This window comes from Jatropha curcas, chromosome 5 (genome assembly GCF_041381405.1).
Source record: "Jatropha curcas cultivar XTBG-Jc1 chromosome 5, XTBG_Jcur_1.0, whole genome shotgun sequence".
Lineage (NCBI taxonomy): Eukaryota > Viridiplantae > Streptophyta > Magnoliopsida > Malpighiales > Euphorbiaceae > Jatropha > Jatropha curcas.
Window position 1 is genome coordinate 3209128 of NC_143155.1, and position 72089 is coordinate 3281216.

A 72089-nucleotide genomic window follows, 5' to 3' on the forward strand; every position below is an offset into this window, starting at 1 on the left:
CACCGGCACTCAAATGGAATTCAATCCAGACTACACCTCCTTTGTTGGTTACGGCCGATCCCAACATAGGAGCCCTATAATCAATTTCCTAGGTTCCGCAATTGATTCCTAAGGCCCAATTTCATGCTCTGATACCAACTTTATCACGACCCATTTCCATGGACCGGACCGGCACTAGGACCTGGGTGGGCTTAAGGCCCCCGAAGCCTGTAGTAAGCCTGTATTATTTAAAACTCGTATTCTATTCACAATTATATCCAAAGTACAATCCAAACAATAAATGTCTATACTCTATTTATTCATTTACAACCCAGTTGGAATACAATTGTGGAACTCTACTCCATAATTCACTATCCTTTGCATTTACAGAACCAATGCAATGATTATTACTCCTATCGATCCGTATCTCGTTCATTCGATTGGACTCCAGGGTTCTTTTTTCCATCTATTACCTGGGGAGAGTTGGAGGGGGGTGAGTACTAGACTCAGTGAGCAGGATTAGATAACCCTCTCACCCCACACAATCATACAAATGCTAAAATATTTTCATGTGATCTCCCGTTTAGTTATATGATCATGCAGTTTGTCACACAAATGGCAATAAAACAGCAATCACAGTTATTATCACCTTCATATAATCATATCACGTGGAAATTGGTCAGTGGCGTCACCGAATCCCCCGATGAGCCGTCCTCCCACATGGCCCATCCTCTCACGTGTGCACCAGGGAGCCGATCCCCCATTCTGGCCGACCGGTCTAATCCTCACTTGACCAGCCCTCTCATTGTTTTTCCATTCTCTCTTTTCTTTTTCATACCAACAGAAGGCAACCCGGTCGTCTCCATCAAATCTAGATCATCAAGCGCTCACAATAGGAGGCCACCCTGCGGGCTGCGATCAAACCTAGATTATCCGGTGCGCCTAAATAAAGAAGTCAACCTGTGGTTAACAGTAACGGTAACAGTAGGTGCACATGGGGGCGCCGATCTCCCATTTACCCGGCTAACAGTAATTAGTATCAGGATCCATATAACAGTAACAGTCTCACAAACCCATGGTGACCCACTTCATCCCAATTCCACACAAACAAGGCACAACAATATCACATTCACAAATAATCAAGCAATATTTAATATCAACAAATGGTGCATCACAATATGACAATAATGCATGATAACATTTAGACGTGAATGCATGAATACAGACGGATGAGGCGAATTATCTAACACTACTCACAGTTCTTTATTGTCCTCTAAAGGGGACTGCCTTTCTAGCCACATGCTTCCAGTCTTTATCCTCGCATTTCAGAATTTCATAAACCTCTAAAATAAACAATAAAATTCTAAGTAAGAATTTTAAATATGAAGATTCTATTTTATATTCGTTCATTAGTTTTGCTTATCAGTTATTTAACTCACTCATTAATTTAAACTATATATATATATTTATAGATGTATAATGGGTTTCCTTATTTATTTATCTATTCTAACGTGTCGCCTTTAAATAAAAGGTTTAGTTATTTGTTAAGTAATGTTTTATGATAATACTAATCACAATATTAATAATAATAATAATAATAATATTAATATTAATAATGATAATAATTTTAGCCGGTATTTAATCTTATTCTAAAATATTAATAATGATAATAATTTTATAAATTATTTAATTTCTATAAGTAATTTAATTTCTATAATTAATTTTATTTCCTACCGAAATTTCGGCAGCACCTTTCTTAAAATTCAACTATCCACAATTTAACTCAATCAATCATCCATCAAGTTCTCACAGCCCATCCATCGGGCAATCAATTCAATCAATTAGTCCCGTCCTCCACATTTATCCACATCAATAATATTTTGTTAATTTTTCTATAATTCCATAAAGCATAATTTCCTAATAATTTATTTATTACTATAATTAAATTTTATTAACCAAGTAATTTTAATTTATCAATAGATCAACACAAATTAATTTAACTAATCGCAATTGCTAGAATTAAATCAACGAATCTCAATTGCTTCAATTAAATCAATTAACTAAAATTACTAAAAAATTACTTAATTTCTGAGAATTAATAAAAATTAATTTATAGCCAAATATAATATCGCCGGCAATTTGTTTGATCGGTGACGAAAACTACGCGTGCTAGAAAGGAGTTACGTGCAATGGGACTGCAAGCCGAGGACACGATGCGACTGGCAGTGGTAGAGGGGCGGCGGCGGCGACAGATCGGACCCGCCGGGGGCGCGCTGGAGCAACGGCAGTGGCAGCGGTGGGCTGTGGCGTGGCTGCAAGGCGTCGGTGGTGGCGCGACGAGCTGGAGGAGGAGCTGCGTTCGTCTGATCGAAGGCAGGGGAGCTGTGCTGCGCTGCGCGATCTGGCCGAGGATGAAGGGGAGCTGCTGCGACGAGGAGCGGCGGCGAGGTGGCCCGATGGAGGTCCGCTCGCTCTGATGGAGTAGCGAGTCTGCTGCGGCTCTCTCTCTCTTGCCAGGAACGCAAACGCAGTGAAGAGCAAAGAAGAGGAAAGAAAGAAGAGAAGAGGAAGAAGAAAGGAGGAGGAAGGAGGAGGAGGAGGTCGACGCTAGAGAGGAAAGGAAGAAGAAGAAGAAAAGAAAAGAAGAAAAAAACAATATGTCGGTTTCTAGATCATTCCGGTTCGAGTCGAACCGGATTGGTCTGATTCAACAACTTGACTCGATTTTACTCGGTTTGTAAGTTTTTTACTCGGTTTTTAGGTTATTCGTCTGGTTTTCAAAAAAATCAATTTGATTTCCGGGTTCGATTCGATTTATTTTGATTGTTTAATTTGGTTCCGTAATATTTTCTCCAATTTCCCATTAATAATAAAATATTAATAAGAATTATATTTGATTTTTTTTTTTTGGATAATTAATTTTTAATGTAGTTACATACATATACATAAATTTATAATCGTTCGTAACTAGAGTTCCATTTTATTTCATCAAAATATTTAGTGTTCTCCGAGCGAATATTCCGGATAATCAGTTTTTGAGCTTGGGCCCAATTCGAAAATTTGGGCTCAAATTGAGACTGTATTCCATTTGCAGCCCACACGGTCAAAAATTCTGATTTTTGATTTAAATTAAATTTAAAAGTTTCAAAAATAAAAATTCGGGGTATTTCAGGTCTGATAGTCTTCTCATTTTTATGAGGAGTGAGATGTCTTCAGTTCGAATCTTCTCGACTATACGTATTTTCATCAATTTGGTGGGTGGATGTTATTCCTTGTCTTGTAGCTCACAATGTTGCTAACAGTGTTATTTTGGCTTATTAGGCCTCCTAACGAGACAAAAAAACTATTTTTTTAAAATAAATATATATATATATATATAATTAAGCATTTAAATTTTAAATTTTATCTTTATTAAATTTGTTTTTTAATAAATATATATGGTAACGAGAAATTTGAAAATATTTTTATATTTATTTATTAAATATTTAATTCTTTTAAGATATAGATAAAAAAAGAAAGAAAATATATTCTTTTTATTAATATTTTTTTCTTTATCTTTGTATGATTTCATTGGATGTATTTTTTTAAAAGTAAATTTTCAAATGGAATATATGTAATATTTTATTTACGAGAGATAAAAAAGAAAAAATTATATTATTTTTATTAATATTTTTTCTTTATATTTGTAAGATTTGATTAGATATATTTTTTAAAAAGTAAATTTATATATATATATATATATATATATATATATATATATATATATATATATATATATATGAAAGCTGAAACAAAGCGAAAGTTTTAAGGCATTCTCTCAGTGTTGTATTTTTCTTTTTTTTAAAAAAAAAATTAAGTTTTTTCTTTATTTTTCTATATTTTTTTGAAATTTTTATTTACTTTCTATGTTTTCATTGGATGATATTTTCAAATAATAATAGTTTATTGATAATTGTGATTTTGATTTTTTTTGAATTTTTTCTAATCTTTTTTTGAACAGTTTATTTTTCTAATAATTTATAGATAATTAAGATTTTGAATTTTTTTATCTATTCTTATATACCTAAAACATATGAACATAGGACTATTAATCAAGAACGGAGTATTTCAACTATGGAGAACAGAGGAACTCATGAATCTGAAAATCAAAATGAAATCAATCAATTATTTTGGATTTTTTTTTTTTTTTTCTCTTTAGGTTTTTGCTTTGGATTTGAGATCTTTTTGGAAGGGGATACGAGAAGTGAAGTATCTAATATCATCTTTGCACTTGCCTCAAGATCACATTGGTGCAATATCTAATTAGGAATGCTTAAGGCATTTCTGCAATTTCATGTCTCAAACCATTCATCTAATCTAATCAAGATCAGAGCCAGAAGGTTCGATTCACATACTCTACAACTGGAAATGTAATATTATACTTATGATTCTATTTTATATATATATATATATATATATATATATATATATATATATATATATATATATATATATATATACATTTGAAATATATTTTTGACATCTATTTCGAGTCTCGTTTTCTACTCAAGGTGAATCAAATGATATTTTTCTCTTACTTATCTATATATATTAATTGGATAACTTTATTTTTTTAAATTTATTTTCAGATAATAAAAAAACCAATTTATATTTATCCCATCTTTATAAACTAATTTATCTCTTCAACTTGAAAATTATAGAAAAGTAACAGATATATACTGTTATATGTTGACCTTCAAATGTTAGTTTGCAAATTAGAAGTTATGTTTGGCAATTTGCTTTATCTTAAATAAGTTATTAATTAATTGATATATTATATCTATTGAGTTTGTTCATTTACCTTATTCAGCTCAGTAATAATGTTCTCTATGTATGTATAACTGAAATTTACAATTAACTAGGAAAAGACTTAAAATATTATGCTATTTTAAATAATACCATAATTTTCTTTATTATAAATTATTTTGATATTTATCTTTAATGAATTATTTCAATTACAATTTTAATTGATCTTTCTAACAATTTGATAATTTACAACGGTTTATCAAAAAATAATAATATAATCAACTATAACAATTATTAAAATAATAATACTTAGATACCCACGCGCGAAGTGCAGTTTTTCGATTAGTTTATATAATTAAATCTAAGACGGTAAACAGTTGAAATTTTTAATTTAAAAAATATATAATATTTTATTAATATATTTATATATCTATATACATTGAAATATTTTTTTTGTTAAGTAATTTTGAAAGAGTTTTATTCTTAATAATAATTTTTTATTTTCTTTTCATTACTGAATAATTTGTGGACTATTATTATTTTAATTAGTAAGAGATTTATATCCCTTTGCAATAAATAAATGGTCTATTGATGATTAAATATTTTTAATTTTCTTGAAATTTTTTTTCTCTTATATCTTAAATCCGATTAATTTAAAAGAAAATAGTGTTTAGGAAACTAAAAAAAAAAACTAGAACTATATAATTCTGTTTGGGTCATTTTTTGAGGTTTCAAGAATTTGTGTATATGTGCATATATTCCTTTCTCTGATACACTACGTAAATAATACTGTTATTATAACCAAAGTGATTTCCATTATTAATTCAAATAATCCTCTCATTTCTTTTCTTTTACCTAGTAGTGAAAAATAATAATTATTATTTTTTATTATAGTCCTATATAGATATTGATTTGGGGTTGAGGACAGGAGTTGGAGATTCAATGATGGCTTAATTTTCTTTTTAGGCAAATATTAGGATTTTAAAAATTTGTATTTATAAATTGGAGACTAAAGGATTAGATCTAGAGATTGGATTGAACTTTATTCTGAAATCACTTCATCATATAAAAATAGAATTAAGTATATAAAAGTAGTAATTTGTACAACAAAATATAATATAAATTAAACAATTATATTTATTTTAATCTAAATAAAATTTATGCTTTACCGTGATATAGACAAAAAGCGCAAAGACTAGTTTAAAGGCATAGGATTTTTTGGGTAAATCTTATTTTATTTTTATTAATATATTTAATTCAACTATATTTTAAATGAATTTTTATTTTTGATTGAGTTTTCCGTCGATCTCTTTTTACATTAAACCCCAAAACGGTTCGAGTCGCCTTGTTTCTCTTACTTTTCTTCATTTCCTCAGATTTATAGATCTAAAAGGTTTCTAGGTCAGCTCATTTGTTTTGTACTGCCGGGAACATCCACAGCCGTGACTCCGCGGCCGTCGTCGACCGCTCGCCTGACTCCGCCACTATTGCATCAAGTTATTCGTAAGTAGATTGTCCATCTTTCTGCCAATTTTTCAACTTGCAGAAGGTTAGATCTAGGGATGCTCATGATTTGTACCAACTGGATCATGTTACGTTTTGCTTATAATTCGCAAATGTTATTGTTAAGTTAAAGTTTAGTTCGATTTTCTTAGCTTAATTACATGAATTTTGAGTTTTTGTAAATCGTAATTCTTTTCCTACTCTATTGGAAATTGAAAATTTGAGTAAGCGGTCTTAAGGATCGGAGCTAACTGATTCTTCTTAATCTTTGATTGCTTTGCATTGACGAAGATGCAGATGCTTTGCTCACGGTAAAGAGGTTGCTAGAGTAACTGGAATCGTATCTCTCTATCTCTCTGCATTTTGGGGTTGATTGGAATAGAGCCCAGCCATGAGTGGCCACGATTCAAAGTATTTCTCGACCACCAAGAAGGGTGAAATCCCTGAACTCAAAGAAGAACTCAATTCACAGTATAAGGTCTCAGTGCAATGTATAATGTTTTTAAATGTTTGAGGTACATTAGTTAGGGTTTGAACATAATTGTATTTTTTTTTCCTTTTAATGGTGCAGGATAAGAGAAAAGATGCTGTTAAAAAGGTGATTGCTGCAATGACGGTTGGAAAGGATGTGTCATCACTATTCACAGATGTGGTGAATTGTATGCAAACGGAGAATTTGGAGCTTAAAAAGTTGGTTTACTTATATCTTATAAATTATGCTAAAAGCCAGCCTGATCTTGCAATACTTGCTGTAAATACATTTGTTAAGGTAAGAATTATGTTGAAACTTTTCTCTGTGCTTAGACATCATGTGCATAGTCAAACTTTTATCGTAAGTCTTTTGGTTGAAATTTTTTGGTATGTTTTATGGTGTACTTATGTCAAGGCTTTGAATGCCAATTGGTATTACCTTTTTTTATTGTAGTTATTATCTCCTTGAACAATTATTTTTGCTTAGTAGTTTGTGGAGACATATGATTTCATGCATTAATTACTTCTTGATCTTTTGGGGTTGTATGACATTTCTGCTACTGTGAACAATATTAAATTTATGCTTCCTATTACTTAATTTTTCCGAATCAATTGTAAAACTTGCTGTAGAGGCCTCCCTATCATATGTTTTTGCATCTGGTTTAAATTTTTAATTGAATAGAGAATCTTGCTTAGTTGCATAATGTTCTCATCTCATTACGTGGGAGAAGAGCTTTCAATTGTAGCCCCCAATCCACCTGAATTGATTTTACACCTGCCATAGAGGACTTCTAGACTAATTTTATAGAGTGAAGTTAACATGTTTAACGGAAGGATGTTGCCTTCTTGTTCTTTTCCTTGTTTTGTTTCCAATCACATGTTTAATAGTCTAAGCATATTTTATTGTTACTTATGTAGGATTCACAAGATCCAAATCCTCTGATTCGAGCGTTGGCTGTGCGAACAATGGGTTGCATTCGTGTTGACAAAATTACTGAGTATTTATGTGATCCTCTTCAGAGATGTCTAAAGGTTGGTTGCAAGAACTGATACAGATTATTTATGCATATCTGTGGGAATTTAGTTTTCTGGTTTAGTAGGTTGCTGTAGCTTCGCCTTTTCCTCTTAAATGGAATTTTGAATTTTCTTTGCTTCTCTCATCTGTATCATCCATGTACCTTCTCTAATCTAGCGTTTAACATATTTTGTTTGCAGGATGATGATCCTTATGTTCGCAAGACAGCAGCCATTTGCGTGGCCAAACTTTATGACATAAATGCTGAGCTAGTCGAAGACAGGGGTTTTTTGGAATCTCTCAAGGATTTGATTTCTGACAATAATCCAATGGTTGTAGCAAATGCTGTGGCAGCCCTTGCAGAGATTCAAGAGAATAGTAGCAGACCTATCTTTGAGATCACTAGCCACACACTGTCAAAGCTGCTTACTGCTTTAAATGAGTGCACAGAGTACGTGAACAATATGATATTCCCCCTGGCTAGACTTTTGCATGTTTTGAATATTGAGACCTAATGTTGATGCAAATTTGGTTTTTGGTCCTTGATGGTTCTGAGCCTGATGTAATTTGATTAGGTTGATGCTAGGTTATTTTACACTTTGAGAATCCTTTATATTTAACTAGAATATGAATATTGACAAATTCAGAGAAAGAATTTAAATCTGGTCATATGCACATGCAGCTATTTGCTGTATATGGAAATCTTGTTATTGTATTCTTCTCATCTTAGCACCCATCTCTTTTCTCTGCAATAACATATCTTTTCTAGATTAATAGTATGCTATTTGTTGGGCTAACAACTATTTACTATTGTTTATGCATTATTCTTGCTCTCTTATCCTTGTTTTACAATTATGTTGTGCTTATTTATAGACTTGTATGCTATTTTATGCTAGTAGCTAGTTATAAAGTACGCACGATCAAAGCTGTAGCTGAATGATTCCCTGCTCTAGGTTATATCACAATCAACATTTTTTTTTTTTTTTTTACTTTCTCATAACTTTCTTCTTCTCCCTCCAAGGCTTTTGCTTGGCCATACTCTTGGTTTATTTGTTTGACTAATTTTTGTACTCTTTTCAGGTGGGGCCAAGTTTTTATATTGGATGCTCTATCTAGATACAAGGCAGCTGATGCTCGTGAAGCTGAAAATATAGTGGAGCGAGTTACTCCACGACTACAACATGCTAACTGCGCAGTTGTACTTTCAGCTGTTAAGGTGACATTGCATTGTTTTGTTGCTGGACGTCTTCATTTTCAATGTGTCTTTGATAGTAAACCTGTCAAAATTCAGTCAGTGCTTACAATTTTTTTTCTCGAACTCTCTTTTATAGATGATCCTCCAACAAATGGAGCTTATCACTAGCACTGATGTTGTTCGAAATCTTTGCAAGAAGATGGCTCCTCCTCTTGTCACGTTACTTTCTGCAGAACCCGAAATACAATATGTTGCATTGCGGAACATCAACCTAATTGTACAGAGAAGGCCTACTATCCTGGCACATGAAATTAAGGTATATGGACATTGTCTTGTCAGCAGATGCTGGAAAATTTGCAAAAACCATGAAAATGTGCAAATCACAATTTTGTAATGTTGGGATCGAGGATTTGTTTGCTCCAAAAGCATTTTCTTCTATGTTCAGGTGTTTTTCTGCAAGTACAATGATCCAATTTATGTGAAGATGGAGAAGCTAGAGATCATGATAAAACTTGCTTCAGACAGAAATATAGACCAAGTATTGCCTTCTCTCTCTCTCTCTCTCTCTCTCTCTGCTTGCTTTTGTGGGAAAGGCCAGGTGCACGTGTATAATCTGTCTTTTCAAATGTTCACTTGATGAGCACTTATGCAGGTCCTATTGGAGTTCAAAGAGTACGCCACAGAAGTAGACGTGGATTTTGTTAGAAAGGCTGTTCGTGCCATTGGCCGCTGTGCAATCAAGTTGGAGAGGGCAGCTGAGCGATGCATCAGTGTCCTACTAGAGCTGATTAAAATTAAAGTCAACTATGTGGTTCAAGAGGCTATTATAGTGATCAAAGACATCTTTAGAAGATACCCTAACACGTAAGCTACAAGCTTTGTGGTCTTGATGTATATTAATGTTAAATTCTAGTTTCCTTCTAAGTTTAGTTTTGTATCTTCCTTGTCCTTTGCAGTTATGAATCAATCATTGCTACTCTTTGTGAGAGCTTAGACACTTTGGATGAGCCTGAAGCTAAGGTAATTATGTATTTCTTCAAGTTTTTCTATAATTATAAATTATGGTTAACCTTATATTTTCTGCTCATATCTTTTATTCTCTCTTAAGGCTTCCATGATCTGGATAATTGGTGAATATGCGGAAAGAATTGATAATGCTGATGAGCTCCTGGAAAGCTTCTTGGAAAGTTTCCCCGAAGAGCCTGCACAAGTCCAGTTGCAATTATTGACTGCAACTGTGAAGCTCTTTCTTAAAAAGCCAACTGAGGGCCCTCAGCAGATGATTCAGGTTTGGATTTTATACCTACATGATTTTGCTTCAGGAAGTTGTAGTCTGGTTTAGTTTTTCCTTTTCTGATTTTCACATCTTCTGAAAGAATCAGAGCATGATGATATTTGGTTTTATGGACTCAATATCGGGTCATAGGCTTGAAGCTTTACATGTGGCAATACATGCAACTTTCTGATGGGGTTTGTATTAGCTACAATGTACTGTTGTGATAAAATACTGCTATTGAAAGAGAAGAGTGAGTTTAATAGTCTAATTCTGTTCAAGGAGAAATTGGAAAAGGAGAAACTTCTGCTGTATTGTAGCCAAAGAAATGTTTATCTCATGGTTTGGATTCGTCTTTTTTGCATTAAGTTTGTTCCTCTTGTTCCTAAAATATCAAATTTAGGTATGAACTTATGAGGGCTGAAAACTTTTGCAATACCATATAACTTACAATTCACTTGAAATCAGATATGCACACAATATAGAATGCAATTATTTTTTTCTATATAGACAAGACTGCCAACTTATGAAACACCTTTTGTCTAAAAGCAAAGGAATTATGCATTGGATTTTGTCATGCTTGCCCCTGTCCAGTTGTGTGTATTTTTTTCCTTCTCAATTTGTGAGTTTTATTGGTTGCCTTTGAGCTTAGTTCGTCAAATATATATAGATAGATTTCCTGACATTTTAGCTAGTTGTGATCTTTCAATACTGTAGTGTATTGTGACTAGAAACTTCTTTTCCCCTGCAAAAGAAGCATGGTGTTTCGGGGTTGTGGCAATATGTTATTGTTTGGCACATTTTAGTATAGTATTGTCTTGCTCTTAAATCACTGTTCTTGATTTGATGGCTGATGATTTAGTTACACATGTAGAACCAATTTTAACTGTGGTGATTTTTTCTCACAGGTTGTTTTAAATAATGCAACTGTAGAAACAGATAATCCTGATTTACGGGATCGTGCTTACATATATTGGCGACTGCTATCTACTGATCCTGAGGTCTGGTATTGTTTTAGACAATTAAATTTGTGTATTTCCATCTGTTTAGTTATGTGGTCAATGTGCATTTGTTTGCTTGATATATGCAGTTACTTTCTTGTTCTATCACTTCTCTTTTTGTTTGGAAGCTGAGGGTGTAGGGAAGGGAGATGAGGATAGTTACAATAGCTTTTATGAGAGCTCTAATGTTATGCTGCCACAACTAGAACAATTTAATCCAGTTGGTTATACTATTGGAATTCTGAGATTATTTTTTTTGTTGCTAACTCTCTAGTTAATTTGAATTATGGACGGAAATTTAATTCTTTGTTTTCTGTTGTAAGCTTGCTGTTTTTGTTGCGAAGTCTCTAGTTATCGTGTGTGCTGCATTTGTGAAGGTTTTCTAGTCTCCCATTTCCCAACATACACATATCACAGTTAATCTTTCTGCTTGGGCTGCTTTTAATCTTCACATAGGCAACCACTGGTGCTTTTCATCCTCCGACAGAAGGCAGGGGCAACACCTTGACAATGTTGAACCCTAGACAGTATTTAGACCAAATGAATTCTGGATCCATTAGAAATTCCACACTTGTTACATTTGGAATGTAAAATCATCATGCAATTCATTTGAAATTCATTGTACAAGCACTTGTATTCTATTTTCATATATAGCAATGGACATTATTGAACTGCATGGATGTCTCATTGGCATCCTTTAATCTTTCAGGCTGCCAAGGATGTTGTGCTGGCTGAGAAGCCTGTGATCAGTGATGATTCAAACCAACTTGATTCATCTCTTCTTGACGAGCTTCTTGCCAACATCGCTACATTGTCCTCTGTGTATCACAAGCCTCCGGAAGCTTTTGTAACCCGTGTGAAGACAACAGCACAGAGAACTGAAGAAGAAGAGTATCCTGATGGGGGTGAACCAGGGTATTCAGAGTCACCTGCTCATAATGCTGATGGTGCTGCATCACCACAAACCAGTTCTAGTAGTGTTCCATATGCTGGAGAAAGGCAACCTGCCCCTGCGCCTCAAGCTGCTGTTCCTGTGCCCGATTTACTTGGAGACCTGATAGGCCTGGATAACAGTGCTATCGTCCCTGTTGACCAGCTATCAACTCCTGCTGGGTGAGTGTGCTGGAATTTGTGAGATATAGTTTCTGGGACTGGGAATTGTGACTCCTGTATGGAATCACTTGCCTACATTAATATTTTGCTAAGCTTATTGTTCTTTTATCATGGCTTCACTACTTGGCATAATTTTAAGTTCTAACTTTCACTTGAATGGCCAAAACTGATACTTGAGCTCTTTTGAACTTCTTTCAGGCCTCCTTTGCCAGTGTTGGTACCGGCATCAGTTGGTCATGGTTTACAAATAAGTGCACAATTGATACGAAGAGATGGCCAAAACTTCTATAGCTTATTGTTTGAGAACAATTCACAGATTCCCCTTGATGGGTTCATGATTCAGTTCAACAAGAATACATTTGGTCTGTCAGCTGCTGGACCTTTGCAGGTAGTTTTAACTTCCTTTTGTTTAGGCACAGTATTTGTGTTCTTTTCTCTCACATCCAGTGTGAATTAACATTTTGTTGTCTGTTAGATTCCACAATTACAACCTGGGACATCAGCGGCAACTCTGCTGCCCATGGTATTGTTCCAGAACATAGCTCCTGGTCCTCCAAACTTACTCTTGCAAGTAGCTGTAAAAAATAATCAGCAGCCAGTATTGTACTTCAATGACAAAATTTCATTGCATGTGTTCTTCACTGAGGATGGGAGGATGGAACGTGGAACCTTCCTAGAGGTAAAGGAGGATTAAGTTTTATATTTTATTGTTGATGTGTAATATTTCTAAAGCATTGCACTGTTTGTGATCTAAGTCTCAGTTGATTTGCCTCACGTAAGCGTAATATTATTGAGCAAATTCTAGAAGCAGAAGCAAAAATATCAATCATATTTCCGCTATTGGTGATTTGATGATTCTTTCACCTAGCTGCAAACTTGACCTACAACTTTTGCACAATAATACAGAGCTCTCCCAATTAGGCTAAAATTAGGCTCATAGGTTACAAAGCACTGTTCTGAATTTTTTTTTTATCTTTTCTTCAAGTTATTTAATTAGAGTAGGAAATCCATCAATCTTTTACTGTTGCGACAGTGTAAAAATTTTTTCATTTTACATGCTGTGGCTGTATTCTCTAGTTAACTAGGACTCTAATTAGTCTAAGAAATTTGCGTTAGGCAAATCTTTTCCAGGTGTTGAGTATATATAATCTGGCAAAAAAAATTGCACACAAGCTTATATCATATGGTAGTTTAACAACTGGAAATGTATTTGTTATTAAAAAAAAAAAAAATTCTTGAAAGATCTTCAGAGTTAGCTAGTTCTCATTTGATTAATGATCTATATTATTGTTGTTGGAACCTGCTCGTATGTGATGTGTTGCCCTTGCAGACATGGAGGTCCCTACCAGATTCAAACGAGGTCTCGAAAGACTTCCCAGGCATTGTGGTGAACAGCGTAGAAGCCACTTTAGACCGATTCGCTTCATCAAATTTGTTCTTTATTGCAAAGCGAAAGCATGCCAATCAAGATGTATTCTATTTCTCTACTAAAATTTCTGGAGGAATACCCTTTTTGGTTGAACTCACCACAGCTGTCGGAACACCAGGGGTTAAGTGTGCAGTCAAAACACCAAATCCTGACATGGCACCACTTTTCTTTGAAGCTGTTGAGACTCTTCTCACAAATTAATCTTGTTTCTTGTATCATCCTTCTTTTTCTTCTTTGTTTTCTATTTTTTTTTTCAACAATTTTTGTTTTATATATGTAAAATCTGAATTGAGTAGTGAGGTTTTGATCGATAATTCTTGTTTTGTTAGGTTTTCTTTTTTATTCTTTGCATTTGTATTAACCTGAATCATACATTCTTCTTGTATGAATTTTCTTTTTTAAAAATTTGAACTTTTTCTAATGACTAAAGAACATGTATTTGATTGTTCTGAACTATCTTTGTTCTGAACATGTATTGAAAACTCTTTTTTCTGCGCATAGATTTGCGAGTGTTCTGTATTGGACATATGCAGAAATAATTTTGCTTAACCTTTTGATATTATCATGTTTGGCCTGTCATTTGAATTTGAAGTGAGAATTAGAGTAACGAATTTTAACTGTGTTTAGTAAAACAAATCTAAGATTTTCTTTTTCCCTTACACAGCTATTGATATTTGCTGGTTTTTTGTTTGTTTTTTTTTTTTTCGAGAAATGTATTATATTCAATTTGTACTATTTTTGTTTTTACTGTCAAACTCATGGTTCTATCCTACTTCACTAAAACCATTATTTGCCTGTTATCACTGACATGACCAATTTTAAAGCTAAAGTGTATTTGATTTACATCATTCAAACTTAAATAATTATTAAACCAAAATTTTCAATAATTATTAATTTTAAATTCAAGTTGTTTGATACATCACCGAATAATAAATAAAAATTTTTAATTTCGATTTTACACTGAGAATCGTGTATCAATAGATCGTCAAAATACACGTATCATGTCGTGAAATCAAGGAAATTAGTAATGACTTTCTCGGTGTATCAATAGATCGTCAAAATACACGCATCAAGGAAATTAGTCATGACAAAATCATAGATTTTATAATTTGTGTTTTACATTAGAATATAAATCATGGTTTGAAAATGATTTGTGTTGTGGTAATGAAAAAATGGCAAGAAGAACATGATTTTTACAGGTTTTGAAATGAAATTTAGATATCATGACTGTTTGGTTTGGAAGCAACAATAACATATTTGTGACAGAAGAACTCATTCAAAATGAATTCTATTATCCTATATGTGGTGAGTAAGGTTAACAACTAACAAGTGTTCCTGCAAGTAACTATCTAGACGAGGGAGATGGAGAATCAGAAAAATGAAGCTGCTGGAAATGAAGGTACTGCGAACCAGGGGAATGGAGGTGGAGGTAGTGGTGGTGCTCCAAGTCAGCAGATTCCAGTTTATTTTCAACTGCCGGATGGGAAGTGCAGGCTAGGCTATATAGAGAGGAGTAAAATGGGAAATTTGAGCCAATTTCAAAATGAAATCATTGGACGATTTGTTACGCACCGTCTGCCTCTGGCGATACCTGAAAAATACATCGGAGAAACGATGGATACGGTATATATAGGTGCCAATGAAGAGCAATTATGTCCTGAAGACATGGAGTGGACGGATTTTATAAACAAATTGAATTATATTAATTTTATCTCCTCTTAATTAGAATATGACAATAATAGAATAAGATATTAACTATATAATTTTAATTATATAGTTATTTATTAAACAGTTGTAAGCTATTTTATCTAAATAATAGACTATATGCTTTATTGTGTTTTTCAATTTCTTGTCAAATTGAACAATTAACTATTTCTTGTCAGCTTGACTAACAACTCATCAGGATTTTTACTGGGTTTTTTGCAATATTGCCACTTTTGAAAATGAAAGTTTCGAGCAGAAGAATACTGGAGTTCAGCTGAATGCAAAAAGTGAAACATTGAAACTTATCCTTAGATAACTGAATGTGCACAATAATTATTGCAATTTCCATTTTTATAATCTTTTTCACTGCTTATTTATCAATTGATTCTTATATATGTAAATATTTAATTGTAATTTGTATTCCTCCCCTTGTGGATTGTACTGTTTCTAATAGACTTTGTAATGAATTATATTGTCTTTAATGAGTTTTAAAATTGTTGTAGTTGCTGTCGATAATTCAGAGTGTATAATAATCATTTTATATAGTAACTGATGGCAAAAAAATAAAAAAAAAAAAAGAATGATTCAGCTTATTTTCAAACCATTGAAATGAATAATGTTATATGTAAGATGAATCAAAAAGAGAAGAATGATATTTAGTGTGTTCGGTGATGAGCATCTCTGTTAAAACAGCTAAAATATTTTGAAAATCTATTAAATTTATTTCACAACAAGAAAAAACTATTTTTCTCAAGAACAATTATCGAATAGACTCTCAGCCATTTTCTTCCTGTATTGTGGCTCATTAATTGATAAAAAAAATGGTTTGCATCACAAAAGGCTACCAAAAATAACTATTGGTTATGTTTGGATGAAAAATTTTTGAGTAATTGATAAATTTAATATAATAAAAGAGGGTAAAATTTATGAATTATTCAAAATTAACTCATTAATTGTATCTTTGTCATTGGATTGTGACTCTACAACTAAGCATTTATCATGGGGCTATTACTACTGTACGGATACTAATTATTCTGTATTGATACTGAATCTTCATTAATTGACGCATGTATAAAGAAATTTATTATTACTGTACAGATACTAATTATTTATTCTTTATCTATATATTTCCTAACTTTATCTTCTTTTTTTTTTTTTTTTGGTCTATATCTATTTTCTATCCTATAACTTATTATATAAAATATTATCTAATGATAAATATAAACTTATCTAGGAAAAAATTAAAATTAAAATTCATGTACATAAAATTTTCTTCTAGTGTTATTCATTTTTTTAAAAAATAAAGTTACTACTTATCATTTGAATTGTGTATATAAAATATCATATAAGAGCAGTTTTACATGTATAAAGAATAGATAAATTATTACAGGCATAAATTTCTTTTAATTATGAAAAGTGTAAAAATATATTAATTACAAATTATATATTTCAATTTATAATATGGATTATTTTTAAAAAATTTAAATGAATTTAAGATAATAATTAATTAATTAAACTACAAAATAGAAGTAATAAACTACAATGTATATAGTTTAATTTATACAATTTGATATTATTTAAGGTTAGAGATTTATATAGTTAAATTACATGATACATGATAAATGTTTTAACAATAAGAAAATAAAAATTTATAATTATTTATTAAAATTTTAAATAATTTATTTTGAGTAAATGAATTTAAAGTATTGGACAATTATTTATTTCGCAATTTTTATGTTTTCTAGAATTATAGTTTTGAAAATAGTAACTTTTTTTTTTTAATTTAAACAATTAAATGATTTTTTGTATTTTAATAATAAAAAACTAAATGTTCTACTTTTGATAACTCATTCTATAAGTAACAGGTCATTTCGTCAATTTCAAATCTAATAATCTATGTCTATCTAGTTTAACTCTTACGGTGAAAAAAGATGCTGTATTAGTACATAAATTTTTAAATTTGTACTATAGTTTTACCCTTTAACATGGATCGTAAGATATCGGGCTATTCATGTATAATTAAACAACATTTAGGTAGTTGGTTATTATATAAATCTACCTGAAAAATACTTTTGGCAAAATTTATGCTGGGCACAACTACAGTGATGAAAGGACAGTAATCCTCCTAAAAAAATTTAAACAGTTTGTCTTGTTGACGTGACAGATAAAAATAGATTTCTATTTTACTAATGATGACATGATGGTGCTGTGTTGCTGACCCAATTTTGTGAGCATCGTCGTCGCGCGGGAAGAACCAATCCAGAAATTTGTCCATCATATATCAAAACAATTATAATCTCGTGAAGATCTCAGTTATGTTATGAATTTTTAGAAATTGTATTGATTTCATTAAAAGTCTCAGATTTGTCTAACTCAAACCTAAATTTCAATTCATAAAATCCTTTTACCAAATCCTTAAGTCAACATAAAATATCAAATTTGGTTCATAAAAAACTATGAATTTAAGCTTATCTCAATAAGAATTATAGCTGTAATCGTAAAATCTAACCAGAAAGCTCAAAAACAATAAAATTTAAATTTTTTAGTCCACAAAAACAGTAACTCAATCAATCAAATGGTGATCGAATATATACTTACCATAAGCAGGGAAGTATTTTGTCATCTTATTCTTGTTAAAAGTTGATCGGAGTTTAGTCAGAAATGGAGGCAGTAAGCCTATATCACAAGACGCAAATGAAGGAGGAGAGGAAGAAGAAAGTAGAATTTTCTCCTCTTAAACTATTTAGTCATATTCCGGTTTGATCCAATTCAAGTTCGATTCAATTTGAATTACAAAAGCTTTTGTTTATTTAGTTTTCTAGCAGTTTAATTTGTAGTATTATAATTAAATTTGATTAAGAAATACATCTATTAATTAATTTTACATACTTTTCCTTACTTGTGAAAAGACTTTTTGTATCCATTACAATGACGACCATCTAAAAATCAGGCATGGTTCTAGAAATTGAGATCCAATACTTTAATTAGCATATGTAATTAATCAATGTCAAGATATTTCAAATTATTGAAATATAATTACAGTCTTTTTAATTCTTAACTAGTATTATCCTATATAATAATAATCATTTTACCATCAAAACGACGCAGTTTTGATGTAGAAAGTTTAAATCAACCCATTAGTAAAACTATGTCACTTATGCTATTTATCATTTAAATTCTAATTATATCATAATTATAGACATAACTAGTATAATAATCAAACTTAGCATTATAATAACTTCTATTAGATATTATATATAATTACCATTATCATTCTAATAGTGTTATAATTATAAATTTTCTAATTATTACTAATTTATAGTCAAATCTATCGGTATTCTATCAATATTGTATATTATTACTATTCATTTATCTACAAGGTTATTAGTCCTTTTAGTATTGTAATTATACTGAGCATTATAATACTTAGTAAGATATAATGCCTAGTATTCAAAGAGAACTATTTTAACTTGATTTATTTGGCTATAATTATAATTATAATTAATAATTATACTAGTATGCAATATTGCTAGAATATAAATAGGTTTGATTATAAATTAATAATAATTAGAAATTCTATAATTATAGTACTATTAGAATGATAATGGCAATTATAATAGTTATAACCATATAATAAAAGCTAGTATTAAGTTTGATTATAATACTATAACTATAATGCCATAGTTACAATTACACTAGTATACAACATTGTTAGAATATGAATATTGATTATAAAATAGTAATAATTAGAAATTCTATAATTGTAGAACTATTGGAATGATAATAGTAATTATAATAGTTATAATCATATAATAGAAGTTAGTATTAAGTTTGATTATAATGCTAATTAGAATTAGAATGTTTATATTTGTGATATAATTAGAATGGAACAATAATTAGCATAGTTAACATGATATAATTTTGCTTGAGAATATTTAAACTTCCTACATCAAAACAACGCCGTTTTGATGGGAAGATGATGATTATTATTATTATTATATAGAATAATACTAACTAGTAATTATTTCTCGAAAAAAAAAATATTAGCTAGTAATTAAAAAGACTCTAATTATATTTAAATAATTTGAAATATCTTGACATTGATTAATTACATATACTAATTAAGACATTGAATCTCTTCCTAGAATTATGCATGATTTTAGATTGTCATCGTTTTAATGGATATAGAAAGTCTTCAATGATTAAGGGATCAATTAATTCATTTATTTCTTAGTCTAATCTAATGATAATACTAAAAGTTAAATTGCTAGAAAATCAAAAAAATTAATATTTTTGTGATTCAAACCGAATCAAACTCTAATTGGACCAAACTGGAATATAAATAAGCTTAAGAGGAGAGAGAAATTCTCTTCTTCTTTTTCTTCCTCCTCTCCTTTGTTTGCGTAAAAGTCAATGAGACTTACTGTCTCTCTTTCTCCAATTGAATTTCGGCAACCATATAACGAGAGTAAGGTTGCAAAACATTCTTTTAATTACGGTAAAGTCTATTTCTGGTCATAATTTGGTTAAGAAATTCAATTTTTATTATTTTTGAGTTTTTCGGTTGGATTTTGCAATTCTGATTGCAATTCTTATTGAGATAACCTTGAATTCATAGTTATCTATAAAGTAAATTTGATTGTGTATTGACTTAAAGGATTGGGTGAAGGATTATGTGAATTGAAATTTGAGTTTAGGACTTTTCATGAAATCCATAAAATTCATAAAAATTGATAGCACAATTGAGCCCTCATAAAATTTTGATAGTTTTGATGTATAGTGGGCAAATTTTTTGATTGGTTCAATTTTCCGGTCATCATACACGGTGGCCGCGTCGGTCTAACTTTGGCAACAACGATAGCACTCCACCTTAGTTTGATAATTTAATTTGAACCAAAAACCTTAGTTTGATAATTTAATTTGAACCAAAAAAAAATCTTTCTCATTTCTCTCCTCTACAAAAATAATTAAATATATTATAGATAATTTACTTTTACGGTGTAAGATTATGACAGATACAACTTGTGCAATTTAACAAAGCTAATAACGAATGGCAACAAGTTAACGTTTCGTATTTTGTTGGATTAGTGACATAATTCATGATTCTAATTATGAATTTCTTGCCGGCCGAAAATTCCATTGCACGGTAGATTTTTTAGAATGCTAAGTTTCAGAGAAGTATTTGTTTCTTCTAACCTTATGTGCACCGTAGAATCAAGGAACCCTATCCTATATGTCACTTCATTAATTATTGGGAAATTGACTATTTTAGGATTAAAAAATATAAAAAAAGTGATGTATGGGAAAATCTTTGCTCAGTTGGCAATATCTATAACTAGTATATACTCTCAGCTGGATGAAAGTGAAGGAAAATAGAATTATGGACTTCAATTTATGGACCCATGTGAAAGGATTTAAAATAAATAAATAAATTATTATGCAAAAACATATTATAAAATAAATTTATTTAAAATTTTCCATGATTTTATATGAAATAAAACTTGTTTAAATTATTTTTCGAAAGGAAATTGAGCGTAATTTCTTTATGAATTTACTTCAATCATATTCTCAAACTGAAATTTCAGTGATTAAAACTTTAAATTTTTATCAAACAATCTTGCGTTCAATCTTTATGCCAAAAGCCAAATAGATGTTATAGATTTTGATGGCAAGTTTCTCCAATCCAATTTATGTTTCAAAAGCATAAGCATAATTATTTATGTATGTTTATATATAACAGGACAAAGAAAACATATATATGTATAATAATAATACAATAGATTAGAACATGTAATTTGGATTGTTATTCTTGTAGGTGATGAAGGGAACAATGTTTCCAAACAAATGTCAAAACACTTCTTAACAAAATCAAGAAAAAGAGAGGCACATGCTTTAGATCTATAAATGTAGTATCATGAGGCTTTTGAGCAATAGCATGTGATGGGAAACCTTTGTTGAGGTGGTCCAAAACTCCAATTTTAGCCTCTTCTTATAGAAAAAGAAGATGAAATAATAGAGGACCACATGATATTTGGTACATACATGGATCCCATAAAGGCCAAATCTTGACTGCAGCTGATATTATGAGGAGAGTAGATAATAAGATGACAGTTTATTAACTACTCGCATTTATTTTCTTCTTAAATATTAAAATATTTATCTAATAAAATTTCAATTTTTCAATCCGAATTCTACTCCTTTTTATTTATTAGAGGCCGAATGAGTCAAAAAGATTCCAGCTCAAACTTTTCCGACGTGTAAGTGAGAAAATCATGACCTAATTGACTTGGATTCTACTTTATTTATACTAAGAATTAATATGAAAATTAAAACAAGCTATATACATGCATATATAGAATTGAAATTTTTAGGATCGAAGCATTCTTACAAGAGATTCAATCTTGATTTCTTGATAGGTAGATAAGTTAGTCCGAAAATATTTATAATATTTTTTGAAAATAAAAAGTATTATTTCCCTTCCACTAAAAGTGTCTTTAAGTGTTCTCTTTTCTTTCTGTTACTTGATTTGTCACTTGGAAAAATTAAGAAAACATTAATTATTTTTTTCTGAATTTAACTTTTTTCTATATATTTATTATGTAAGCATTAATGATTTAAAGTAGTGGTGTACATGAGTTGGATTGGGACGAGAATTACATAATTCTTGGTCTCATCCCAAAATATTGAGACATAAAAAATAGAATTTCAATTTCATCCCAATAGATATGCAGTTCGGTTTCGTCCCATCCCATTTTTTGGGACGGAATGGAACTTGAATTCAAATCTATCGGACATGACGAAATGGATTAGGTCGGAAATTAATCAGAATTTTCTGCAGTCTTACTAAATTATTTTTCATTAAGAAAAGATAAAAGTTACTATATTCATCAATTAGAAACAAATAAAATTCATTTTAAGTTGATTTAAATTTAATACTTACTTAATTTAATCTTCAATATCATCTGAAAAATAAATAATAATAGCATTAAGCATAATCAATAATCTAGTAATCAGATTAACTAAAGTTAATATTTTCTCTTTAATATTTTCTCTTGTATTGATTAATCTTTCCATTTTTTGTTTACTAGAAAAAAATATGTTTAATTACTTGATTTATTTTATATTTAAAAAATGCATATTATTTTTTTATTATTATTACTTTTGCAGTAATTGGTATTATAAAAAAATAAAAAATAAAAAGGATGAAATGATTTTTATGGACATAATTTGAAATTTATAAAAAAATAAAACTACAATTTAAAAAAAAAAAATGATACGGGAAGTCCCAATTTTCGAGAAGGAACGGGATGTGACAGAATTTGGATCGGTACGGGTTGATTTTAATCAAAGAACCAATTTCGTCCCATAATTACTTTCGGAAGGGGACTATTAAATTAACATTGAATTTTTCTCGGGGTGAAAAATTCGGGACGATTTTTGAGAACGGGTTGGGATTTCTGGAATTCCGTGCACACCTCTAATTTAAAGAATTGATAAAAGGATAATTTAGTAAACTATAACTATTTTTCCAATATTAAAATTATTTAATGATTTTCTTAAATTAATTGGATGTATAAATTGATGTTATATTCTTAGTGTACATAAAATTTCCCATAAACAGATGTAATAATCGCTTCTTAGTAGAATGAAGCCAATGAAAATTGAAATAAGCGAATAGAATATTGAAATAACCGAATTATAAGTTTTTTAACATATAACTTTAATTTAAATTGGAAAATTGAACTGAATTAAAAATAATAACTTTAAGTTGGATTATTTTATTTCAATTTGATTATCTATCAATAAAATTAAATATTTTTATTTCAATTTAGCTCATTTTTATCATTCAATCATCTCATTTAGAGATAAATTAGTTTAGTTCAATTCGATTCAATCAGATGTTTAACCTTAGAACCATTGATGATGTAATATGCTAATAGTAATACCAATCAATATCGCAATAAGAGCTAGTTTTGCAATGGTTGATAGCATAAAAATTTTATTCGATTAATGAATCATAAAATCTTTATATTGCAATTCTAGTAAATGCATGTACGACCTCTTAGTAATAGATTTAGATTTGAATCTCCTCTTCAATATATATATATATATATATATATATATATATATATATATATATATATATATATATATATATATATATATATATATATATATATATATATATATATATATAACGGTAACTTTTAAGCTAGTTTTTAACATTTTGCTCAAATCAAAATTTTATCTATATTAATTGCAGCATTCGATAACATAGTTTTTATAATAGTTTTAATTAGATATTAGGAACTTTTTGTGAAATGTTAAACACTCTAACAATATTTTGCGCATAACTTTTAATTAAAATTTTTTGACAATTATACCCATTGTGTTTTCGTGTGAATTGAGCTAGTTAAACAACTAATATTCTTTTTATCATTTTAAGTTAAATAACTAATTAAATGATTATTGTTACCGAACACTTCTAATTTGAACAATCTGCTAAAAACTAATAATTAATAACTAATAACTACTACAATATTAACAGCTACTAAAACGTTTAATATTGCTAAACAGATCCTTAAATTTATTTGGTATTGTAATTAATTAAATTTATATGGTTTAGGATTAAACTACAGAAACTTTTTTTAATTAGGGATATAATTTCAACCTATACTTTTTTTCGGAAAATTTATCCTATACTTAATGGAAGGAAAAATTATTATCCCATTAAATATTAATGGAGCGGATGTGTTTTGGTCCGTCAACTAGGCATGCTCATATGACAGGTATGGGGTAGGTTTTCTGATACATGTATTTGACCCACCAATAAAAATAAAGAAAAATTACAATAACAGGTTTATGAAATATGATTAGTCCGTCTTGTTTTTTTTTTTTAAATATATTAATTTATTTCTATATTTTACTTTTGTTACACTATTAGGTAATTTTGTCTAATTTTTATATTTTTCCGTTAAATAAATAAGAAAACACAGAGGTCAATGAAAAATATTAAAATATTATACTGAAAAATATTAGAATATAATCCCTATGATTTGAAAAATACAACTAATCCGTCCCTGTATTTTCCCTATGTTAAACACTCTAATTTTAATTTATATGAATCTATATTCAATTAAAAATAACTCTAAAATAGATCTCACAGAAAATAATGTTATCCCAAATTAAAAATAATTTAATGGTTATTGCACCCACCTAAATATAAGAATTCCGATTTCGAATTTCATATGCAGGTTCAGAAAATTCTTACCCTATTTGACATTTAATGAATAAAATAATTATTACAAAAATAAATTATGAAAAAAAGGTCTACCCACAACATAAAAGTACACTTAAATCTTGTTCTTTTCCATTACAATTTCTTGCACAAAAAGAAAAGGTATGACCTTTGGAACAAAAATTAGTTAGTTGATCTTTCAATCTGCAAACTAACTTGCTAAGAACTTCAATTAAAGTGCCATTATGGTTAAAGAGCTTGTAAATGGAAGAGACAATAATATGATTACAAGAAAATGATGAAGTGGTCAATGATTAATTAATATTATAGTATTTTCTCTGTTTCAAAATATAAGTCATGTATGGTTTTTATATAAGGATTAAGAAAATAATTAATTCTCCTAAATTATAATAAAATCAATAGTCATTTGGTGAAAGTATTTATTGTATCTAATGAAAATAAGGGAACATTGAAAACACGTTATTTATTACTCTTTGAAATATTCAAAACGACTTATATTTTATGACAAATATCGCTTTAAAACAACTTATATTTTGAGATAGAAAGAGTAGTAAGAACGTTTAGCTTCGTGTATTTGAGAGAGGAATGGCAAAAAAGAACAACTATTAAGAGAATATAAATAAATATGTTATGTTGTCAACTATTTAAGACAAACATAGAATAATGTTTCTATGAATTTCATGAATTTCAAGATTCTAAGAATTTTTAATAGGAATAATTAAAATTCTAAAATTAGATATTAATAGATGATTAAAAATTAACTACAATAATAAGTAAATAAAAGATTACTCCGAAGATTAAATCATCTGACGAGTGAACTGAATTACTCTGAATTTTATTGATTAGACATTGAGAAATTATTTTTCTTTTTAATCAATGAATGTCCAAATTTCCTTAAACAAATCCTTTAGGAAAATAATCTAAACATTCCACTGAATTCCTAAATTCACATGATATGATATGATCAATAAAAAGATGAACATCTTGCTATTTTATATAGGAAATAAATATGTAAATTAATACTCTACTTGGTAATTTTAGCGATTATAGTAAGTGTTAACTGTTGTAATAGCTGTCAGCTGTTTTATTAGTTGTTAACGGTTAGATATTAGTTATTAGTGGTTAATTATTTATATAATGGTTTAAAATCAAAATGTTCGGTAAAAATAAGTATTTGATTAGTTGTTTAATATAAAATAACAAAAAGGATAATGTCATAAAGAACAAGGCAAAAACAAGTGATGGGCATAAACGTTATAAAAAATTTATAAAACGCTAAACGTTAACGAGGATAATGTTTCATAAAACACTACCTCAAATTTTAAACATTATAATAAATATGGGATTACTGAATACGATAATTAATTAAAACAGTATTTTAATCCAATCAAAACACTAAATACTACTCAAAACACTAAATACTACTCTAAACACACACTCTGAACAAAGCCTAAAATTCAATAATGGATTTCTTTAGCAGACAGAAAGGATTATGAAAAAATAGAGAAGTTTTCTTATTATGATATAGAGGAAGAATTAGTAACTTTTTTTTAGGATAATCACGAAGTATAATTAACTAATCTCCTCAGGTCATAAAAACATAAAGTTTTTAAATCTCTCAATAAAGTGTACCTTCTAAAATTGAATTTATATTATAACCCTTGTAAAGGATTGAAATCACATACCACCTCCATTAATACCATATAAAAAAAAGAGCAATTACATCTTTTGATTCTTGTGTAGATATAAAAAGTGGTGGGAGAGATAATTTTAGAGTTTGAAGCATTATGCCCTTATCCAGTGGAAAAAAAATTCAAATATCATGTGAAAGAAAATGGTCAAGACAGCTAAGCCTTTGAATCTTGTATTAGAAAGAGAGAGAGAGAGAGAGAGAGCTCATCATGTGAACAACTTTGTCCCAAAAATAAATAATTGCTTGCAGATTTGGGAACAGAAAACTATGTTTTTAGTAATTTACCCCACAACTATTATGGCTTGCTTGACCATCTAAAAAAGGATGTACTTGTGGATTATTTCATACAGACTATATATATAGTTTTGATATTCAATTATTGTTTGAGAAAATAATTTAATATAAACAATAATTGAATATTTATATACATAAAAATATTCACAAATAAGGCTAATCTTTTTCTTTTTTCAGAAATATGATTTCGGTATTACAAATAATTACACATATACATTAAATATAAAACTTATTATGAGCTAATAAACTTTGTTAATCTTTTAATAAACGAAAATAAAAATTATTTTAATAGTTATTTAGAGCAATAAAATTTAAATGATAAAATATTAAATATTTCATAAATTTATCAGATTATTTGGTTAAGAAAAATTTGACTACAATCTATGAAATTAATGAATTTATCATGACCTCAATTCCATCCTTTTTGAAAAATAAATAAATAATTACTTTAGATGTGAGATTTTTCAATTGGATTCTTTTTTTCATTAATAATTTTATTTACAAATCTATAAATTTTATTTTTTAAAATTAAACATTAAAATGAGAAATTTCATAAATTGTTATTTTTTAATCCATAAAATTTAACATTCTATCTGCCTAATTTAATAATTTTGAGCCAACAGAGGTGTTTCCCAATTCACCACATTACCACACAAAACTCCTGGGTCCTTAGTTCTATTTTGCTTCTTGGTTAATTTATTTATCCTACCTATCCTTAAAAAGCAGAATCTTAATTAGGTAAGAGAGTAACTTGTCACTTATGAATTGTCCCTGTTTAGATGGACTATCACAATTATCTCTAGGACCAAACCATGTTACTCATTTCAAGACTCAAAATCTAAGCAAAACATAATAAGTTCTTCCACATTTCTCTTATTTTATTTTATTTATTTATAAATTATATTTATAACTTGTAATTGTATAAATTTTTAGCTAATTAGATATGTTCTGATTGATTTTCTCACAAATATGAAGAGTGTGGCCAAAGAGGTTTTTGATACTTTGTGAATTAAGAAAAGAATGTGTAGCCTATCATATATATTAATATATTTGATTACAACTGATGAGCTAAATAATAATAATAATAATAATAATAATAATAATAATTCACTCTTCCTTCATAAAATTGATGAAGAGCAATTTTATAGCTAATTAATGGATTTTATGTAGGAATTTTAGACTTTGTTTATTTTTATAAAATAATATGTAGGAAAATATTTTATACTATTTTTTATCATTTGGGATGTTTAGAAAAATAAGCCAACAGGAAATTTTCTTGGTCAAAGGAAAATTAAGTTATTTTTAAGAAAAATAACTCTTCATTTTTAAGTAAGGAAAATATTTTTCAGACATTGACAAACTTATTATAATTTGATAAACACATATTTTTTAATTTATTAACCATCGATAGTCAGTACCACCTGCCACCATTGACACCAACCACTACTATCGACCACCAGTACCGGTTAGCGATGAATTTCATAATTTATTTTTTTCTTTTACATTTTTCTCATATTTAACAGTAAAATTTTTAGATTATAAATTTCTATTATTCTAAATATTTTTATGGTCTTATGAAATAAATATTTTATTATTTTGGAATTAATTTTCAATGTTACAACTAAATAATAAAAAATAAATTATTTAAAAAATATTTTTTAAAGATAAAATATTTTTCCGAAATAAAGCACAGTAATTTGAAAATTTTGCTGCTCTAAAAAAAATAAATACTGTCATAGTCAAAATTACTTGGAAGGTACCCAGTACCCTAATTAATTTTTGGTATAGAAGTGAAGTGAGTGTGAGATGTGAATTGGAATGAGATGAAAGTAGTTGACAGGTCACATGGGCACATCACTTTCTCATGTGGCCCTCCCAGCAAATGTCCTTCCTAACATTTTATGTTCTTTTTTTTTTTTTTTTCTAATTCAAGGCAGATGCACCAAACTAATCTCTCTCTTTTATTCTTCTAAGTCCAACAATTACTCTTAATTAATATTTTTAATCATTACACTTGATATATGTAAGTGACATAATACCTTAATTAGTTTCTTAATCAAATTGAAACTAACAACCAGAATGCCCTAATCCATCCTCAAAATTTTTTAGATGAAAAGGATAATTTTTTTTTGGTATAACCGGAGTTATAATCCCTTTGGTCATAGAGCGTAAAAATTTTTTACCGCAGCAAAGTGCGTTTTCTGGAATTAAATTTATATTCTTATTTTTGCGGAGGTTAAGGTCGCTTACCACCTCAATTGGCACCTTGTCGGGTTTGAAGAGTATAATTTTTATTGATAAAAACAAATTATATGAGCAATAAGAGTAAACAAAATATAATTTTCTAAAAAAAAAAAAGAAAATCTTTATAAATCATTAAATTTTTTTTATTAATACTAAATTGGAGCGCAATTACTATTGTTGGAACTTGGAAGCGTCCGGAACGAGAGAATTACGGTGCCCACAAAACAGACAAAAATTGGCGGAGTGGGTCCCACTCTGTGGTCCACTCTCTCATGCACTCCGAGTAGTTGGATTTTTTATTTTTCCTGTTCCTATACAGTCCACGTGGAGCCAAGAATTTGGGCCGTCTCTGCAATGAATAAGAAAGAAAGGGTAATCAAGTAAAATCATATAAAGGTCATTACCGTCATCAAATCTAAAATTTTCAAAAATAAATAATCATTTCCCAGTCACATCAACCCAGCACCATTACCGTTCAAACTTCTCCATCCAACGTCATCCGACGGACGAAAATAAAAAAGGAGGGAAATAAATTTGGCCGTCCGATCTTACAGCCTTGCCCTGCGTTTTCGTTATATAACCGCACATTTCTTGCCAAAATATCTGCGTAGCACCCCATACAGACACAAAAATACTCTCCATCTCTTCTTCGATCGAGCCTAGCTCGGGCCCGATCACCGGAAAAACTCGCATTTCCATCCCCGGCTGCGAATTACTTGACGGTGAGTTTCGTATTGTTAGAGCTAATATTTATTTTTCTCGTTTTGGGTTATGCATGGATGCTGACTAAACAGAGGAAACGAAGAGAAAAGAAATGAAATCTTAAGTTTTGAGTTTCTATTTACAGTTTGTTTAGTGGTTGTTTCTGCTTGACTACTTGAAGTTTCATTTTCCTTTACTGAATTTGTCGGCAGCCGAACAGTCTAGATCTGCTGCTGTACTTGTTTGTTTGTTTGTCCTCTTCTTGAAGCTTTCAGAAGTGAATTTCTTCTTCTGTTTGGACAATCATTTCCCTTCCATTTTCTCGGAAATTAAATTTGTTTTAGTTTCTATCCAATTTTCCGATCCACGCTTTTTTATATCAAACACTCCTAAATTTTCACTGAATTCTTGTTCCGTTTCATTGAACTTGATGTTCTTTTGTTCTCATAATTAGATTTCCTCTGTTCCGTTATTTGTTTTCAAATTATTAGACTTCTGCAGTTCCGTTTCTACTGTTTCTAAAGTTTTGTCTACATTTACTAAATTTTGCTTTATTTTATGGTTTTTTTGCTTCAATCCAAGCAATTTGAATAGAGGATTATGGTTCTGACGTTATTTCGTATTGTTTTTATATGCAGAAAAACGAAAATGAGAGAAATCCTTCACGTTCAAGGTGGACAGTGTGGAAATCAGATTGGATCTAAATTTTGGGAGGTCGTTTGCGACGAGCATGGCATTGACCCCACTGGACGATACACTGGATCCTCTGATCTGCAGCTGGAGCGCGTTAATGTGTACTACAATGAGGCCTCCTGTGGGCGATTTGTCCCTCGTGCTGTGCTCATGGATCTTGAGCCTGGTACCATGGACAGTGTGAGGACTGGTCCATATGGTCAGATCTTTAGGCCTGATAACTTTGTGTTTGGGCAATCTGGTGCTGGAAATAACTGGGCCAAGGGGCATTATACTGAGGGAGCTGAGCTGATTGATGCGGTTTTGGATGTTGTGCGGAAGGAGGCTGAGAACTGTGACTGTCTTCAAGGTATACAAGAGTTTTGCTTCCTTTTGGCCTTCATAAATCATAATCTTTTACTCTATGTGGTAGATAAGATAAGTTGTTTACTTGTCTGTCTAGAATTAATTTTAATCATGAACTAAATTTAAGAATTATTTCCGTCCTTGTATATGATGAAGTTGTCCTGTAATTACTGAATCTAGATGAAAGACACCTGAAAAATCAGATGAATTATTTGTTTGGGCATTTGATTTATATTTTATTGCTTAATATATGTTCTTTCTATTGCATAGGTTTCCAAGTTTGTCACTCTCTCGGTGGTGGAACTGGTTCTGGAATGGGAACTCTGTTGATTTCTAAGATCAGGGAGGAATACCCTGACAGAATGATGCTCACATTCTCTGTGTTCCCTTCACCCAAGGTTTCAGACACTGTGGTTGAGCCCTATAATGCCACCCTTTCTGTACATCAACTAGTTGAGAACGCTGATGAGTGTATGGTACTTGACAATGAGGCCTTGTATGACATTTGTTTCAGGACTCTCAAGTTAACTACTCCCAGCTGTAAGTTCATTTAAGCCCTATGTTCCATCCAAGTTGTATAATTTATTTAAGGTTTTTCCATGTTGCAATTTTTATCTGCATATTCGAAATGGATCTGTGTAGTTTATCACAACTAATACAGTATTGGGATTTTAGTTTTGTAGAGTATTGTGAGAGCTATCTTATATCACTGAATGCAGAAAAGCTTCAGAATATTAAGTGTTTCTTTCATACGTTGGTTGCTTGGTGGTTGCATTTGCCACAATGTCAAGGAATTAGTTACTGTTGCATCTATTTGTACTTGGTGTTACTTCTCATTTATTGTTTGCTTCAACTATTCATTAATGATATTTGTATGTTAGCTGCAGAGACGCTGAACTGTTAGCATCACTATAATCTAGGATAACTTAAAATACCATGTGGGTCCATACCAACAGCTAATTATGTTTCTCATGTGTATTTTATATTAGCAAGGCATTCTGCGTTCCTGATTTTCTATCTAGCAGCTTGCTGCCATACTTTGTCTATTATTGCTGAGTGAGATGACAGGGCACTGTTATGATAATCACATGTAAAAAAATTGTTTAGGATTTCTACCAAATGATATTTGTTTTCGTGTTAAATGGCAATCTGAATATGACTTACTATTTTGCTCTTGCTAATATTAGATATGCAACTCATTTTATTACAATAAATTTTCCAGAAATTTCTACCTAGTGACTAGTTATTATTTTGGCAATTCATTGTTGAGGGATGCCCCTGTTTTGTAATTGGTATAATTTTTTCTTCATATTTGCATGTCTTTTTTTTCCTATTAGTTTAGGAGCACTGGATTAACTTGGGCTTCTTGATTTTGTGGCAGTTGGTGATCTGAACCACCTGATCTCTGCAACTATGAGTGGAGTCACTTGCTGCCTGAGGTTCCCTGGTCAGCTTAACTCTGATCTCAGGAAGCTTGCAGTGAATCTTATCCCCTTCCCCCGATTGCACTTCTTTATGGTTGGATTTGCTCCTTTAACATCACGTGGTTCTCAACAATACCGTGCGCTAACTGTCCCAGAACTGACCCAGCAAATGTGGGATGCCAAGAACATGATGTGTGCTGCAGACCCACGCCACGGGCGCTACTTGACTGCCTCAGCCATGTTCAGGGGTAAGATGAGCACAAAGGAAGTCGACGAACAAATGATCAATGTCCAGAACAAGAACTCCTCATACTTCGTTGAATGGATCCCTAACAATGTCAAGTCTAGTGTCTGTGATATCCCTCCTAGAGGACTTTCTATGGCATCAACTTTCATCGGTAACTCAACTTCAATCCAGGAAATGTTCAGGCGTGTCAGCGAGCAATTCACAGCCATGTTTAGGAGAAAGGCTTTCTTGCATTGGTATACCGGTGAAGGGATGGATGAAATGGAGTTTACCGAGGCCGAAAGCAACATGAATGATCTTGTGTCTGAATATCAGCAATACCAGGATGCTACAGCTGAGGAGGAGCTTGAATATGAGGATGAAGAGGAAGGGATGGGTGAAATGCAATGAGCTATGAGGTGACCTTTTCTATTGGCATTTACAGCAAATGTTATACCTTAATATATAGCTTCTGCTTTTTTGTGGAACATGGGTGATGAATTTTTTCAATGTATGAGGTAGTGTTTGGATAGAGTTGAAAAAGTGAATCTTCCTAGTAAATGAGTATATGTTTGTAATGTGGGAGGTGAAAAAGGTTATTTTGTATTTCTGTTGAAGCTCAATTCTGGCTTTGGTTTCATATCCATTTCTATAAATATAATGAAGTTCTTTATGTAAGTCCTTGATTTTGCTTTTTCTTAATCAAATAATTAGCTCATTATTGGTTGTTGGGAAAAGCACTCGTCAGCCAAAAAAAAGCTGTTGTATCATCATGTTGCCATTGATTTGTTTCTTTCATTTTTTTTTTTTAATTCCTTCTATTTAATTATCGTGCAACAACAAAAAAGTCATTGAGATTCATTTTATTCCAATATTATTTTTTACCAACTCTTAATAATTTGGGATGCACTCATAAAATTTTTTTAAAGACGGTCAATAAGGTTTTTACAATATCCTGCCATTTGCTGTACCAATTATAATAAATAAAAATAAATGAAGCTTAATTTGTTTCCTGAACTTGAGAATAATATTCAATTTATTCAAAAATCAACTTTTTGTACAATTTGCTTTTTGAACTTGCACAAAAGAACATAAAGTCCATTTAAGAATTTTAATTCAAATCAAAATAAAATTAAAAAATAATAAATATATGATTTAGATCAAATACAATTAATAAATAATCAAAAATAATAATAAATATTTTTTAAACTAAATATTCATATAATTAAATATTTTTTCTAAATCTATAATTTTTTAAAATCAAATATTTTATTTAATTATATTTTAAATCAAGGATACATTTTATTTTTGTGTTTTAAATAAATTTTTTCCCTAATTTTAAACTTCTTAAATAATTTTTATTAGTTAAATTATACAAAAAATTGATTTCGGAGCAAATTGAATATTGCTCTTAAATTCAGGTGGTAAAGTGGACTTTAATACAACATATTAGAACAGAACATATATGGAGAGATTTTCAATTTCAATTTAGTCCAAAATAAAAGTCATAAATTAATTTAACATTAATGAATCTATAAGAGTATAACCTTCTACTTTGTTCTTCTCACTCTAAAATATTCAACACGGAGCGATCAAACTACATTCACAATAACGAACCATCTCTTCGTATGAATAATCTAACTGTATGAGATGACAGGATGATAATCGAAAAATAGAGTATATTTTTTCTTGCTTCCTAGTCGTATTTTCTCTTCAATTTGAAATTTGCAATTGGATGGAGGATTTATTTATGTATTTGGCAATTTAAGGGTTGAAATTATTTTAACTATTGATATTAATAAAAAATTTTAGTAGTTAATTTATAATTTCTTTCTTCTTGTTTCGACCGCGTGTGAAGCATGTAAGAGCTTTAGGTCAAATTATAGCTAATTTTGACAAACTAATGAAGCAAATTGGCTATAAAAATTGAAATATGATAAATTGAATATGCGAGCTAAACTTGGGGGCAAAATGAGCTATTTTCCTTGCTTACAATCTTGAAATTGAAATACAATTTTCAAAATATTACTATTTTTTAATTTAACAAAATAATATTTGTATCGTTAATTAGGAATTATATTACAAAACAATTTAAAAAAATTTTACACCGTCTCAAAAGATGCCCAAATTTAAAACTCCAGTTCGCTGTTCACGTTCTCATTAATAAATCAGATCGGCCGCGCCCGTCTTCTCTGTAACTATCTTTCCTTCACTTTCTCAGCAACCAAACGCCGTTGATTATTCCTTAAAATTACTGATGGCCACAATCAGTCTACGCAAAGGCAATACCCGGCTACCGCCGGAGGTGAACCGAGTCCTCTACGTCCGAAACCTTCCGTTCAACATATCGAGCGAGGAGATGTACGATATTTTCGGCAAATACGGTGCGATTCGCCAAATCCGAATCGGTACGAACAAGGATACCAGAGGAACGGCCTTCGTAGTGTATGAAGATATCTACGATGCCAAGACGGCGGTGGATCACTTGTCGGGTTTTAACGTTGCGAATAGGTATTTGATTGTTTTGTATTATCAGCAGGCGAAGATGAGCAAGAAATTTGATCAGAAGAAGAAAGAGGAGGAGATTGCTAGGATGCAAGAGAAGTATGGAGTTTCTACTAAAGATAAGTAGACTTTTTAATTCCAACAAAAAAGATAAAAGAGGGTATTTTGTATTTGGGGATTTAGGTTCTTGTTTTTTAGTTATATGGTAGTGTATAATCGGATCGTATTGGTTTAATGACACTGTTATTTTAGCTGTTTACATCTGATTTGACTGGACTTATGTGGTGTATGATAGTTCTTGAATCTGTTTCTGAACCCTAATTGAATTTAAATATCGGAATATTCTTGATAGCAATCTTAACCCGAAATCATTTTTTTTGGGATGGAGATGTTAAATTTTGGTCCTTTTTTCTTTTGAAACTTGCAGTTGTTCTTCCAATTGTTGAGCTTGGTATAGTATTGGAATATCTATCTGTGGATGGATGGAGTTAGGTAGTATAGAGACTGCGCTTGTATATGAATCTATTAGTATTGGAGAAGTTGTGGGGAAAGAGAATAATTATGTGAATTATGTCAAATTGAATTGAGTTTTTAAAATTGAATTATCGAAACTGAAGAGAACTATGGTGATTCTTTATCATTCAGGAAATTGAATTATGGGCAAATGTTTGTGCTTTTTGTTAAGCAGTGGATAGTTATTACCCTTCTAAATTTAATTATAGAGGAAACAAAAATATGAAAATAAAAATCATGAAATATTATACTGTTGTAACTTGAATTGTATTAAGGTTTCTTGGGATAGTTACAGCATTCTGTCTAGTCTGGATTTTTGCAATGAAAATGTCTTGCTATTTGAGAAAGATTGAAGAATGGAATGAGACTGCTAAATTTGATTTAGATTTTTGTTTCTATGGGTAGATTATGAAAAATCAACATGACTTGAAATTCAAATACTCAACTAGTTAAAGTGACAAACTATTTGAATGGACCTCACCTTTACTTTCATATTTGGCATGTATAGCAGAGAAATGACATGTTACTATGGGTATGTTTGCCTTGTTGATTCTTACAATTTGGGATGTTTTTGCATGTGGAGCTTGAGAATTTTTAATTTGTTGAATGCCTATTTTATTGGTATGTACATATATCAATAATTATTGGTGTTTCTTGGTATTTTTGTTGGAGAGTTTGTTTATGTGAGTGAGCTTCTTCTGTTTTTTAAGTACAGTGTGGTTATAGTAGAAGTGGTGGATTTTTAAGGGAGTAACAGGTTATGCATCTTTGTGGCTGGCACGGCCTTTCTGGGTAAGGTTAAATGTCTACTCGGAAGAAGGAACGAAGCCATATTTGGTTGGAATGAGCTGCGATTCCTTCATTTAAATTTCATTTTCAGATTTGGTTAATAAGGAAATAGTACCTTTTATCTTTGGTATTTTTATATTTGAGTAACTAAACCGAACATTGAAATGATATTTATTTTAAATGTAATTTTCGATATAGCCAACAAATTAACCTGGAGAGTGTATTTTGAATTTATACTTTTATTTCTACTGGTCTTTTTTATTTATTTTTACTTGTCTTTTTCATGACGTGACTTGCACGTTGGCTGTACTCGTTATATATTTGTAGTTTTTTAATTTTTATCTATATAATATTAAAGCATTAAGTTTTTGTTTAGATTAAAATAAATACAATTGCTCAATTTGTATGTTTCTCATACAAGCTAATTGGAATGTTACTTCTTATCTATTTCATTCTATTTTTTTTTATATAATGAAGTGGTTTCAAAATAAAATTCAATCTAATCCCTAGATTTAAGCCTTCAGTCCTTAATTTAAAAATGCAGATTCAGTGCCCTAAAAGAAAATAAGTCATCACTCAATTTTCAAACTCTTACTTCCAACCCCAAATCAATATATACAATTATAATGAAAAATAATAATAAATTATTTTTTATTGTTGGGTGAAAAAAAATGAGCATTTTTACTGTTGGTAAAGAAAAAAAAAATGAACAGATGATCTGAATTAATAATGATAATTACTTTGCTATTGGCTATATTGATAATATTACTTACTCGGTGCATAAGCGAAAGGAAGAAAGAAATATATATACGTACACACAAATTTTTTAAATTTCAAAAGTGATCCAAAATAAAAATATATAATTCTAGTTTTCTTTGAGCTTTATAAATACTATTTTCTTTCAAATAAAACAGATTTAGAATATAATAGAAAAATATTTAAAAAATTAAAATATTTAATTATGAAAATGCTATTTATTTTTTACAAGGGAGATATAAATTTCTTATTAAGATAGTAGTTACAAATTAATTCATTAACAAAAAAGAAAATAAAGAATAAAAAATTGTTATTAAAAATAGAACTCTTTTCGAAACTCAACATATAACAAGAAATAAATTATATTAAGAAAGTAACCAATTTAAGATTTAAAAATCAACCCATTCTTTAACTAAAAATATTGTAATTTATTGTAATTTGATGTTGATTGAAAAAAAAATATAATAGCCAAGTCAACAAACGAAAATTACAAAACAAATAATGTTAAGATCTAATTTTGTCTCTCAATTTTTCCAAGTTGCGAATTTAAAATAAATAAATAAATAAGTTAATTAATTAATAAAAAAAGATTACATAAAACGTCCTATCTTTGCCAATTAAACCTCAATTTTCCTATAACCATACATAAAAAGAACATACCTTTTAGAAATTATATATAATCAAATAATAAAATGTAATTTTTCTTCTCTTAGGTGGATTCAAAAAGGGATAAAATACTTCAACTGAGTATTTGCTTCATCCACGAGGATCAAACCCTCGACCTCTCATTCAAGAGAGAAGAATGTCGAATCACTCATCCAAACACTCATAGTATAAAATATAATTTTCGAATTAACTACGGCTATTTTAGATATTCCAAATTTTATTAAAGACGATAACAGAAATCTCACTACCGCTATTTCCATGTTTATATATAGTATATATATAGATATAGATAGATAGATTAGAAGTATAGATATAGATTAGTATTAACGTGCTTTGCACGTTGTCACTCGTTGCTTGTTGTAGTTCCTTATTATTTAATTTAGAATATTTTTTATATTAATTAAAAATTCCTAATTGAAATAAAAATTGAAAATCTTTTAATTATTGTAATAAACAGATTTAGTACATGTTAAGAATTCTATCTGTTCCATAATACTTGTCACATTTAAGAAAATAATTTGTTTCAAAATGTTTCACCTTTGTAGTTTTAATGAGTAATAAATTTATTGTTTTCATGTTTATTCTTTGTATAAGCCTAATAATTATTACTTCAATTTAATGGTTTCTTAGGGAATTAATATTAAATTAAGGGTAATTTAGTCAATTTACTCAATAATTTATTGTAACTTAAACAAATTTAATGGTTTTCTTAAGGAATGTGAAATTCCAAATGTGATAAATATTATAGAACATTAGTAGTATAATATTTTTTATTAACACGTGGCATAAAATTTGGGGAAAATTTTATTAAATAATATTTAATAATACCCGTCCTCTTCTTTATTATACATGGATCCACTTGCGTACTACTTCCTCCAGCCCAACAGAATAGTTCAAATTTTATTTTTGATTTGTTCCAAAATACGATTCACTTTCCTTTTTACATTATAGATAATTATTGAATTATATACTATATTTTTATTAAATTTTACTTTATTTTCAATAACCATTAATTTTTTTATTAATATTTCAATATTCATCTATTATTTAAAATAAATATAATAAAAAATTATATAAATAAAATTATTCTTTAATCGTATTTTTTAACATGCGTGAAAATAAAAATAAAATTATCTTTTTGGAAAGAGACGCTATTTGACAATATTTCAACCTAACGATAATTACCGGTAAATATAGGTAGCTCGAATCGCAGCTAAGAGCGAACTTTTTTAACTTATCCAAAATCTTAAGTGGGGCCCAACTATTTATTGGAAAATACGTGTACGATGGAGCGTAGAATTTGCTTGGAGGGCAAATTTGTAATCCCAAACTGAGAGATGGGGGCAACAAAAACGACCAGTACGTTGGACAGGGCAGGTAGGCAATACGGTAGAGATGTAATTACAATCTGTAATTGCACCTATTTATTAATTATTTATATACATGTAATATTCTAATTAAATACATTATAAATTAATTACTGAATATTGATTAATTAATTCATGATTAATGAATAAATAAATTAATAAATTTTTACAAGTTTGAACGCAATGAACATGAATCTCATTTTTACTGTAAATTTATTAATTAAGCTTAAACATTATAGCATTTACTATTAATTAATTCTAACAACTACAATTATAACTAGTCGTATAATTCTAACCATTCTTATAATTATATAATATATATTGATAATTAGCTTATCTTTCTCTTATTAAATTAATTGTTAATTAATACTTACGGATTACCTAAAGCATCTCCTTTACATTACAATGTGTAATATTTTAATTTTAAAAAATAAGAACCAAAATTTAATTATATTAATTTATAAACTAATTTTCTATTTATTTTAAATACCACTATTCTTAATTGAATTCAAATATTATTTTTTTTTATTCATTAGAATGCCAATGCGTCGAAATAATACAATGAACTATATAATACAGATAACATTTTTCATATACTCGTCATATTAGTGAAAACTCTTGTGACGGAGAGAACTTGAATTCGAGACTTCTTACTCTTCACACTAGTGAGAAGTTCAATCAGATCACACTTTCTTGGCAAATATTAGTTATTTATAATAATAATAATAATAAATTCATCTTTTTAACTAAATTAAAAATAATAAATATAAATATTGCTTTTACAAATTAAAATAATCTATTTTACTCAAATTATAAAATTACCTAAATAAAAAATAGAAAGAAATTTCATGAATCATGCATGAATCGACTATTAAATGTCTTTTGCTAAAAATATTAATTTTTATTACTATCCTGAAAAATGTTGAATTTCAAAAAGAAAGTAAAAGTTTATATGACAAATACTCAAAAGGGAATTAAAATTTTAAAAAAAATTAAAGGATAATTAAATTTAGATTATTAATTGTTGTAAAAAAAAGAAAGTGAAATAAAATTATTATATAGTTATTAATTATTGAATAAAGAAAATGAAAAGTTTTATCATGTAATTTTTTAAATTAGATAACTAAATAACAAATATTAAAAATTTAATAAATAATAAAATTTCACGTAACTAACTAAATTTTACAGTATCATGTAAAAACTAAGGCTTATCTAAGTTTGTTGGTATTGCCTCATCTCCTAGCTTGCAATTACTTATCTACCCTCCAACTTAAAATGTGCAACTCCCACGCTCAAACCATGCGCCGCTTTCTATATGAAAACTGGTCCCACGTATCACTTTTAACCAATTAAAAAGTAGCTCTTTGTAGTTTTTAGCGATTCGCACTACCTATCGGCGCTCGAGAGAAAAATAGATGATGGAAATTCATCCAGGATACAAGTTCCGCCCCACAGATGAGGAGCTAATTTCTCATTACCTTCACCGGAAAGTTAACGGAGAATTATCTCCGATTGAGAATCAGATAATAAGGGATTGTGATTTATATGGCCAGGATGAACCCTGGCATATATGGGAGCGATTTGGTGGACTTCGTTTGGAGGAAGATGAAGGTCTTTTCTTCTTCACCGCGCTAAAGAGAAAAAGCCCTAACAACACCAACTGTAAAAATATCAGTCGCAGGGTTGGCTCTACGGATGGTCATTGGCACTGTGAAACTTCGGGTCGGAGCGCGAATCTTGAAATTGAAGGTTTTAAAGCGACGAAGAAAAGGTTTAATTACCGGAATTCAAAAAGGTTAGACCAAGATCGCTGTTGGAACATGCTGGAGTACAGTTTGGATTTCGGCAATTACGTCCTTTGTCAACTCAAAACGAGTAGTAAGAATCCATTGCAGAAGAAGAAGAGAAAGATGGTGTCTTGGGAGCCTTTCCTGCAATCTGAGCCCAATAAACGTTCTAGGATTCATCAAGAACTCCAAGAAGAAGATTCTGTTGTGACAGCTTTGCCCCTTGTTAATCTTGATGGGTTGCTCGTTGATGAAACTACATCTGCCCAAATAATTGATGATGAAATCTTTGGGGATTGGTTGCAAGATGAACTAGTAGACAGTACTGACCAAGAATTTCAACAAGTACGTGATATGGCTACTATTGGTCTTGATGGGTTGCCTCCTCTTGATCTGGTTGATAATGAAAGTTTTGGGAATCGGTCGGAGCCGTGCACACCAGCAATGTTGCAAGATGAACCAGTGGATAGGATTGACCAAGAATTTCAACAAGAAAATGTAGATGGACTGCCTGTTCGTGATGAAGCTATTTCTCATCTCTTTGACGATAACAGCTTCGGAAATTGGCTGGAGTCGTTCGCATCAACAATGTCGCAAGATGCATGGCCAAGGGATAACTCTTTATTTGATGATTAATTTGCAAAAAATATATATGGTAATAAATTGAATTTCCTGGTACAGATGATAAACTGATTTTTTTGCTATAATTGATAATAAACTGGTGTTTTTATTTTGAAATAAGATTAGTGGAATTGGACATTTGTATAATGTGGATATGAATTGAACATTATTGGTATTAATTTTCTATTGCTTATTTATTCTTTTTCTGCGTGTATAGGTTTATAAATTTGCGGCTCTTGGTTGTGAAACTGGTTCTGGAATGGGAATTCTTTTGATTTCTAAGGTCATGGAGGAATACTCTGAGACTAATAATGTATTCTCTCTGGTAAATTTTTAGTTTTACCTATAATGATATTGCTGCAAGTTCATGTTTGATTTTCTTTCTATTTTTCAGATTAAATGTTTTGCCTTGTCGTTGCTGAGAAAAGCAGGGAGACGACTGATTGTAATGAAGTTCTTACTTTTTTGTGAATATAGAGTTGCATAATGAAAAAAATATTGATTATTTTTAAGTATTTTCTGTGGAACCAAACGGAGTATAATTCGCTTTTCTGTTTGCTATTTATTGATTTCATTCTTGTTTGATACTTATTTTCTTGTTCTAGAAGAAGGACAATTATATTCAAGAAAACAGAAGGATGAATAGCAGGACAGGTATGGCATGGCATAAAGAGTTAATTTGGAGGACTGTTTTAATTTTTTTGACATTGATCAACAGGTAAAAGGTCACATATGGCTCTTCTTTTCTCTATTCTCATTTCCTTTAACTGAGATTTCTTTATGTCTTTGATGATTGCTTGTACATTGATATTTAATATCGAGAAATTGAATTAATGATGGAGTTGTATTCTTATGTTTGGCTTTCTAATGTTAGTATTGATCCTGCATTCTACAGTTGGAAGATGAATGTGAGATGTGTGCAAGGACTGTTTACTGTACAAATATGGACAACAAGGTAATTGTAGAATTTGCACAATCCATGGGATTGTTCTGAATCTTCATAACTACAATATCTTGAATCCTTCTTTTTCCTCTTTTTCTTTTCTGATTTTTTGTTTTAATTCCATTGAATGCTGGTTACTCAGGCAGATGTCAGACTCTTCTTTGAATCTTTCCGTGGAGAGCTTTGTTCATGTTTCTAAAAGGAAGTCTGAACACTACTGTGGTTCCGTTGTTGGCTATATTTTATTTAACATTTTGCTTAATAGGTGCAACATTTGAGGCTTCTTGGAGACTACCATCATTCAACTCGCGTTGAGTTTGCACTGGTAATTGATCTTTACGAAGCACTTATTTCTTACTTACGGAATCAATATGTTTGGTGTTTCTTCTGAAGCATTGATACAATAGTTGGTAGATATATTTCTGCGATCTATTATAATTCTAATTTCTTCATATTCTTATCCACTTTGTTGCCATCTTACTGTTTGAGTTTGTATCCAAACTGTTGTTTCAGTCTTTCTTTACAAATAGCTTATGCATGTGAAGCTTTATGTTTTGTTCTTTTCATTGAAGTTCTTTGTATATGTTGTTTTGCTTTTGTAGCACACAGGACTGGATCAGAATAGTTTCTGGCTAGTTGATATTCTTTATTTCAGAAATATTTGAAGGTTGCATTCTCTTAATTCAAAAATATTCATCACTGAGTGAGAAGTCCTGCAACAAACATCAGTAGGTTTTTAGTGTAAATCTACGAGTTTATTAACTTTATGATACATGTAGTTGATGTAGGACTTGTACAGAAACTGGCGTGCTAATGCTCTTATGGTGGTCAAATCCTAAGCAATTGGTGGATTTAGAGTTAAAATCAATGGAAAGGGATTTAAGGTTCAGAGGTTGAATTAAGCTGATAAGTTGAAATTGAAGGAAGGAAACAGAAGGGGGAGAGCGATAATGGACCAGATAAACAAGCTTGCCAACTCCTTGTAATCAGCTGATATTTCATTCGTTAAAAACTAAAAAAATACCATGTTAAAATGGTAACTATAGATATCGAAAAATTATTAATTGACATGTTATGTGTATAATTCATTAATTCTGCATAGAATTCATTTAAAAATGAATTTCCATGTTTGATATAATGAACTTAAAAGGTCAAACTCAATTAAATTCGAATAAGTATTTGATAATTTACTAAAACACGCTTAAAATAAAAAAGAGAAGTAAGAGAAGAGAGAGAGAGAGAGAGAGAGAGAGAGAGAGAGAGAGAGCAAGAGGGGGAAAAAGGGAAATAAATAGAGAAGAGAAAACAAGAGAGAGGAGGTGGAATAGATGAGGGAGAAAGGAGAGAAGAAGAAGGCGGAAGATAGAAAGACAGAGAGAGAATATGAGTGGATGATGTGCATTTTGGTCTATGATTTTAGTTGTACAAGTTTTCAGAAATTTATTTGAAAGTCCACCAGTTTTGATGAAATTAGTTTAGTTATGTTCAATTTTATGTAATTTGAATTTATGGAATGGATATGGATAATTTTTTAGCACACCAATGACCAAACATTAATGGTTCTTCATTTCTCTGAACATGTTTATTGTTTCCTTTGCTATCAATCATATAAACATCAAGTTTCATATTTTTGATGTTTCTGGTTTTTCCATAGTTTGTAGAATTATTGTGCATCTGATATGGAGAGGATTTGTGCTACTTCACATAGTATTTGGTTTATAGAAACCAACTTATTTGGGAGGGGCAAATTAATTCTCCATGGTTCATTGTTTCGCAGGCAGTCGAGAGGCTTAGTGAATGGCAGCAAGCTCAAACGTTGGAAGTTTATATTGCAGGGCAATGGTTGGATCATCAAGTGGATTAGAAGACAAGCTAGAGCTGCTATCAACTATGCTTGGTCCTTTTGTTTGGAGTGGGACCGGATCGTTTCTTTTGAATTTATTGTTTTCTTATGTTTTAGTACCAGGTTTTTTCACTTAACACTTGGATTCTAGGTTTGGGTGTATGGGGTAGGCCTGCTGGTCTGGGCTAGTTGGATCTATTTGTTAAGTTTTTCCTGGTTTCTTTACTAATATAAGCTTTATTAATATAACTTTTATACAGAGCGTGTAACATTGAAATGGTCTCACTTAGTTCAATGTCAGTTTTTTGTTTCCTGCTAGTTGTTTGGTTGCTAAAAAAATGGTTGGAAATGAGGGAATAAGGAAGCAAAGCAAGATGAGATCAAGTTATTTTGGAAATGAGGGAATAAAAAAAAAAACTTTTAGCAAGAAGCATTAACATGTGGATAACTTTTAAAGTATACATAATATTTGCCATGAAAATTATTAAGTTGGTTTCTGAGAATTTAGATGATTCTTGATAAGTTATGATTTAATTTCATGAATTGATGATTTTCATAAATTATGTTTTCTGTTTCTTCCTTTATCTTTCAAATCTTTATGATATTATCTAAGAAAAGCTACTCTTAATTGACCTTTTCAGAAGCAAGTGGTTACCTGTTCACAATCTTTTGATAACGTAGTAACATTGGCCGGATGGGTCTTCGAGGTATTAGCATGGAGGAAAGTTTGAACAGAATCACAGACAACTGTACTGCTTGCTTCCTATGATGGGTTTAAACTAAAACAAAAATAACACGTATATATACCGATGGAATTGAAACTAATCAGTATTAAAGAAGCTCTCTTAGTAGCTCACTATTAGAGAATCATTTGTCATACTGACCTTTGGTGCTCATTATTTATCGAGCTTAAGCAGCTCCGAGCCCTAGTGCTCACTATTTACTAAACTTAAATAGCTTCGAGCCTTAATGCTCATCATTTACCGAGCTTAAGATATTCCCCAAACCCCAACGCTCACCATTTACTAAGGTTAAGATATCGTTGAGCCTAGTTACTCGGTTTCAAGGAGTAATAAATATTTTTTTTTCCATGTTTAATCTTTATAAACGACCATTAATTATTACTTCAATTTATTGGTTTTCTTGGAGAATTAATATTAATTAAGGGTAATATAGTCAATTTACTCCATAATTTATTGTAACTTAACAGATTTAATGGTTTTCTTAAGAAACGTAAAATTGCAAATGTGATAAGTATTATGAAATAGAGGTAGTAAAATAACTATGAAACTTAAGAAGTTTTAGTTAGAAATTAAAGATAAAAATTCTGAACTTATTATTCTGAGCTTAAGAAGCTCTGAATATTTCTAGATAAAATAATTATGAAGCTTAAGAAGATCTAGTTAGAAATTTAAAAGATAAAAAGTTTAGAACTTATTATTTCGAGCCTAAAAAGCTCTGAATAGTTCAAAGTAAAATAACTATCAAGCTTAAAAAGCTCTAATTAGAAATTCAGAACTTGAAAATTTTGAGCCTAACAAGCTCTCGTTAAAATAAATGAGCATAATTAGCTCACCTAAAGCACAAACCAATTGTCAAGCTTAAGTAGTTTAATTAAAACGTATATGCATAAAAATCAAAAGTCAAGAAATAATGAGCTAAATCAAAATATTGGTATCCAGAACTCAGTATTCATTCAAACATAAATGTACAAAACTTGTGGTTAGGGATGGAATTAAGAGGGGGTGTTGTAGGGTATCAACTCCTCTCCAATTCGTTTAATAAGGGTATTGATAGTTATAGATGAGTTTCGAACGAATATGGATAGTGAAATTATTACCCACAATGGATACGGGTAGGGTATAGATATAAGACTTTGGATACGTGCTATAATAAATAGTTTTGGCCATGGATATCTGCGGGTAACCTATCTATGTATTAGTAAAAATATAATAAGTTTGGGTTTAGATAGATTAAAATTTGTGGATACTTTAAGGAGTACTTGGAATAAGTTTGGGACAGACTTGGGTAGTAAAATTTTAAATGAATTTGGATATGGATACTTAAATGTATATTTAAATCGGTTTAGAATGGACATAGATAGTAAAATTTTAAACGGATAAGGGTTCGGATAGTTTAAAATTTACAGGTACTCGCTCATTTTCACTCCTTACTTGTGGGAGACATATAATGGAATATATAATGAAATAATGACTCAAAAGTAATCAGCCAAGTATCTCATCATAGATGGTTGAGGACTTATTAGTAACTTTCCACCATGATAGTTGAATTCAAAATTAATGTTAGAATTTAGGGAAAATGATAACTTTTGGTGTTTCAACTTTACGTTTTTTTTTTTTCAATAATTAATAAGCTTAAATAAAGTTTAGATCTAAATATTGTAATGCTCTTTTTTCCTATTCATATTCACTTTGTATGAAATATATAATAAGATAATATACCAAAATGTTCACTTATCTCGACTTTATACAAGTAGATAATTAGAGATTTAAGGTGTTCAATAGTATAAGGAAAAATATTTTAGAATTTTTATTAATGATAATATTATTAATTTCATTGATTGTTAGAAAAATACTGAAAAAAATGTTGGTTATAGTAGTAATGATATTACTAATTATTTAGTTAATTATTGATGTTAACTCAATTAATGTTTAAATTTTAAAAAATGAAATATAAAAAAAATATAAATAACCAATTTTCTTGCCAAATCAGTCTAGAGGTTTACACGTTTGAGAATTCTTTTGTTGTGTTCTGTATTGTATTATAGGTACAATATATAGCAGTTTACATGTATATCTTTTAGTGACAGTTACAAATACAGCTAATATTAAATACAAATAAATTGTAAATATTATCTTAACTGATTACTCTATCAGGCCCCCTCAATTCAAGCTTGCGGAATGAAGCTTCGAATTGTCAAACTGTGCATTAAGGCATGATGTCGAATCCGAGGTAGAGGTTTTGTCAGAATGTCAGCTAGTTGATCTTTCGAACAAATAAATTGTACCTGTAATTCTCGCTTACTGACTTTGTCACGGACAAAATGAAAATCCACTTCTAAATGCTTAGTACGGGCATGAAATACAGGATTTGCTGACAAATACGTGGCACCAATGTTGTCACACCATAAATTCGGTGTGACCTTTGAACTATAACCAATATCTCGCATCAAAGCTTGGATCCATGACAATTCAGTAACAGCAAGTCCGATAGCCCTATATTCAGCTTCTGTGGATGATTTTGCCACAGTTTGTTGTTTCTTAGAGTTCCATGAAATGAGATTAGAACCCATAAAGATAGCATAACCGGTGGTAGACTTGCGATCATCTAAACTACTCGCCCAATCAGCGTCAGAATAAACATTCAAGTTGGTTGTCAAGGATTTGGTGAAAAATAAACCACACGTTGCAGTATCTTTCAAGTACCTTAAAATTCGCTTGACGGAAGACCAGTTAGCCTCGGTCGGTGCTTGAAGAAATTGTGACACTTTATGAACTGAATAACATACGTCAGGTCGTGTCAGATTTAGATACTGCAGGCCACCAACTATACTTCGATAGAGTGTAGGATCGGAAAAGGGAGTTTGTGGTGCATCCGTAGTCGATTCTTTTGTAGTGGCTGGTGAGGAAAGGCCCTTACAATTAGTCATACCAGCCTTAACAAGTAAGTCCTGTATGTACTTATTTTGAGTGAGTAAAAGGCCATTATTCGTCCAACTCGCCTCCATCCCAAGAAAATACTCAAGTGTTCCCAAATCTTTTAGCATAAATTCGGACTGCAGAGATGCAATTATGGTTTGCAACGTTGATTCATGTGTACCTGTCAAAATAATGTCATCAACGTATACAAGAGCAAATATTGTGACATTATTATGAACATAATGGAAAAGAGACGGATCAGCAGGCGACATTCGGAAACCAAGTTGCAGCAATGCAGTGTATAATTTTTTATACCACTGACGAGGTGCCTGACGAAGACCATAAAGCGATCTCTGTAATCGACAAACAAAATCAGGCTTAGCATGATCTTGAAATCCCGGTGGTTGTTCCATAAACACTTCATCATCCAAGTCACCATGAAGAAAAGCATTAGAAACGTCAAGCTGTTTAAGAGACCAACCATTCGAAATAGCTAATGACAATATAATTCGTATGGTAGTTGGTTTTACCACTGGGGAAAAGGTTTCAAAGTAATCAATGCCGGGTCTTTGGTGAAACCCTTTTGCCACAAGTCGTGCTTTATAGCGATCAATGCTTCCATCTGACTTTTGTTTAATACGGAATACCCATTTGCAGCCAACAATGTTCTGAGCACGATGTCTAGGTACCAATTCCCAAGTTCCTGTTTTGATTAAAGCATTAAGTTCTTGAGTCATGGCCTCCCTCCAATTGGAATCCTTGATTGCTTGTGTGTAGCAAGTGGGAACAGTAGAAGAGAGAACAGCATTGTGAGATTGCGGTGACCATGGTGTTTTTGGTTTCACGCTTCCTGTTTGTTGGCGAGTAACCATGGGATGAGTTTTCTGAGGTGGTGGTAACGGGTCTGCAGGCAACAATTGATGTACTGATTCTGGTCTTAAATCTCGATCAGTGTCAATGAGGGGTTGGGTTGATGAGGGAGTGGTTGAACCGACGGAAATTGGAGATAAGGAAGGCTGGTTTGACTCGGGTGAGGTTGGAATGACATTATTTAATGAAACGATGCGGCTAGGGAGTGTGTTTGGTTCATGTAATGAAACGATGGGTTGGGAGGAAATGGGCTGGGCTTCGGATTGTTGGTGATGACCAAATTCGTGGCTGATGTTGCTGGAGATGTCATTTTGTGTAGGTAGTATAGGCAAAGGTGGGCGATGTGGTGAGTGTCCAAGTAGACCATTCTCAGAGGCATGATTGTAAGTAAGTGGCGGTAAAGGTATGGAAGTAGGACTGGGTTCAGTTGCTGATAGAGTGCAATTATCATCCAATTTCTGAAACGGAAACACCTGTTCATAAAACATAACATGACGTGAGATGTAAATGCGGAAAGTAGACAAATCAAGACATGAATATCCTTTATGAAGCTTACTATAACCTAGAAAGACACAACGGGTAGACTTTGGTGCAAGTTTATGGGACGAATATGGCTTAAGCCAGGGATAACACAAAGAGCCAAAAACACGTAATTCATCATAATTGGGTTTTTCATGAAACAATGTCTCAAACGGAGTAGAATGAAAAATTAAATTAGATGGCAATCTATTAATAGTATAAGCAGCAGTTGCAAAAGCATAGGTCCAGTATTTGGATGGAACAGAGGCATGATGTAATAATGCTCGACCTAGTTCAACAATGTGCCTATGTTTGCGCTCAGCACAACCATTTTGTTCGGGCGTATAAGGACAAGAAACACGTTGAGTGATTCCATTTTCTCGAAGATATGTCGTTAAAGATTGAAATTCGCCCCCCCAATCGGATTGAAAATTTTTAATGGATACCCCAAAGTATTTCTCAACAAAATTGCGAAATTGTATGAACACAGGGAAGACATCAGATTTTTGTTTGAGAAAATAAATCCAACTGTACTTGCTGAAGTGATCAAAGAAAATAACGTAAAACCGAAAACCATCAACAGACAGAACGGGTGCAGGACCCCATACATCAGAGCATATCAATTCAAGAGGCTGTTTAGCACGATAATTAGAATCAAAGAATGGGAGTTTATGTGATTTGCTCACATTACAAGCATGACAAAAATCAAATGACTTATTAGAATCAAAAGAAATATTATTAGTACGAAGAACATTCTTAACAACTCTAACATGTGCATGACCAAGGCGTTCATGCCATAACGAAACACTTGCAGGAAAAGCTTTGGGTGAAAAAGACCGAACCGGCTGCATCGGAAAAGAATACAGTCCATTCTTACTCTGGCCTTGGTAGAGCACCTGCCTCGTGGGGATATCCTTCACAAGATAAGATTTAGGAAAGAATTCAACAGAAACGTTATTTTGTGTAGTAAAGGCAGATACAGATAGCAAATTATTAGTAACAGAGGGAGAATAAAGAACATCATTAAAAACATAAGAATGACCATTAACAGACTGAACAGAAGACCCACGAGAGAAAAGAGGAAGTGTTTTACCATCAGCAATAGTGAGTGTGGTATGATCGGCAACAGGAACAGGATTGACAAGATGCTCCGGTTTAGAAACGAGATGATAATTCGCTCCGGAATCAACAGTCCAAGCTGATGGAGAGGAAGAGTCGGTTGTGGCAATATGAGCTTGAGGTGAGAAGCGAGGTGAAGGACACTGACGAGATATATGACCATAACCATTACAATTGTAGCACTGTAGATTTGCCGAATGAAGTGGAGTATGAGTATGTCCACGACCAGCAGTTGAATACTGCGGAGTTCCACTACCACCACGTGGAGACGGCCCATATTTTCCACGACCACCACTACCACGGCCGCGATGAGATCGCCCTCCACCACGACCAGAAGCAATATAATGAGCTGTTGGTGGTATCGCAGATGAGATGTGTAAACTATCAAATTGAAGTTGAGTTTCTTCACTTAACAAAAGGGCATGTAACTCAGCAAGAGATATTGGTGCATTCCTAGCCTCAATTGCACGCGTGAATGGGCGATAATCTGGCCCTAATCCAGCAAGAACATCACAAACTAGTGCTTCCTCAGGAATTGCGTGCTGCAAAGCAGCAAGTTGATCAAAGATAGATTGAGCTTTCTGCATGTAAACGTCAATGCAATCAGACCCTTTAGATAGATGTTTCAATGATTTCCGTAATTGGTGGACTTTTGTTTGAGAGCCTTTCGAATAAACCGTAGCAAGCTTATCCCACGCCTCCTTAGCAGAAGTACAACACACAATCTGATTTAAGAGGGATTCAGAAACGGAACAATTGATCCAGCTTCTGACTATTTGATCTTGACAAAACCAATCATTATACGCTGAGTTGGGTTCACCATTGTCAAGCGACTGAGAAGGTGCAGGCTTAGATCCATCGATATAACCAGCAAGTCGATACCCATACAAAAGGGGAAGAACTTGGGATTTCCACAGCAAATAATTAGCTGAGGTCAATTTCACAGAGATGAACTGAGTTATATTGGGAGCTTGGACAGAAGAAAAAGAAGCAGGTGCAGAAACAGTAGAGGTGAGAGAAGAAGAAACGACAGCGGGCTCTGTCCCCATACTTTTTTTTTTTTTTTTTTTGAATAAAGATGAAGAACGAATACAGAATTGCAGAAGAAAAGATGAGAAGATGCCGTGTAGCCTTAGAGCTCTGATACCATCTAGAGGTTTACACGTTTGAGAATTCTTTTGTTGTGTTCTGTATTGTATTATAGGTACAATATATAGCAGTTTACATGTATATCTTTTAGTGACAGTTACAAATACAGCTAATATTAAATACAAATAAATTGTAAATATTATCTTAACTGATTACTCTATCAATCAGTACCTTAAAAATCATTTATTTTATAGTACTTCAAAACTTGGAAATCGTAACATTTAAATTAATTAGCTTCTTTTTAAATATATTTATATAGTTCTTTTAGACAGAAAGCCAAACTCTTTTCCAATTTGGCACGATATGATTGGTTTCATCGGCCAAAAGGGTAAAAAATTAAAATAAAAAAGGCAATTTAATTTGATTCTTGGCTTTGTTAAAGTGCTTATTCATATTCTAATTGGTAAATTCTCATGTAATATTAATAACTTTCATGTGAGCTCACATGCTTATGGCATACTAGTTGAAGGTCCACACGTATGTATTACATGAATTTTTTTAATAGTTTATATAAATACATTATATGATTTTCCGCGAATTGTTTTTTTTTTTTAGATTATGCTTTATGAATATTTAGTATATTTATTAAAATATTTATAATATATAGATAAATACTATTTATAATTTAATTTTTTATGGTAATTAACTATAAATTTTCAATAGATATATAGATATATAAATTTTGTTTTGAGAAGATAACTTTTTTTTTTTTTAAAAAAAATACATTATCTATTTATATGAATCTATCTATTAACTATGATATTAACTTTTTTTTTTTTTTCTACGTCATTGTAGAAAATAAATAGATAAAGATAGATATGGATAGTAATGCAATCTCTTATATTTGTATCCACAGTTCACGAGGCTGCAAAGCCCTAGCCTCGTGGCATTATTCATTCTGCAAGTTAGAAACAGTCCTGACATCCAGACAATCAATCAAATAGTTTCCTGATTTTCCATTCACAGACTTATTTTTCATTCACAGAGGATAAAACAACAGTCTCATGAAAAATGCTAGCTTGTAGGCAAGGGAATGAAGCTAATCTCGAAAATATGAGTCTGAAGGTTGAAGAAGAGGAAGGCGATGCTGTATCCAAATTAAAGTTAGTTGTATAATGTGGATTTTATACATCCGCTAATAGATGGTGATAATTTAGCTGAAATTCGAATTTGAAACTCTCCTCTAATTTGTTGGCGATAATGATAATAATAATAATAATAATAAATAAATAAATAAATAAATAAATAAGAGTTAAAATAACTGTATAATATAGTTTTAAGAATCAAGCTGGTACAATCATGATTATTAACTGCATAGTGATTTTTGGTTTCCAGTTAACTCTAATAAGTAAGAGTTGCATCACAATTGCATAGTTTGGAGTTGGAAAAATATAGCCGCAGTGCAATAATTTACCCATCTACTTTACGTAGAAAAATCTTGTGACGCCTTTAACTTTTATTTTGATCTATTGAACACTTCAATTTATAAAATTATACCAATTAAATATTTCAACGCAAAATTATTCTACTGTATACTTAAACTTCTAAAATTAAATAAATTACACACTTATTAGATAGGTGAAAAATGTGAAAATTATTATTTCAAAAATTATGTTAACAATATATTAAGTGAATATCTTACACATAAATGCCAAAAACACCAAAAAATGTTATTGTTACTGTAGAGAGGATTATAATATTAGTAAAAATTTATAATTTCAAAGGTATAATAGGTTACTTCAGGCTCTCATTTTTTTTTTCCCAATTTTGAAAATTTTTTGTTTGCACCCTCTAGTTTCATAAACTAGCTCCGGCACTGCTCTAATCAAATGTGTTTTGTGTCGCTAAATATACATGGATCCAACTTATCTTAAAAAATAATCTTTTTATTGAAACGAGAGTATTTCCAACTTTTTGTTATAAAAAAAAACCAATAACGATGTCTAAAAAAAATCTCTATTTCAATTTTATTCATTGGGTGCATAAGGCATGGAATGGATCAAACAAGTCTAATCCAAATTTAGGTACATATCCATTGTGATGATCCCATTATAAGAGGACTTGTTTGCTTTAACTTATTATGCCCTTCACAGTATTTTACCTTGATACCAAATTGGGGGAAAAAAGAATAATAAACATACAAATACTTTTCATTCGAAACCCTTAAGTGAAATCATTAATATTTAGGGTTCATAAATGGTTTAACAAATTAGTTTCACAAGATAAACATTACATGTTATAATATTTATTTTATAAATAAGAATAATAATAATAATTACATGAAACTAACTGAAAAGGAAGGGTTAATTATAAAGTGAAATCCACAGCCTAACCATAAACCATTTATTTGGACCTTGGAGATATGTAGGCCTGCAATGGATTCTTCATAACAACTGTAAATTCAAGCTTCTCAGATAAATCAACATCCTCCTTGTTTATAGCTTTCCACTCGAAACTCCAAATCAGATTAGCCACAAAATACTCCAAATGAAGCATGGCTAAACTATAAGCAGGACAAATCCTCCTTCCTACACCAAAAGGCATCATCTTGATCTCTCTGCTGCCTGTTATATCAAAATCAGATAATTGTCCTTCATCGTTCAGAAACCTTCCTGGCTTAAAAGCCATTGGATCATCCCATACTTTTGAATCCCAACCCATTTCAGCTATCATAACATTAATGGTTCCAAATTTAGGTATGGAGTACTTGTCCAAAACTACATCTTCTCTTACTGAATGTGCTAACAAAAGATGTCCTGGTGGATGTCTCCTTAATCCTTCCAAAATTACTGCTTTTAAATATGGCATGTTTTGCAAATCCTCTTCTTTCACTTCTTCTTCTTCTCCATTGCTTATAACACCTTTGATCTCCATAAAGAGCTTCTCTTGAATTTCTGGGTATTTTACCAAATTTGCCATTATCCATTGCAAAGCTGTTGAAGTAGTATCAGTGCCTCCGTTAAGAAGCTCAGAGCATAAACTAATAATTTCTCCTTCTTCAAGCTTTCTTTTCTCATCAGGAAGTTCCAAATTCAACAAAGTATCAACATACGATACGATGATGTCGTCTTGCTGGTCCGTTTTGTTTATTCTCGTCTCCTTTAACTCCTTTCGAGCTCTAACCAATGGAATCAAAATCTCTCTCTGTTTACTACAAATCTGAAAGAGCTCTTCCCAGCGTCTGCGCATGAAAATCTTACTCAATCTTGGCCAGAAATTTAGTGAACTAAACTTGCCAAATGTTAAAAGTATTTGCCGTTGAACTTCTTCGATTTGTTTGATTTGGGTTTCGTCGAGCTTGTCTCCAAAACATATGAGAACTAACAGAGCAAACATGGAAAATTGAAAATGGTCTACCACGGAAACAGGAGAACCAGATTTTGCTTGCGATTCAATACGGTTCCGAAGGATTTGAAGGACCCATTCGCGCGCGTTTCTATAGGATTTGACACGCGATGGGTGAAGAACTCCGGCGGTGAGATTTCGCCGGAAAAGACGCCAAGTAGGGCCATAGGAAGCAGAGTTAATATTATGCTGATTGCTATTGATAATTTTGGCTATAGGTAAAGCTGGGGGACGGTCAGCAAAAACGGCACCATTTTGAACAAAGGCTTGGTGGGCGAGTGACCGGTCGGCTATGAAGATGGCGGGACGAGAACCCATGTAAAGAGTGAAAATTGGGCCGAATTTGGAGTGGAGAGAGCGGAGAATTGGCTCAATGTCGAAGGATGACCTGCGGAACCATTGGAGGTTTCCGATGATCGGAAAGGCAAAGGGACCGGGAGGAAGGCGATGGTTGTGGCTAGTGAAGAGAAGGTTAAAGATGGACTTGAAGAGAGCAGAGATGGAAAGTGAGATTAAGATGATAAACCAGAGTTCCATTTTGGAGGTGAAAGAAGAAATGGAGATAAATGGTATTTATATATGAACTATTGGAAACTGCAGAGAGTGCTTTTTTCGCTTGGAGCTTACGTTTTCTATCAAAAAAAACTGAAACTTCTTTCAATTTTTCTTTTTTTTTTAAAAAACCGAAACTTTTGGGAGTTTTAATTTAGAAACTGTTTTTAGTTTTTTATTTGTTAAAAATATGAAGTAGTTTTTAGTTTTTTTTTTTTAATTTTTTTTTTTAATTTATGATGTGAAAAATTATTCTTGGCTTCAAAATAAGAGAAAAAAAAAAAACTATTGGCTTAGTTAATACAACAGAATATTATTCTTGCCATCCAAGAAAGTTGATCGAGTCATAACAATACGATTCTTGCCATCCGAGAAAGTTGATCGAGTCATAACAATACGACATGAGAAATTATATGGTTACATCTCTACTGCTTAGCACGGAGAGGACGTGTATATGTATTTCATTACAAAACAAAGAAATTACTTGGGTAGTACCGATTTACGGCAAAACTTTATGAACCAAACAAATAACAATAAGGATTCTTTAAAAAGTGTTCCGACTTTATCTTTTTTTTTTCAGTATATAATTAAAAATACTTTTATTTCAGTAAAAAATTTTATTTTTATTGATTTAGTCTATAAGTGACGCCATGGACTCACTACGTGTAAAATTTTTCCATAAAACAAAATTCAAAGTTACTTTTGGTAGGGGCCAAGACCCCCAATGTAGCAAAAATTCTCTCTTTTAGAGACGCTCTTAGCTGGGCCAAAACGGAAGGCTATCATCATGTCATTTTGAAACAGATCCATTGCTATTGGTATAAGCTCGTCAATCATGAAAAATTAGTGCTTAAACTATCGTGAATTCTACGCTTGTTGCAAAGCTATTTTATTTTGACCTTTGCACCCAGATACCCAATTTTAAGATTGAGATATATTAATATTCTAAATTCAAAAATGATCTAGGGTTTTGAATAAAATAATATATATATTAGTGAATTCCAATGGTTTGCCTTGGGTTAACTTGACCCAGGAAACATAACATGCATCTTTTTAATATAACAGCATAAACACCCTAATGTCACAAAACCATGATCTCTATTAGAAACAAAACATCTTGTCTCCCTAAAAAAATCATCGATCTCCATGAAAGCTCTCCACCGTCTCATCTCCCATTTATCTATGATTCCCATATCTCATGTACTTAATTATATCACATTTATTACGTATCAGTTAGCTTTTATAAAGATTATTCTTGCAGTAGATGCGAGCATGCCGTTTTCTGGCTATGTTGCTATCTCTTTCTATGGGACCTCGAAATATCATGTTGATGACACCCATCGTTTCTGCTTTGGTTGATTGTTTGCTTTCTCTTTTGTGGTGTCTTCATTCTAAGAAACACTCTGCACAAAATTTTTAAGCACTCCTCTCTAGATTAATTTTTCTATTTCATTTTTTAAGCTGCCAACAATTTTCGGTATCATGACCCGCATCTTTGTAGAAGTCATAATTCTTACTTTTATCTCTATATGCAGATGATCCTTCTCATCTTTTTTGGATATATAATATATACATCATCTTTATGCTTTTGAATCCAATTTATGATATAAGTTCTGCTCCTGTTCACTCGGGTAAATTGTCTTTCTTCTTGCCCTTCAATGCGGGAATATGGTGTTCGTGCTGTATAATTTGTTCAAGCAAAATGTGGTCTATTCTATCTTGTTGGAGATCTTCTCCTCGACGAATCTTCTCTCTTTTTCTCTGGTTGTTTTTTTGTTTGTGCTTGTTGAATTTTCACTGGCCGAACACAGTTGTTGACCCTTGTCATTTATTTTGCCAAAGAAAGTGGAGGATCAATATATCTTTGAAAAATATTGGAGAAAGGAAAGTAATAGAAGAAAATAATGAAAAATTGTCAACTTTATTTACATAATTATATTTCACCTTTGCGTTTGGATATAATGAATGAAAAAAAAAATATATTTTTCTTTATTTAGAAAAGGTAAAAAATTTAGAGGAAAATAAAATATTATTATTGAAAATTGACAATTATGTCCTCATCTAAATTTTGAGGTATGCCATGAGATATGTAAGAAATTGTTAAAGTTTGTTAATTAATTTGGGGCATTTAGGTAACTTAATAAAGATGAGTCAAACTTCCACTTTCTGCATTATTTTCTCTTCAAACACTACAAAAAAAAACGCCATTTTGCGACCGACCAATCGGTCGCAAAATGGCAAAAATCGGTCGCTATTTGTACTGTGCGACCGATTTGCGACCGACTTTTGTCGGTCGCAAAATCACTGGTCGCAAATCTAAATTGCGACCGATGAGAAAATCGGTCGCAAATTAAAGACCGATAAGTCGGTCGCAAAATTGAATAATCGGTCGCAACTTTTGGTCGTGATTTAATTGGAAATTCAGTCGCAAATTTGGTCGCAGAATATCGGTCCAAATTTTTAAAATCGGTCTCAAATCGGTCGCAATTTATAAATTCAAAAATTTTTTTTTGGTATCAAATCGGTCGCAAAAATGAAAAAGGGAATAAAAAAAATTAAATATTATTTTGAAACCAAAATTTTTCTACACCTGTGAAAGTTGACATAAATGCATATATACACACACGCAATTCAAGAACAGTATAAAAATGTAATTTTTATTGTTCTGAACAAATTAAAAAATGAAAATACAAATGAAAAAATAAAAGGTCGGAAATCAAATCTATATATGCTGCTGCTCATCTGCAGGTTCCGATGTCGGATCGCCGGGAGGAGTACCTGCTGGATGTGATGTAGCGCCAGGAGGGGTGAGCAAGGTATCGCCTGCAGCATCGGGATCAGGAGCCTATAGTGGCTGCTGCTGAGACGTCGAAACATGTCGGTCTGTAGCAGGCGCAGGATCAGAGGAAGAAGTACCAGCACGGTGCTCACCGGACAGCCGCAGCACATGCGCTCTAAGCTCTGCAATCTGTCTCTGCTGATCAGCAAGCTGAGCCCGTATATCATCATCATAGTGCGAGTCAGTGTGCTCCGGCTGCAGTGCTGCGCTGGCTGTAGAAGCGTGAGCTGCTGAGCCAGTGTAAAACTGTGATGCCTGAGACCCGATGCCGTATACCTTCCTCTTCTTCTCGCCCCCTACAGCCTCGAGATAAAGCGCTACCTCGTCAATTCTTGACTCAGCTTCGGATTCATCGATCTGAGAAGTAACAATACGCTCCCGAGCTGTAGTATAGTTCTCCTGAAAATAAAAAATTAATTAATCAATGCAATTGCAAGCTTTATTATATTGAACTTTGTACATCTTCGCAATGATTAGAGGGTAAATGTAAATATTATTCATTGTTACTTACATTGACGCTCAGCGCACGTCTGTCGACAAAGGTATTACGATCGTGGTCCTTCGTGTGAGTGTATGTAAACACCTCCATCGGTGTGGGCTCACGACCTAATTCTTTAGCCTGTAATAAATTTTTATTCATGATATATTAATATATATAATGTCCTTTCATTAAACATCAGTTTATTGTAAATGGACTAGGTCACTTACTAATAATCGAGCTGTCTCTATAGCAGATATAGATCCGTCTGTGTGTCGCGAAGGTCCTGCTCCATCACCGCCAGTCTCACTACGCCTGTTTTGTGCAAATATCTCCCGCTTTCTCTTGAATGCAGGATCCTCCCAAGCCTTTTGCCAGCTCTCCCATATCTCCTGAGACACGCACTGCTGCTTCTTACCGCTTTTTCTCATCCTATACGTGAAGTCAGCGTATCGATCGGCGCATATCTTCTCCTAGGCTACTTTCAGCATAGCTGTAATGGCCTCGTCCCATATGAAATGTTTTTGCAAAAAAATGAAATATAGCGTTTAAACACTAAGGATTTATCTTGAATTGTAAACATTGAATGATGATATAACTTAAACCAAAGAGTACCTGGAACTCCTCCCAATAAAAGTCTCTCGCCTCTTGTGGTACGGCATACCATGTGTATCCTTCTTTATGCAGCTGTAGCTTGATTATCTTCAAAATTTGCCTCGCTGCTCGAGAAGATGGATATATGCTGAAAAAAAAAACAGAGGTGAAATATAATTACACGAAAGCATCACAGATATGAATAAGTACAAAAAATAATTACAAAATATGCCTACAGAAAATCTGAATAAGTACTTACTGTCCCGCTACCAAACTGAGGGTGATACGTGGATCTGATGAAGCTGCAAAATAAATGACAAATGTTATACATTTCTAGATAATTAATATATAATTAAAATGACAGTTATGACATTTATGATTACCTTGCACAGTGGGTGACTGTGCAGCTGCTGGAGTCTGTAATGGTCCAGAAACGGGGGTAGAAGAGGAAGGAGCAGAAGAGGAAGGAGCAGAAGGCTGTGATGGCGGCAGTACTGGACGCTGAGCAGAGGATGAAGCCCCAGACGTACCTGAAGAAGGATGTGATGGCGGCAGTACTGGTCGCTGAGCAGATGACGAAGCCCCAGACGTACCTGACGAAGGACGAGGGATCGACCCTACTCGTCCACGGGCACTGCGTCCAGGTCCACGACCTCCACGCGAACCACTGCCGGACGCGTCAGAATCAAACGCTCTGCCTCTAGCCATCTGAACTGCAGATATCAGAACCTAGATAAAATGAATTTATACAATTATATGAATTGTAGAACATGTGGTAAATACGAGCAAACAAAGTGAATACCATTGAAATTCTTCATTAATAATATTAATTGCATATACATTTATCAATTTGTAACAGTAAAATTGCTCTAAGTTTTAAGTGTCTTCAATATCATCTGCTTCCTCCTCTTCATCAGCTTCCTCTTCTTCATATTCGTCTTCTGAGGTACCCATGATGATTTGATCTTCTTCCTCTTCATCATCTGATGCTCCTATTTCAACATAAGATCGGCTTTCATCATCCAACCTATCTGTTAAATCTTCAACAACTTGCATCGGTTGCGTTTCAACCCTAACTTCTTGAAATGCCTCCGATACTGCGAGTGAAGAAGATTGTTTCATTTCAAGTGCATGAACAACTGATCTAGCCTTGATTTTACACACTGCCATCCAATCGCATCTATCTCGTTTAAACGATGGATATGGGACATAGTACACTTGTGCAGCTTGCATTGCCAAAACAAAAGGTTCATACTTTGTATATCTTCTTCTTTGATTAATATCAACCAGATTATACTTAGGATGAACCTTCGTGCCAATGTTTAGCGTAGGATCAAACCATTCACATTTGAATAAGATTGTGCACTTCATTGGTAGGCCTGGATATTCTAACTCCAAAACCTCAACCAATTTCCCATAAAAATCGTTTGACACGTCATTGTAGTTTGATCCCTTTATGCACACACCGCTGTTCATTGTCTTTCTGCTTCTCCCATAACCCTCAGTGTGAAACTTGTAACCGTTTACAAAGTAGCCAGAGTAGGCATTAGCAACCGATAATGGCCCCTTTGCCAGATCCGTAATAAATCTGTTACGAATATCGCTTCCCAAGCTTCGAGCCTATGGGAAATAGTAATGACATGAGTCAGATTTAATAAATGTACATTCCGTGTTGTGTACATTGAAAGTAACTTACATAATATTTGAACCACTCTGCAAATTCCGTGTCCAGCTTTGCATCAACTACAGTATCAGTCAAATTGAGATTTTGAAGCCGCAGAAGATTGATATATTCCCTATTTATGAACGAACCATATTAGCATAAGTATGCTTTAACAACGGCCCACGTCAAGTCTAGAATGTTTACATTATTTATACTTACTGTACATATGGTGTGATCTCTTCGCAATTCAATAAAATATAGGTTTGAGCCGCTTGTATCTCTGCATCAGTCAATCGTCTTTTTTTTTGATTTACCAATCGTACGCCCAGGGTAGGTGAAAATTTTTAGATTTCCTTCAAACTCAGATTGAACGCGATCTCCTCCATCATCGTTACGTGGCACTCTCCGATGCTTGGTGAAAACATGTTGGTCAAAGTAGTGCGAACAGAATGTGGAAGCTTCTTCAACCAAATATGCATTGCAAATGGATCCCTCGACCTTTGCCTTACATCGTTAATAGTAGTAGTAGTAGTACGAGTACAACGCTTTCTAGTTAGATTCCTCATTTGCTTGACGGTGCGTGTTAATGGATTTTTTGACTAAAAAGTTAACCTTATCCATGTAATTATTCTTTTCCGTAAATACTTTTGGCATAATTTGTGCCAGAGACACTGGCCACGTTGTAATTGTTGTAAAAAGATAGTAATACCTTTGAAAAAAAATGTTAAGGAGGTTGTTTTTAAGACAGGTAAAAATTGTAGGAAGGGACGTATCTAGAAGATTGATTCAAGAGCGCCCAATTATAAATTAAAAATATTATTAAAGTAAATAAAAGAAATCTAAAAATATATTTTAAAAAAAAAATATAATCTTCTATTCATTTGAAAATTTTTATTATTAATATCATAAAAATTAAATATCCTTAATTATAAAAAAAAATCTCAACTAACATATAACTTATCATTTTATACACAAAAGGCTTAAATCAGTCTAAAATAAACTTTATCCTCTTGGCACTCTCATTTTAAAATTTAGATTTATTAGCATCCTAAAAGTAAGATTACGGTGAGAATTTGCAACAACTCAGTAACTTTGTAAGTCGCAACTAATTATTTGGGGTTAACTTTTAATCCAAGGATTTTAAAATCCCTAAATACAGAGTTTTGAATATAAAACTGCACTCAATGTTTTTCTCTCAATTGTCTTTGATCATCTTCTTTCACTACATGGTAAAAAACAAAAAAAAAAAGGTTGCTTTTTATGACAGTTTACAAACTGAAGAGTGCAGGATACATTATTTTCATGTGATTAGATTGGTATACTCACCGTTAATTTCTTGGACGATTAAGCTAGCTAGCATGTACATGTCTTTTATAGATAATTATTATTTTTTAATAAAATGCATATCCAATCTTAGTTTTGGAGGTCCAAAAATGACATGGGCAAAAGGAGAAAGAACGCCACATGAAATTTATACAATCAAATTGTTGTTGTGCATTCTACTTTACACAATTATTTAAAATTATTTAAATCGATAAATTGATAATTAGGCATTTAAATATAAATAATTATGGTTTATAGATAATTAAATAGAGACAAGAACATTAATTTCAATACCATAAAAATTCTTCTCTTTCTCCTTCAACTTTGAATACAATATAAATTTTCTCTCAATTATTATTATTCCTAACATTTTACAAAAAGTACTTTCAATTAGGTTTTAATATCAAGCTGCAAATTAAAAACTTTTCGAAATAGTAATATAATGAAATAATAAAATAATTATCTACGGGTTATGGAGATTTTATGAAGCTAAAATAATAAAATTATAATAATAATAAAGCTACAATACTAATAATAAAATTTTATGAAGCTACAATTTTATATTCAGTAATAAAATTATTATTATTCCTAACATTATTATTATTATTATATGAAGCTACAATAATACTACTAATAATAATAATAATAATAATTACAATCACAATAATAATAATAATAACATTAATAATAATATTAATAACAACAATAATAATAATAATAATAATAATAATAATAATAATAAGAACAGTAGTAATAATTTTAATAATAACAATAATAATAATAATAATAATAATAATAATAAGAACAGCAGTATATATATAATAATTATAATAATAACAATAATAATAATAATAATAATAATAATAATAATAAGAACAGCAGTAATAATTATAATAATAACAATAATAATAATAATAATAATAATAATAACAATCACAATAATAATAATAATAATAATAATAATAATAATAATAATAATAATAACAATAATAATAATAACAACAGCAATAATACTAGCTAATAATTATAATAATAATAAAATAAATTAACCATATACAAAATTCTAACAACAATATACAAAATCAACCATATATAACTTAATATAATAAAAATAAATAAATTCGAAAAACAAATAAATTCAAAAAAAAAAATTTTGACAAATTAATCGCAAAATAAAACTAACCTGTGTGGCTGGCGGAGAGCAAAGGGGGCGGGGCTGGCGGCGTCAGGCGAGCTGGAACGGTGTGAGGAAGGGGCTGTGTGGCGCTGCGGACGGAGGAGAGGAGAGGAGAAGGAGAAAAGAGAAAGAAGAAGAAAGAAAAAAGAGAGGGCGCGGCTTGTTTAAAGCCCTAATTTTTGCGACCGATAAGAATAAACTCGGTCGCAATTTTTAATGAGCCGACGTCGTTTGACTAGGCACAAGTTTTGCGACCGATTTGCGACAAAACATATCGGTCGCAAAAAAATCAGTCGCAATTCAGTCTCAAATCGGTCTCAGAACTTTGCCGCATTTTTTACGCGCGAAATTTTGCGACCGATAAAACGTAGTCGCAAATCGGTCGCAAAATCGGTCGCAAATCCGTAGTAAGGCGGTCGCAAATCACTAACCATTCTCGCGGGAATTTTTCAGCGCCAATATTAGCGACCGATGTACTAGAAGTCGCAAATCGGTCGCAAAATTGCGACCCTTATATGTCGGTCGCAAAAATCGGTCGCAATTGAGCGTTTTTTTTGTAGTGAAACTGGAGACACTCAAAATATATGGATCCGAGTGAAAAATAAGTGAAATATTATTTCTTTTAATGTTTTCTTCTCTTTTTCAAACAAGAAAAACACACTTTTCCATAAATGTTTTCTATAGATATTTTCCTTCCTTCAAAACGATACCCTTTAATTTCCTCCATATTCATTTTCCCTTAATTTTATTCGTGGCCTTCCCTACTCTTACATATTAATAATATAAGCATACAATTTGAAAATTTTGATACGAATGTCTTTTATTGACATGTTATCTATATCTATATCTATCTATATAAATACATAAAAGTTGAGTCATAAAAGCCTATATGGCATCATTTTAGAGTAATAAGCTGCTTATGTGGCAATGTCAATCTATTGAGTCGATAATTAATAGAGAATTTAATTAATATCATTAAGAAAATTTTCAATTTTTAAATAATTAATAAAATTAAAAATATCATTAATATTTAAAAATTTTCACTTTCTTTTTATAAATAAATAACAATGTGATTAATATTTATTCTTTTCATTTTCCTCTTTTTACTTTCATAATTTTACAGAATCTGTATAAACATCTATTTCAATATAAATGAAACCATAAAGAAAATCACATCATACTTTGAACAAAAAGAAATATATTATTTGCAAACAATATTAAGACTATTTTCATGGCATTTTATAGATGTGAGCTTGATCAATATAGTGATGAAGATGGAATTACGAAGTGTATTCAGTTTTGATGATCGATTAAGGTATGATTTACGATTTGTAAATTATTTCATAACTATTTCTCGTATTTAATCTGTAAAAAAGTATTTTATTTTTTATTATTATAATTAAATATTTATTTTTGTTCAACAAAATGCTAACTAAATCATAAAATTCACCTTTTCACAGTACTTTTTTAATGAAATTAATATTAAAATTCATTTTCTAATATCATTATGTGTGAAATAGAGAAATATTTTATGATAAATTAATGTGTATATTTTCTTTTGTGAAGAAAAATGATAATATTTTTTTTTTACTTATTTCAAATATGGGTAAACTTTAATGGATTTTTTTTAAGTTTTTAATGTTTATTGGATTTATGACCAGATTTTAGATTATTTACTCAAAATAAATTCAATAATAACTAATACTATAAAAATTATTTTAAAATCTATAAAATATTTTAAATTTAATTATAAACTTGATTTATGTATGTATGTTTAATATATTACCCTTTTGCAAGAATCTAGGAAAAAATTATTTTTTTATTTTATTTTTTTAGAAAATTAGTAAGTATAATATATTTGATATTTGGATTCTTGAAAATAATTATTTGTTATAACAAAAATAACATTTTTATATTAAACATCATATAACATCCGCATACGAATTTATATAAAAGTTCAACCATATTTGCTTATGTGGCAAGATATTGTGAAATTTAATTGGTGATATGGAATTTTTTTATTTTTAAAATTTTTAATTTATTCATTAATAAAAACTTTTTGTTTCCTTTCTTTTGCAATGATTAATAATCTAAATAATAATGTTTTTGTATTAATAATAAAATACTAATTAGTTTTTTCAATAATTAATAACTACAATATAAATGGATGTAATATTTTGTTATTTTGTACTTTAATTTTTAAAAAACCTTAATTCCCTTTTGAGTATTATGTATGTTAGTACTACATCTACTAAATTTATAACACAAATTTTTATTTCTTTTTTATGTTAAACATATTTTTAGATAGTGATAAAAATTAATACCTTAAGAAAAAAATATCTATAATTAATGATTCATGAAGTTTTATTTGTTTTTCCATTCAGATAATTTCATGGTTTGAGTAATTGTTTTAATTTATAAAAGCAATACTTATATTTATTGGTTTTAGTTTAGATAAAAAGATGAGTTTATTGTTTTTAATTTATTAGTACAAGATTCTTTTATCATTTTTAAATTTATAGAAAAAGTTGGATTAGTAGTTTTTATTATAATAGTCAAAGAATAAAAAAAAGGGGGTCAACGACAAATATTATTTTTTTATCGTATTAATTTATTTATATTTTTTAGTCAAATTTAATTCGTATCAATTATTTATAATTACTAACAACAACGTTCGGACATATGACTAGTAAATATATAAAAAATAAGGCATAAAAACTTATGTGACAGAATTCTAAAGTATAAAGATGTTTCTGTGTCAAAAAGTTAATCTATTAAGTTGAAAATAACTTTTATATTTTTAAAAATTATTTTTAATATAATTAATAGGGAACTTAATTAATATCATTAATGATATTTTCATTTTTTAAATAATTAATTAAATCAACAATATCATTAATATTTTAAAATTTTTCACTTTCTTCTTTAAAATAATTAATATTTAATCTCTTTATTTTCCTTTTTCCACTGTTATAGAATTTTTATAGATATCTATTTAATATAAATGAAACCTTAAAGAAAATCAAATCATACTTTAAACAAAATGAATTTTTTTGCAAATAATATATGACTATTTTCATGACATTTTATTGATGTGCACTTGATCAATATGGTGATGCTGATGAAATTACAGAGTGTATTCAGTTTTCAATGATCTAAATAAAGTATGATTTTGTCATTTGTGAAGGGAGATAATGTACTTCTCAACCTATTTTAAATCAGGGCAAATTTCGATGAAAATTTTTTAAAAAATTTTTAATATTTATTAGATTTATGCTTGATTTTAGATTATTTATTCAAAATGAATTCAATAACTGATATTTAAAAAGATTATTGTAAAATCTATTAATATATTTATAAAAATTTCAAATTTTAAGCTTAATTATAAATTTGATTTATGTATGTATATGTCAATATATTGATTCTTTTGCAAGAATATGAGAAAAAATTATTTTGTTTCATTTTTTGGACATTAGTTAGTATAATAAATTGAATATTTGGATTTTTAAAAATAACTATTAATTATATTAAAAATAGAATTTTTATTTTGAAACATTATATAACATCCATATACGAAGCGCGGGAAGATGATTTATTCTTATTTAAATAGAATACAATTTATCCTAATATCAGAATATTCAAATATAAATCAGTAATTTATAAGTCATTGGGACACATTTATAAATCAACAATTTAATTATAATTTTAAAAATAAAACATGCCATGACATAAAATTAATATTTGGACTCCCATAATATAAATACTCTGAGATTATATACTAAACTCGTTGAAAAATCACTCTTCGCGCTCACGTATTTAAATATTATTTTATTAATTAGGATTATATTATTATTTTTAATAAATTATAAAATTGTTAGGATGAATAATCAAAACCCTAATTATATAATCCAACAATGGTAAATATCAATATGATTTATAATAAAGAAAATTATAACATTGTTTGCAATAATATAACACTGTAAATCTGCAATATTTTAATCAAGTTTCATTAAATATAATATTAAGTTCCCTCAATTATAATTTCATAAAAGGTGTCCACTTGGTACTCTTTTTAGTTGAGATAGAGCACTTGTCCTTGATACCCATAGATCCAAAAGGTCTTTTGTCAAAAAAAAAAAAAAAATGAATTTTTTGGAAGCACAATATGATTACTATATATATTTTTATTACTAATTATGCTCCAAGATAAGTGAGCATTACTTTATAATAATAATAATAATAATAATTATTATTATTATTATTTAATTACTTTGAAAAGTTTTTAATCTGTAATTTTATATCAAAATTTTTTTATTAATAATAATAACTAACCCCTGTATTTAGTCATAAGTTGATGATAATTTGAAAATTTAAAGGTTATAGATTTATTTATTTAATCCAGATAGAAATGATTTCAAAAGTTAAATTAATATATTTTGAAATTGAATTTTAAATATAAAAATATAAAAATTAAGAATTATATTAAATTTTGAGAACTTAAATTAATTATTAATATATTTACTAAAGTTTTATATAATTTACTTGTAAATTAATAAATTAAAGTTTTAAAAAAATACTAATGAACATAAGACTTAGATTTTTTTTTCTTTTTAAGCAAACAATTTTTTTTTTTTTTTGCCAAAAGCAGAAAATACCTGATTTAAGAAATGGAAAGAAATTGAAAAGAAAGAAAGGGAATTATATTTATTGTTTGAACATCATAGAAAATTTTCCAAAATTCTTTCTACATACTGTATTTTTCTAGCCCCCAAAATTTTGATGAAGTAATTATTAAAACTACTTAGATTATCTTTTTGAGCTTCACATATGGATGATATTGTTGCATTCTCATGGTCCTAAAATATAAAATTTCATAAATATAAAATATCAAATTAATAATATAAATCACTTTAAAAAAGATAGAAAAATTAAAAAAAAAATTATCTTATTGATTAGAAGTAATTTACTTAAAATAAGACATAGTTATAAAAAAAATTATAATCACATCAAAATATTATCCCAAACTTGCCATACAAGTCTTTTTTTTTTTTTTTTTTAGTTCATGAATTAATTTTTAATCCATGCAAGATTATAAAAGTGTTGACAATTTATGTAACACTATCATCTACATAACCAAATTATTCTAAAAGCTTTATAGATAATAATCTCGGCATAAATAATTAAATATGTTTAATTGAAATCATCGTGAATATTCTCTTGTTAGCATAAATTGTTAGTCATTTTAATGCACACAAAAATTTTAATTTAATGCTTTATTTTTTACACAAAAGCATGTACATTAAATCAATATCCCATCATTAAAATTTCAATTGAGAGAAAAAGAGAAGAAAAATTATTTATTTAGTATTCAAATTAATATTTTTGTACTCAATGTACTTAATTAATTATAAATCACAATTATCTACGTATATTTATTTCAAATTTAAAAATTAAAAAAAAAAGTTTTCAGATTTAATGTTAAAAATTTTCAGAAGGCCTATATATATATTTCAACAAAACACAATTAATGCTGCTCAAACTACCGAGACTTTAAGCAATGAAGCAACATAATATTTTATAATGTGAGAATTAGTAATATCCATCTTCACCTTTGTTTATAGTATCAAGATTGAGAACTTGCTTTTTGAGAGGCATAGGAATTGGAGTTGGCTTTAGGCACTCTTCATTTATGTCTTTCCATGCATTTGCAATCTCTTGCCAAAACAATTTTACTACCTCTTCCTCTGAAACACTATGTTGCTTTATGTAACATTCAACTCAAAACCACATGTTCTCTCTTTTGCTCAAACTATATAAATACATAACCATTAAAATCTTTATTGAAGTAGCATAGAATAAAAGTTAATTACCGTATGGGATACTATGTCGTTCATAAGATTGCACACGGTAATGGAAGCTCGAAGAACCTTAAGATCATTAGATACCCATTCCAAAGAAGAAAGTTGTTACAAAATGTTCTTAAAAATTCCTAATAACATTAATAACATTGAATAGAAAGAGTTAAGTAAGAGCTCAAGATATTCAGTTCGCCCAAATACTGACTTTAACTAAATCGGGTCTTCTTAGTAAAGAATATCAATAACCTGCAGTAATCAAAATAGGAAAACTTGAATCAAAATACATTAATCCAAAATCACATGTAAGTGTAAATCAAGTCCTAACAATTTTCTATTCAATATTTCGTAAACATGGCAGAACCATAGTAAAAAATATTAAAAAAAAAAAAAAAAAAAACAGTTATAAAAGGATCCAATAATCAAAATGAATGCTACTGACAATATCAAAACAAAAATAGTGCTTGATTATATAACTTGCTTCTGGTTGTTTTGAGAAGCCACATAGCAAAATCTAAAGCAGTTCAACAGAGAAAATAAAAAACTTTAAAAATTTCTAAGAAAACGAAAAATAGAATGTTGAACTGAGAAAATGTCTTACACTTTCTTTTTGTCTAAGCTTTCATATATATATATATATATATAAAATTAAATTATTTAACATTAAAATTAACTTCTTTCTCAAAAGTTATTATTTATTTTATGATAACTAATAACGACTAATTAACTTAAAATATCTCTTCGTGACTCTATAGAGACATGATGTAAGGGTAGGAAGAAATGTGTAATTCTCTTTAATGTTTAACGTTTGATGAAAACATTACTCTTTGCGTTCCATTTTAATAGCAACAAATAGACATTTTATTTTGTTCAACTTTAAGTATTTATTTAGGATTATGAGACTACATTATTTATTTTTTTTCAACTTTACCCATATTTAGTAGTGTAATTTATTTTTATATTTACATTGAAGAAAGTTAATTTAGATATTGTAGTATATTTTTTAAAAAAAATCAATTAATTCCATCATTTATTTAATTCTTATGAAAAGAGCAAATGTTGCTATTTGATAAGGATCACATATATCTTTGAATATTTTGTAATTTCCAAGCTGTAAATATCTGTTGTAACTAATTGTACTCCTATATATATATTTAGCAGTATACTAATCATAAGTGAATAGGAATTCCAATTACTCTAAACCTCTTTATGGTATCAGAGCCTTAGGGCACTTCTCTTCTTCGTTTCTCACCTGTTCTACGTTTTCTTGTTTTCGTTTCATTTGACGTTATGGCAACTGAACAGAGTCTTGTTTCAGCATCATCTTCAACCTCTCCTATCTCAAATTCCTCTTTCCAAATACCAAATGTTACTCAGTTTCTTTCTATTAAACTTACTCCATCCAACTATTTATTGTGGGAGGCACAAATAATGCCACTGTTGCATGGTTACAAATTGGCGTCACATATTGACGGGTCTGGTTCAGCTCCACCACGTGTGTTGAGCAGTGGTGATCCAAATCCTGCTTTTGTTGATTGGTTTTCTCAGGATCAGATCGTGAAGAGCTGGATTAACTGCTCAGTTACAGAATCAATTATGCATCAAATTATTAGATGTCAAATAGCCAAAGAAGCTTGGGATAAGCTGGCTACAATCTATTTCACTGGAGCAAAGACGCAGGTTCAGCAGCTGCGGAAACAACTAAAACATTTGTCTCAAGGTACGGATTCCGTTGATGTTTATATGAAGAAAGCTCGGTATATCTCAGATCAATTGAATGCTCTTCAAAGTCCAATTTCTGATGAAACACTTGTGTGTGATGTTTTGGAGGGTTTGGGGGCTGACTATCGCCCTTTTACCCCTGCGATTGAGGCACGAAATATGCCTGTGAGTTTTGATGAATTATATGCCTTGCTATTAAGTGAAGAACAACAGCTTCGTTTAGATAATCTTGCTCTTGGAGTTGCACCACCTACTGCCCAGTATGTTAATGTTGGACGTGGTAACAGTAGTGGACGTTCACGTGGTCGTAGCAACCGAGGGCGTAATGGTGCGGCTGGTCGTGGTTATTCTACCGGTCGTGGTTATTCTGCTGGGTCTTTCACTAGTTCATCTTCTGCCATAATTTGTTATAATTGTAATGGCAGTGGACATGTTAGTCGCCAATGTCCTTCACCCAAGCCTATTCCTCAAGCTAATGCCGTTCATGCCCGAACTGAACCTGATTTTCACCAATTCTGGATAGTTGATTCGGGGGCTAACTATCATCTTGCTGCTAATCAGGAGACCATTGCTCGTCCTGTTCCTGTGCCTGACAATACAGCCTTGACTATAGCCGATGGTAATACTCTTCCAATTTTGTCTCGTGGTTCTTCTGTTGCTTCGGCTAATGGTCATTCTTTTGTTCTTAATAATGTTCTTTATTCACCTGCTATCAAGAATAATTTATTATCTGTTTCGGGTTTTACTTCACAAAATAATGCTTCTATTGAATTTTTCCCTACCACTTATTTTGTGAAGGATATCCCCACAAGGCAGGTACTCTACCAAGGCCAGAGTAAGGATGGACTATATTTATTTCCGATGCAATCCGTTCATTCGTTTTCACCTAAAGCATTTCCCGCAACGATCTCACTTTGGCATGAACGTCTTGGCCATGCTAATCTGCGTGTTGTTAAGAGTGTCCTTAGGAATAATAACATTTCTTTTACTTCGAATAAAGACTTTGAATTTTGTCATGCTTGTAGTGTGAGCAAATCTCACAAATTACCTTTTTCTGATTCTTTGTTTCATGCTACTCAACCATTAG

The 72089-nt window shown here is 30.7% G+C and overlaps 6 protein-coding genes across 7 annotated transcripts; 4 read left to right on the forward strand and 2 right to left on the reverse strand.

Annotated features, from left to right (window-relative positions):
* Nucleotides 1–6077: 6077 nt before the first annotated feature.
* Nucleotides 6078–14217, forward strand: LOC105635108 (beta-adaptin-like protein C). 2 transcript variants are annotated; one of them, XM_012218097.4, is made up of 16 exons: nt 6078–6267; nt 6559–6745; nt 6839–7036; nt 7657–7770; nt 7954–8204; nt 8834–8969; nt 9085–9264; nt 9394–9486; nt 9601–9812; nt 9905–9968; nt 10057–10236; nt 11130–11222; nt 11932–12335; nt 12534–12723; nt 12811–13014; nt 13666–14217. In XM_012218097.4, the coding sequence occupies exons 2-16, from the start codon at nt 6659–6661 to the stop codon at nt 13963–13965; spliced, it is 2706 nt and encodes a 901-aa protein (XP_012073487.1). In that variant the 5' UTR covers nt 6078–6267; nt 6559–6658; the 3' UTR covers nt 13966–14217. The 2 variants fall into 2 exon arrangements, with proteins under 2 accessions (XP_012073487.1, XP_012073486.1); XM_012218096.4 differs by having other exon boundaries at nt 6565–6745.
* Nucleotides 14218–30308: 16091 nt separating this feature from the next.
* Nucleotides 30309–31252, forward strand: LOC105635109 (tubulin beta-3 chain). The gene is made up of 2 exons (XM_012218098.4): nt 30309–30702; nt 30969–31252. Exons 1-2 carry the CDS (start codon nt 30309–30311, stop codon nt 31250–31252), a joined length of 678 nt encoding a protein of 225 aa, XP_012073488.2.
* A 1016-nt stretch (nt 31253–32268) lies between these two features.
* Nucleotides 32269–33019, reverse strand: LOC149496076 (protein TUB21). Its single transcript, XM_089721475.1, has one exon. It carries the CDS (start codon nt 32657–32659, stop codon nt 32342–32344), a length of 318 nt encoding a protein of 105 aa, XP_089577601.1. The 5' UTR covers nt 32660–33019; the 3' UTR covers nt 32269–32341.
* Nucleotides 33020–34408: 1389 nt separating this feature from the next.
* On the forward strand, nt 34409–35112 carry LOC105635110 (splicing factor 3B subunit 6-like protein). Its single transcript, XM_012218099.4, has one exon. The coding sequence runs from the start codon at nt 34606–34608 to the stop codon at nt 34978–34980; it is 375 nt and encodes a 124-aa protein (XP_012073489.1). The 5' UTR covers nt 34409–34605; the 3' UTR covers nt 34981–35112.
* Nucleotides 35113–41376: 6264 nt separating this feature from the next.
* LOC149496077 (uncharacterized) lies at nt 41377–44456 on the forward strand. Its single transcript, XM_089721013.1, has 7 exons — nt 41377–41386; nt 41570–41635; nt 41747–41797; nt 41958–42070; nt 42248–42307; nt 42438–42620; nt 44073–44456. The coding sequence occupies exons 1-6, from the start codon at nt 41384–41386 to the stop codon at nt 42571–42573; spliced, it is 429 nt and encodes a 142-aa protein (XP_089577139.1). The 5' UTR covers nt 41377–41383; the 3' UTR covers nt 42574–42620; nt 44073–44456.
* A 9211-nt stretch (nt 44457–53667) lies between these two features.
* Nucleotides 53668–55362, reverse strand: LOC105635111 (cytochrome P450 89A2). Its single transcript, XM_089720955.1, has one exon. It carries the CDS (start codon nt 55334–55336, stop codon nt 53798–53800), a length of 1539 nt encoding a protein of 512 aa, XP_089577081.1. The 5' UTR covers nt 55337–55362; the 3' UTR covers nt 53668–53797.
* Between the last annotated feature and the right edge of the window lie 16727 nt (nt 55363–72089).

Excerpts from the sequence above, each read along its gene's own strand:
- LOC105635108 (XM_012218097.4), top strand. The coding sequence starts at position 6,659 with ATGAGTGGCCACGATTCAAAGTATTTCTCGACCACCAAGAAGGGTGAA. Across the intron at positions 9,265-9,393 it reads TCCTGGCACATGAAATTAAG|GTGTTTTTCTGCAAGTACAA; the intron begins GTATATGGACAT and ends TTCTATGTTCAG. Across the intron at positions 12,724-12,810 it reads CAGCTGCTGGACCTTTGCAG|ATTCCACAATTACAACCTGG; the intron begins GTAGTTTTAACT and ends GTTGTCTGTTAG.
- LOC105635109 (XM_012218098.4), top strand. The coding sequence starts at position 30,309 with ATGAGAGAAATCCTTCACGTTCAAGGTGGACAGTGTGGAAATCAGATT. Across the intron at positions 30,703-30,968 it reads GAACTGTGACTGTCTTCAAG|GTTTCCAAGTTTGTCACTCT; the intron begins GTATACAAGAGT and ends TCTATTGCATAG.
- LOC149496076 (XM_089721475.1), bottom strand. The coding sequence starts at position 32,659 with ATGTTGCTTTCGGCCTCGGTAAACTCCATTTCATCCATCCCTTCACCG.
- LOC105635110 (XM_012218099.4), top strand. The coding sequence starts at position 34,606 with ATGGCCACAATCAGTCTACGCAAAGGCAATACCCGGCTACCGCCGGAG.
- LOC149496077 (XM_089721013.1), top strand. Across the intron at positions 41,636-41,746 it reads GAATTCTTTTGATTTCTAAG|ATTAAATGTTTTGCCTTGTC; the intron begins GTCATGGAGGAA and ends TCTATTTTTCAG. Across the intron at positions 41,798-41,957 it reads AAGCAGGGAGACGACTGATT|AAGAAGGACAATTATATTCA; the intron begins GTAATGAAGTTC and ends TTCTTGTTCTAG.
- LOC105635111 (XM_089720955.1), bottom strand. The coding sequence starts at position 55,336 with ATGGAACTCTGGTTTATCATCTTAATCTCACTTTCCATCTCTGCTCTC.